The sequence below is a fragment of the Callithrix jacchus genome, chromosome 1 (genome assembly GCF_049354715.1).
Source record: "Callithrix jacchus isolate 240 chromosome 1, calJac240_pri, whole genome shotgun sequence".
NCBI lineage: Eukaryota > Metazoa > Chordata > Mammalia > Primates > Cebidae > Callithrix > Callithrix jacchus.
This window is the reverse complement of record NC_133502.1, coordinates 53,926,088-53,998,176: the sequence shown is the minus strand read 5'-3', so window position 1 is coordinate 53,998,176 and position 72,089 is coordinate 53,926,088.

The window sequence follows — 72,089 nt, the reverse complement described above, 5'->3', positions numbered from 1 at the left end:
AGAAGGAATTTGATCTAATGTATGAGTGGCATAATTTGGGGGAGGTTTAAAAGCCCACACTTTAACTTTTGTCTTTAATTTGAATTCCACATGTGGGTTGGGGTGGCATCCCAAGACAAAGATTTTCAATTGTTACAATCTCTCCCTGTTTGATTTCATCCCTACAGGGTATTCTTGGCCCTCGGGAATTTTCTGTTACTACTGATTCCCAAGAGATACTTTTTATATTGTATCACCTTTGTTTAAATCAGCTATCAGTATATATATGATCAGATGATTGGTCAAGAGATTGGGCTGATCCATTTGACTGGACATAATAACTGTTGTTCACTGCCCCCAGTCCAAGCAGGGTTTTGGCAGGACCTTGCATGAAGTTCACGGTGTGGTGTGGGTGGATTGTTTTATTTTGTTTTGTTTTTATCTGACTTGAACTAGAAACAGGATAATAATCGTCTATGCAGGGCAGTGTAGAAAAAAATAAAATGGGCATATTAAGAAATTTCTCCTAATGCCTACTGTTAGACTACTAATCAGCCTCTCTTTAGGATAGCTGCAACTTAAGTCATTAGCAATTTATCAGTTTTTATGCTTATTATTTGGATTCCTCAACTTTCTTAGATCTTTTGAGGCACCTCTGATGCTGTTATGAAGAGATCAGCAGGAGCCTGTGTTGTTACATTACAAATATTTTATATATCAGAGAGAAATCTTTACATTTTTAGACCTCACCTTCACATATGAATAATCAGTTATATTTTTCTTATTAAAGATAAAAAATATAATATAGTATAAAATATAATATAAAATTTAATTCGACATTATAATAAATAATTTTTGGTATTTAATAATTTTACCCCATTTCTTCAGGTATTCATAAGCAGTTATATTTTTCTTATTAAATGTAAAAAACAAGCAAAATATTATTGCAATTTAATTTGAATTTATAATAACAAATAATTCTTGATATGTAATAACTTTACCTCATTTACTTCATTCAGAGTGACGCAAGGGCTGTTCAGAGGCAAATACAGCCATAAACCTTTGAGAAGTATGCAGTCACACAGACAACCATTTGGACATGTGTTATAGTGAACATTCTTAATGAAAATACTTTTTGGAGTGTTACAAATTCATTTTCTTTTCTTGCAAAAATTCTTTGTTAAATTAACATTGCTTCTGAGGGATCCAACTTTCAAATTATTTTCTTGGAAGTTGAGCTCAGCTGAATGATGAAGAATTGATTATTGCACATAACTGTTCAACCTAGACTTTTGGTGCTTTCATTTGGGCTTAACGTGAAACCAAACCAAAAATAAGTTGTGACACAATGTGTCAAAATTAAGGGAAATATGATGGGAGCAGCTCCACGAGTCCTCCCTAGAGAGGCACAGAAACACTTACAGTGTAGCCAGCACAGCAATACAATATTCTGCATTCCCTCTCTTACACTATGTCAGCCATTGCTGGAGGTGTTCCTCCACCGTGGTAACTGTTACCATGGAGACCACCAGCATTACTGATGGAGCCTTCACCTGCCAAGCACCATTTCTCCATTGTGGACTCTCTTAGAAGCTCACTTCTGAGGGAGGAGAAATTGCCTGGTCATCATCATAAACTCTTTTAGGGAATTTTAAAAAGAATAGTACTAGGTTATCCTGGAACCTAAGGCCTCAATTCATAGAATACAGCTATTTTTTTTTTTTAAAAGACGGGGTTTCACCATGTTGGTCAGGCTGGTCTTGAACTCCCGACCTCAGGTGATCCACCCGCCTTGGCTATTTTATGTTGGTTTGTTGTCAGGATAATTTTTGTTGTGTTTTTTCAAATACATATGTCCATGCTTCAGATAAGACTGAGTAAATCTCAGCTTCCTGGTGTCTGTTTAAGAATTGCTTTTTAATTTACCTTGTAAATCTGTATATTGGTCTTAAGTACCTAAGTGAAATATACCAAATGACCTTGTTTACATTGAAAACTTTCAAGAATACTGCTTCTTAAACTATCCCTTGTGAGGTTATCAGTTTTCCCCATTCATCACAAACGAAAACTTTTGTAAAATATACTAAAAAAATGACCAGGGAAATGAAACAAATAAAAAGGCATATGAAATACAAACCACATTTTATTATAATATTAAATAGATATGCAATTACTCTCACAAATTGTTCTAAAGTTTTAAAAACAGTTACTCTCAATTACTGCACTATCTCCATTTAGACTCTTAAACATCAGTTAGGAATGAAAACTGTTTTGAGTAGTCCTAAAGTGTAAATTTGCTCATCCATCAAGTGGATAAAACATTACCTATACCTCCTTGTTCAGAGAGTTAAGAGAGAGAATAAATTAGAGAGAACCTGCAAAATCATTAATTTTAAGATAAAGGTAAGAATTTAACTTTACATTTATTTAGTGGTTAGCATAATACCATGTAATGAGACCAACGCTGTTTTGAAAAATAAACTTAAACAAAATGTTCAGAGAGTGTACTGGTGCATCTTGTTTGTCTGTGTAAATAATTTTCAGGATTTTTTTCTCTCAAACTGTCAGATGTCACACTGGAATTCTGCCATCAACATGTGACACTCAGCCAGCTAGTGGTGACAATCCAAGATGTTAACTACAAAGCTGACCTGACTAGCATAAAAATGTTGGCTTCACAGTATACTTTCTAAGAAGAAAGAACAGAATTATCTAAAAATTGCTCTGTTATATCCTCTATAGTACGGTGAATGCAAGGTAGGGAAATAGAATTTTTAAGTGATGCTTTCCTAAAGGATAAAAAGAAATTTATTTTCACATAAGAGGAAAAGAGAGCTGTTATTAATGGAAGACTAATACTGAAAAATGTTGAATGCATGTTTCATTCTGGATGGAAATTTATTTGAGAAACATTTTCAAATGAAACAAACCTTCAGAAGGCTGAAACAGGCTGGGCATGGGGGCTCACACCTGTAATCTTAGCACTTTGGGAGTCTGAGACAAGTTGACCACTTGAGGTCAGGAGAGGAAACCACACTGGCCAACATGGTGAAAACTCGCCTCTATTAAAAATACAAAACTTAGCTAGGTGTGGTGGGGCTCACTTGTAATCCCAGCTACTTGGGAGGCTGAGGCATGAGAATCACTTGAACCTGGGAGGTGGAGGTTGCAGTGAGCTGAGATCATACCTCTGCACTCTAGCCTGGGCGACAGAGTGAGACTTTGTCTGAAGGAAATAAAAAGAAAAAAAGAAAGAAAGGAAAGAAGGAAGGAAGGAAGGAAGGAAGGAAGGAAGGAAGGGAGGGAGGGAGGGAGGGAGGGAGGGAGGGAGGGAGGGAGGGAGGGGAAATATAAGTTGCGGTTTAACTTTTTTTTTTTAGACAAGATCTTGCTTTGTCACCCAGGCTGGAGTGCAGTAGCACAAGCAAAGTTCACTGCAGCCTTGAACTCCTAGGCTCAAGTGATCCTGCCTCACCTTCCTGAGTAGCTGAGACTACAGTTGTGTGCCACCATGCTGGGCTTAGTTTTTGATATTCAAGTATTCTAAAATAAAAAATAAAGATAATTTTTAATGAATATAATTTTTGCATTTGAAAAAATTATCTAGAGATTCAAAAGATTTCCTTTTTAGCTTAAAATTTATATAGTTTACAGCACCTAAAGTTGCATTAAATCAGAATTATAAATTGCTATATAAATCTTTTCATGGAAAACTTAAGGATTTTTTCCTAAATTCAATAAATTAAAGTAAATTTTAGAAATTTTGGTAAAAATAATGAGGCATAAATAAATAATCCCAAACTCTTTTTATTATTTTTAATTTTTTAATTTTAGATTCAAGAAATACATGTGTTTGCTTGCTATATGGATATATTGCAAACTGGTGGGTTTAGCCTTCTAGTATACCCATTATCCAGATAGAGAAATTGTGCCGAATACATAATTTTCAACCCCTGCTCCTCTCCCACCCTTTTGGAGTCCCCAGTATCTATTTTCATGTTCATGTTAATGCATACACATTGTTTCGCCCCAACTTACGGCTCCCACTTATAAGATGAGAATATATACTATCTGGTTTTCTATTTTTGAGTTAGTTTACTTAGTTTAATGGTCTCCAGCTCTATCCACATTGCTGCAAAGGACATAATTTTACTCTTTTGATCGCTGTGTAATATTCCAGCCTGTGTGTGTGCACACACATATATGCATATATACACATTGTATATATATATATGTGTTTGTGTGTTTGTGTGTATATATATATATATTACTTGTGATATCACATGTGATATATATAGTTATGACATTTTCTTTTTCTAGTTAACAGTTGACAGACACTTAGGTTGGTTCCATGACTTTGCTATTGTGAATAGTAGTGTGATGAACATATGAGTACAGGTGTCCTTTTGATAAAATGATGTTTTTGAGCAATTAATTTTTCTTTGAGTAAAAGGAGAGTCATACCAAAAGGACACCTGAGATTTCTGAGTTGAATGGCAGATCTATTTTTAGTTCTTTGTAAAATCACTATAGTATAGTTCTTTGAGAAATTACTATACTATTTTCCATAAAAGTTGAACTAATTTACGTTCCTGCCAATGTATGAGTGTTCCCTTTGCTCTGCCTCCATGCCAACATGTATTATTAATTTACTTTTTAGTAATAGCCATTCTGACTGGTGTAAGATGATACCTCATTGGGCTTTTAATTTGTATTTCTCTGATGATTACTGATGTTGAGCATTTTTTTTTAGTATGTTTGTTGACTGCTGTTTGTATTTCTTCTTTTGAAAAATGTCTACTTAGGTACTTTGCACTGTTTTTAATGGGGTTGTTTATTTTTTATTCTTGTTGAGTTCTTTTACTTCCTTATAGACTCTGAATATTAGTCCTTTGTCAGGGGCCTGATTTACAAATATTTTCTCCCATTCTGTAGGTTGTTTATTCTGTTGATTATTTCTTTTACTGTGCAGAAGCTTTTCGTTTAACTCCTATTTGTCTATTTTTGTTTTTGTTGCATTTACTTTTAGGGCTTTAGGAATCATAAATTCCTTGCCTAAACCAATGACCAGAAGAATGTATCCTAGGTTTTCTTGTAGGATTTTTATCTTTTCAGGTATTACACTTAAGTTTTTAATGCATCTTGGGTTAATTTTTGTATGTAGTGAGAAACAAAGGTCTGCTGTCATTCTTTTGCATATGGCTACCTGATTTTTCAGTCCCATTTATTGAAAATGGTGTCCTTGCCCCATTGTTTATTTTTGTCAACTTTATTGCAGATCAGTTGGTTACAGGTAAATGGATACACAGGCCAATGGAAATGAACAAAATTATTGTTAATCTGATGAAAAACCTGACATTTCTCATCAAGAATGAATGTTAGTTGGAATGTCAAAAATCAATATAGGCATGTTAATGAAGTAAAAGTGTTTAGAGAGAAAATTAGATTCCTTTTATTAACATGGCTAAAAAATAGTCATACATAATATGATGTACATAAGAATATGGAGAGGAAAGATCTGAAGATAATGAGAGTAACAGCAAATATGGATGGACAGTACAATGGAAGTTGTTGTGCAAAAGACCACCAAGATGGCTATAGAGTAGAAAAGAGGACTTTATTGGGGATATAGGTTTGCAAGCCTGGAAGAAAACGTTTCCGCTGTAGACCGTAGGTGTTCTCTCTTTGAAGAATGGAAAGGTAAATTGGGTTTTATGTCTCACAGAGCCTGTATCATACATTTTCAGTAGGTCTGGGGGAAAAGGTATACAGATTTTTTTTTCTTTTTTTTTTTTTTTTGGTGTACAGATTTATGAGAGGAGCAGCATGTATGCATAATGGATAAACATGTATGTAACATACATCTTGTTTCACTTTAGGATTGATTTAGCACTACAGGCATGGCAAATTTCTAAATTCTCTAACATGAGGTGGAATATGACGCTTTACATCAAAAGGTGAAGTATAAAATACAGTGATGGTTTGTGTGCAGCCTCTATAAACTGGCTGAAACTGGCTTAAGCCCCAAAGTTAATTATCAGGAAAGAATGTTTGTGGGGCCAGTTTTCTGTCAAATCAGAGTTTTAGTGTTCTGCATTGTAAATCAGTTAGGATAATTTGTCTGATATTTCCTATTGTCCAAAAGTTTAGTGAGAATTTAGAAATTTGCCATGCCTGTGAGGACCTGAAATCTTAACCCATAGGTAACTTTGTTTTTTTAACCTTAGGGTCTATCTTAGTTGATAAAGGTCTTCCATGTCACAAGAAAATAACACTACACACATTTTTTTTTTTTTTTTGGCTGGAGGCCAAATATTTGTGTCTTCCCAAAATTTACCTGTTGATATTGTAACACTTTAATATGATGGTATCAGAAGATGAGACCGTTGGGAGATAATTAGGTCGTAAAAAAACAATCTTTCATGAAAGAAAATAGTGCCCTTGTAAGGGAGACAAAGAGAGCTCCCCTGTTCTTTGCCTTCTGCCATGGGAGAATACAGATAGAAGGGGGATGTCTATGAACCAGGAAGTTGGCCCTTACCAGAATCCGACCACAATGGCACCTGATCTTAAACTTCCAGCCTCCAAAACTGTGAGAAACAAATTTCTGTTATTATAAGCCACACAGTTTATGGTAATGTTTCCAGGTTTTGGGTTCAGGGGAGCCTGAGAGGACGTTTCTCCAGGTTCTCTCCCCCAGGAATGGGATAGGAGACCATGGCACAGTGCACTGTAAATGCCGAACTCTAAAGTGTTTGTAGAAAATGATTTATTTAAGTAGCGAAAGAAACAGGAGAAGGAGAGAGAAAGAAACAGCTAACTCTCCCACTGAGTGAGAGAATCCAGACAGATGGAATCCGGGAGAGGAAAGCAGCTTCCACACTGATTGGAAGGAAAAGAGAAAGAGAGATGGAGTTTAAGAGGGGAAGACAGGCCTCCACAAGAGAGTGTGGAAGGGGACTCCAGAGGAAAAATCCATGAGAGAGAAAGATGGCTTCCATGAAGGAGTGTTAGTGAAAGGGGACCCAAACACGGAGTCCAAAGGGGTGTGGATGAAAGGGACTTTTAACCTGGGAGGAACCCTCACCTTCTTTAAGACCCCTGGCCAATGAAAGGAGTTCCTTAGAACTTCCGCTGGAGTGACTGACTTTTTACCCTTTCCTGTGACCATGAAAATGTAAACGAAGACAGTTATCTCCCGGATGGAGAGAGATGGGAGGGAGGCATGGTACTGGGAAGTTCTTGCCCTTAAAACTACATCCGTCCCCTTGTCGACTGGGAAAGAGAACACATTCCCTCAGTACTCTGCTATAGCAACACAAATTGGCTAAGATAATATTTAAACTTCTGGTTATGGTCTACTTTTAGCAAACAAAACTCAAAAGCAATCTACTAAAAAAGTGATTTTTAGTTTAACATTGTTTCTGTTCCTTCTGATATACCATCAATAGTTTGATTGGTTGTTAATTCCTTTAACTGATATTTCAAAAGCTAAAACAAGTTTAGCACCAAATAATTTTTGCATGAATAAAGAGGTACTCACTGAAAGGTTGCTTTCGGTAAGACTTGATATGAGCTCTTTCATTCTCAAATATGAGATACTGCCACACTGGATAATGAAGAGAAAGGAGCTTTGAAATTCATTATTTCACACGATCAAAAATTGCATACAATTTCTACATTAGCCCATAAGTAATGCATCTAAGAAGGCGTTTGTGTATTGGAGAGTTGAATGTTAGTCTTTTTACTACCTGATATTTGTAGCTAAATTTTATTTTTCCAAGTAGAATTTTTTGGACATTTATATCCATTGATAAGTATGTCAAGTTGCTGACCTTCTAAAATTGTAAGACAGGCCTTAATAAAATATTTTTAAAATATTGTTTAGTTAGACACTAAATAAATTAATTAATTTAAAATATTGGAACTTTTCAATAAATAAATTATAGGTATTATATATTGCTATTTACATATAATAAACTATTTATTTTTATACACTATTATTTTACATATAACAATTTTAAGCATTCCTCTTCAAATGAAACAATAGACTTTTGAAAGCATTAAGAATATATCATTAAGTTGAAATACATGTGTCAACATTATAGGAAATGTAGTTTTAGGCACTTCAACATTTGGCAGAATACAAAACAGAAACAAGGCATAATGGAATAAGATTCTTTAGAATATCTTACTAATCTGAGTTAAATTCATTAAAGAAGATGCCCCTTGGTCTAATATCTCAGTGTAACAACACTTGAAAGATTCTTTTATTCAGAATTTATGAACCTAGAGGATATTTAAAAGAAAATGACTAAATCACTGTTTTGCAATTTTTATTATGTTATTTTAAATACAGAATGTACTTAAATAAACACATCTAATCTTTAAAAGATGTAAAGTTTATTTCTAAGACCTCTCTATATCTTCCATCTTTAGAGAAATATTGAAAATGTGACTGAGAAGTTTATTTTCTAATTTTTTATTTGTTTAGAAGCTGCTCGCTTTTCTTATATTCTGCACAACTGTCAAGCAAAGTAATGTTTTTAGGTTATTTTATTATTAAGATCCACATCCTAGATTTCTGTTACCCCATGTGTCAAAGTTTAGCTTTTTTTTTTTTTTTTTTTTTTGAGACATAGTCTTGCTCTGTCACCCAGTCTAGTGCGATCTTGGCTCACTGCAACCTCCACCTCCCGGCTTCAAGTGATTCTCCTGCCTCAGCCTCTTGACTAGTTGGTATTACAGGCATCCACCATCATGCCCAGATAATTTTTGCATTTTTAGTAGAGACAGGGTTGTGCCATATTGGTCAGGCTGGTCTCAAACTCCTGGCTTCAGGTGACCTGCCCACCTTGGCTTCTCAAAGTGCTGGGAATGCAGGCATGAGCCACTGCACCTGGCCTAGTTTAGCATATTTTTAATCATTTGTATTAACAGAGCAAATTTGATTTTGGCAATGAACCTGATAAAATGCTGAACGTTATCTATTTATTGATGAAGAATGCTATTTCCTTCATTGATATTGCTATTAACCTGTCTCTAATCTCAGTTCTACAATTATATATACAGGGTGATTTATTTCATAACATTGAGTGTATTTTCTTCTATTTATTTTTGGAAGAAGAATAGCTTCCTGATTGGGGAAGATATATGTATTTTTTAATTCTTTTAACAGAACTACAAGATTCAGAAACACTATTTGTCACAACATTAAGCATTCTTCGTTAAAAAAATTAAAAATTTATTTTGGATGTTGTAGTTTATAATTGTTAATCATCAGCCATTTCGTACTTAAATTTCTGTTTGCTACATGTATTAGGCCATTTTTGCATTGCTATAAAGCAATAGCTGAGGCTGGGCAATTTATTTAAAACAGAGGTTTAATTGGCTTATGGTTCTGACAGGAAGCATTGTGCTAGCATCTGCTTGGCTTCTGATAAGGCCTCAGGGAGTTTTTGCTCAACACAGAAGGCAAAGAGGAGTAGGCATGTCACATAGTGAGAGAGAGAAAGTAAGAGACAGAAGGGGAGGTGCTAGGCTCCTTTGTAAATAACCAAATCTCACATAAGCTAATTACCGTTGGGAGAGCACTAAGCCATTCATGAGGGTTCAGCTCCTATGACCCAAACACCTCCCACCAGGTCCCCCTTCCAACATTGGAGATTACATTTCACCATGAAATGTGGAGAGGACAAACATCCAAACGATATTATTTAGCCCCATCTCCCTGAATCTCATGTTCTTCTCACATTGCAAAATACAATCATGCCTTCCCAACAGCCCCTGAAAGTGTTAATTCATCCTAACATTGCTCAAAAGTACTTGACAGAGCAGGAGCATCTCAATCTTAGACAAGCCCTTCATTCTAAAGTTCACCTTAATTAAAAAAAAAACACCTAAATCCAAAGGGCACTAGCCTAATGGCTAAGGTCAGCATGACCATAAACCGCCAATAACATCTCTAACCAGAAACATTCCAAACTCCTTCCAAACTGGAGACATGCTAGCCCTGAGATAAACCCCCCTCCAGCTGGGAAGATGGTAACCCCAAGATAACTGCACTTCAAGCCCTACTCCAGACCAGAAAGATGTCTGCCCCAAGATAACCTCCCCGCCTCCCAGAGAGATTCCAACCCCGCCATAAGCTTCTCCACACACACATAAACATTCCAAGCTTCCGATAAGCTCCCTCACCCCAAAACCAATATATACACTTAGTCTGTAAGAGAAAGTGCTCCTTTCTGAAATTGGCCAGAAGCACCTCTCAGGTTTTTATCTGAAGAAAACCTGTCTTTCATTGCAAGCTATGTTTCATGTTTCTTTTCTCTTTAACTTTTGTAGTACCAAGTTCAAAGTCTCATCTGATATTTAAGTCAAATTCCTGCCGTCTATGAGCATATAAAATAAAAAACAAGTTATTTACTTCCAAAATGCAATAGGGATACAAGCATTGGGTAAACATTTCCATTCCGAAAGGGGATATTGGCTAGAGGAAGGGGCAATAGGCCCCACAAAAGTCTGAAGCCCAGCAGGGCAGACATTAAATTCTAAAGTTCCACAATAATCTCCTTTGACTCTAAGTCCCACATCTAGGGCACAGTGGTGTGAAGGGTGGGCCTCAAGACCCTTGGGCAGCTCTGCCTCAAAGGCTTTGCATGGTGCAGCACCCCCAGCTGTTCTTGTGGGTTGGAGTTGAGTGCCTATGATTTGTCCAGGCTTAGGGTGCAGGCTGAGAGTGGCTCTACCTTTTTTGGGTCTGGAGTATAGAGACCCTCTTCTTCTAGCTTCACTAGCAGTGTCCTGATGGGGACTCTCTGTGGGGGCTCCAAACCCTCATTTTTCCTAGGAACTACCCTGGAAAGTTTTCTCTGTGAGAACTGAGGGACTATGTTAACTTCTCTTCCCAGGTCCACAAGGGGTGTGGTTTCAAGGCAAGAACTTCCCAGCACCATGCCTCCATCCACCTCCCCATCAGGGAACCTTGAGTTCTTTGTCTAACTTTCCCTTCGTGGGCTAGGTGAAATTCCAGGTGAGCTTCCTTTGTTCAGAAAGCCCGCCAAAATCCCTGGAAGGAGGGGCTCTGTTGTGGGCCCAAGCAACCAATCTGGAATCAAAGTCAAAGATCAGTCACTACAGAGGAAGTTTGAAAGAACTCCTCTCATTGGACAAAAATATGAATGGAGCAGGAATAACTTCAAAGTTAAAATTCCACTGCACCTTACCTGCTGCGATTTCCCTCTCCGGGATCCTCTTCCACAACAGGGTGGGAGCTTTCTCTCTACTTCTCTCTCTTTCTCTCTCTGCCTCTGAAAAAGAGAGAGCGTGGGAGCTTTCTCTCTACTTCTCTCTCTTTCTCTGCCTCTAAACTGCTCTCTGAAAAACTCTTTGGGTCAGATATTTACTTGACCGGTAAGCTTACACAGCCGCCAAGGCCTCTTCCCCATTCCTGGGGCCAGGGAGCCCAAGAACCTGTGACACATTGGGAAAAGAATTGGACTGGGAGGGAGCTGAGTTTATCCCCTCCCTATCAGGGAATTGGGAGCGTCTTCGGGAAGCCTCTCTGCTCTCCCCTGCGTTCCGCCACCCAGTCACAGAACTCCCATCTTTATGGCAGGCTTCTCCTCAGGCACCCAGACTTTTTCAAACTTCCTCTGAAATGTAGGGAGAAGCTGCCAAGGCTTCTTCACTTTTTCATTCTACACACCTTCAGGCTTAACACCGCATGAAAACTGCCAAGGCTTACAGTGGCTTGGCTCTCCAAAGCAGCAGCCTGGGCTGTGCGTGAGGCCTTTTGAGCCATAGCTGGAGTTGGAGCATCTGAAATGTCAGGATCAGTTTGCTGAGGCTAAGCAGGTAGTGGTGCCCTGACCCTCGGCCTTGAAACCATTCTTTCTTCCAAGGCTTCTGAGCCTGTGATGGGAAGGGCTGCATCAATGATCTCTGATGAAACACCTGAAATGCCTGTAGGTTTTTCTCCATTGTCTTAAATGTTGGCACATGGCTCCCTTGCAGTCATGCTGATTTTTCTAGCAAGTGGTTGCTCCACAGCCTGCTTGTATTTCTCTCCTGAAAATTCTTTTTCTTCTGCCACATAGCTCTGCTGCAAAATTTCTCAAACATTTAAGCTCTATTTCTCCTTTAAATATAAGTTCCAATTTAAGTCATTTCTTTACTGTCATATCTGATTGTAGCCTATTAAAAGTAGCCAGATGACATCTTGAATGCTTTGCCGCTAAGAAATTTCTTTATCCAGATACCTGAGGTCATCAATCTTAGGTTCAAACTTCCACAGATTCCCTGGGGAACAAACACAAAGCAGCCAAGTTCTTTGCAAGGGAAAAATGAAGGCGACCTTTACTCTGGTTTCCAATAACTTCCTTATTTCCATCTGAGACCTCATCAGTCTAGCATTCACTGTCAGTATTTCTGTCAGCATTTTGGCCACAACCATGTATTTATTCCGTAAGAACTCTCGTTAATCCTTCTGTTCTCTTCTGTTCCCTCAAAATTCTTCCAACTTCTGCCTGTTACCCAGTTCCAAAGCCACATCTACACCTTTAGGTATCTGTGTAGCAACACTGAACTTTCTGGTAGCAATTTTCTGTATTAGGATACTTTATTGCTATGAAGAAATATTTGAGGCTGGCTAATTTATAAAGAAAGAAGGTTTAATTGGCTTGTGGTTCTACAGCCTGTACAGGAAAAATGGTGTCCGCATCTGCTCAGCTTCTGATGAGTCCTCAGGGAGTTTTACTAATGGCAGAAGGAAGCAGGCCTGTCAAATAGCAAGAGAGGAGCAAGAGAGGGGAGGGACGTGCAAAGATTCTTTTTAAACAACCGGATCTGGCATGAACTCATTACTGTGGGAAAGACAAGGCATTCATGAGGGAATCTACCCCAATGAGCCAAACACCTCATATCAGGCACTGGGGATTACATTTCAACATGAGATTTGGTGGGGACATACATCCAAGCTATATCAGTACAATATGATGAAAATCGGGATGTTGAAACATTTATTTAAATGCATTTTTAGTTATTGAAAAAATGTATTACATATCAATCATATTGCTAAGTATTTAACTTAAATTAGTATACCTCCTGTTTTATTTAGATTGGCATATTAATTTCCCTATTATCAAGAAATTATGAGGTTCAAGGATTTATTATTAAGAGGTCATAAAATAAATGTATTTGTTCTCTGTTGCTGCTGTAATCAATTTTCACACTTTGTCACTTAAAACAACATGCATTTATTTTCATACAGTTCCATAGGTAAGAAGTAGGGTTGCAAGGAGACTTGCTAGACTGCCTGCTTAGAACCTCACAAAATTGTGTTTCCTTCTGAAATCCCTGCTGCCAAATCTGCTTCATTTCTATTGTTGGCCAAATTCAGTTCCATGCGCAACTGTGTAACTGAGGTTCCATTTTCTTGATAATTGCCAGCTAAGAGCCTTACTTAGAATCTTAAGACATTTTTTGCGCAATCCATTTTAAAGTCAGTAATGATGGGTTTACTCCTCATTCCAAATCTCTTTGATTTTTCTTTCTTTTTTTTATTTTATTGTACTTTAGATTCTGGGGTACATATGCAGATCATATAAGATTGTTGCATAGGTACATTCATGGCAAGGTGGTTTGTTGCCACCATGCCCCCATTACCTATACCTGACATTTCTCCTGATGTTATCCCACCTTTCCACTATCCCTCCTGTAGCCCCCTGACAATGGACCCCAGTGTGTGATGCTCCCCTCTTTGTGTCCAAGTGTTCTCATCGTTTCTTTCTTCTCATCTCTCTGACTGCAGCCAAGAAAGTTATCTGCTTTTGAGAACTCATGGGATTAGTTTGGGCCAGCATGAATGATGGATAATCCAGGATATCTCCCCATTTTAAAGTCTATAAAACTAATTATATTTTCCAAGATTCCAGGGAATAACATGTAGATTTTTTTTTTCTGGAGTCATTCTGGCTACCAGAATTAGTACATAACCTAGCTGGAATTTTATCTTGCTTCTGAAAAGTACTGGCCTCACAATAAAGGGAATATTTTCTGAAATTTTAGGAGCTGTCTAGTTTTGCTTATTATCATGAAGAAATTAATCCTTCACCTTAAATTTCTGGAACTAAGCAGAACAGCAATGTTGCAAAATGGCTTTGGGGCTAACTACATTTATCTACCTTTCATTCTCCTTGGCTCACTTTTGTGTTTCAAGTAAATTATCCTGGCACTGAGAAAGTGTAAGAAGCCAATTGGATAAATATGAAGGAGGGAAAAAAGATGAAAAGGGAAACAGAGATCAAATTTTATCATTTCTCCCAAACTTGGAATTACAATCGTGTGTGTGTGTGTGTGTATATATATATATATGTATATATATATATATATATATATATATATATTTTCATTGTTGTATTTGTTGTTTTTCCTTTTTAGCTTACGAGCGTTATTTTTCCACTATGGATAAAGATAATTCACAATAGGGATAGTTATGGCTTGGTTTCATAATCCTAATTGTTATACTTAAATTCAGTAAAGTAGGGTTGGGTTTCAAGTTCCATTATCCCAGAATGGATGTAATAAAGCAGTAGCCCCAATGTGGAAATTCATTTCATTTAAGTGCTATGCCTTACCACCTGTAGCTAAGATGTGGGATAGATTTTTCTGCTGAACTTCAAATCAGGGATACTTATTTTCTTTCCTTGGTTCATTTCCTTTTTTTCTGAGACATGTTCATGGAAAGAATTGCTTAATTATTATTTTATCAAAAAGAATATTAGGCCCAATATTCAACAGATTAATAATTAGAAAATGTGGTATGGTTTGAATTTGTGTCCCCACCCAAATCTCATGTTAAATTGCCCCAGTGTTGGAGGAGGGGCCTGGTTGGAGGGGATCGGATCATGGGAGTAAATTTCCCCCTTGCTGTCCATGTGATAGTGAGTGAGTGCTTATGAGATTCGGTTTTTTAAAAGTGCGTAGCACCTCCCCTTTGTCTCTCTTCCTCCTGCTCCAGCCATGTAAGTCCCACCTTCCTCTTTTCCTTCTGCCATGATTGTAAGGTTTCTGATGCCTCCCAGCAATGCTTCCTGTCAGCCTATGGAGTTCTCAGCCAATTAAACCTCCTTTCTTTATAAATTACTCAGCCTCAGGGAGTTCTTTATAGCAATATGAGGACAGACTAATACAGTATGCTTTAGTGGAATATTTTTAATCAATAGAAAAATATATTTTGTTTATTATATATTTTGCTTATTATATATTTAAAAGAAAAACAGGTACACTAATCCCTAATTACTAATATAGCTATTGTTTATGTTTTACACATAGGAAATATGATAACAACGTCTGACAGAGACAAATTTCTGTTTAGCAGAGTTATTTATGCTTAAACTTCTAAATTTAGAAGAACTTTAAAACTATTTAAGCTACAAAATGCAGCTTTCGATCTATAATATAATCTCAGAGCCAGCACTAAAACATACATTATGGCATACAGAAATTAACTAGAGATAAAATATGCTTTTAAAAAGTTGTATTAATTGACAAAAAATCATACATATTTATGGTATACAATGTGATGTTTGAATACATGTACACATTTTGTAACTATCAAATCAAGATAATTAGCATATTTATCACCTTAAACATTTGAGACAAAATAATTTTTTTTTGAAAACCATATTGTGAAATTTCTGCCCCAAATCTAGCTATATCACTTTTGGAACATATGAATCACCTTAGTAATTCAACAAAAATAAAGTATAAAAGAGATCTAAATTACTTTCAAATTCATGTATATATAGCAAAAATGTAGAAAATACATACTATCCAAACAGCATAAAAGAGCTAGAGTATACTGATGACAGATAAAATGGATTTTAAAATATGAAATGCTAATTTCCAAAAAGAAAATTCTTAATGGTAAATGAATATATAGTGAAAGATCATTTAACATTTATAAATGCATGTGCAACTAATTATAGAGTGTCAAAATTCTTGAAGTAAACCTCACAGAGTAGAAAAAATAATTATAGATAATTATAAACCATATTTCAATAATTTTATTTCATAGCTAAAAGAAACAAGAAGATATATTTCTAAGAGCAAAGAAGATTAAAACATTTATAACTAAACTGGCCTAATTAACTTTTATAAAATATTCTATCTAACAACTTCAGGATCCATATTTGTCCAAGTGATAATGGTTCATTAACAAATATATACCAAATGCTGTTATGAAATAAGTTCTATTAAATTTGAAGGATTTGGAATACAAATTAATATCAGGAAGAAATTTAGGAAATCCACTTTATAAATAAACCATAGGTAAAAAATAGAAATAATTAGAAAATGTGTTTAATTAAGTAAGTAAAGACAACTTGGAAACTTAGACCATTTAATGTTTCTATTATGAATAACAGTAACTTGAAGTCAGTGCTGTAGTCTTCATCATAAAAATTTGAAGAAAGAAGAACAGTTAAGCCCTAAGATAAGCAGATAGAAGTAAGGAAATAATAAAGATCAAGTTAGAAACTGATAAAAAAAAAAAAAGAAGCAATTGATAAAACAAACACATATCACTGAAACTCAAAATGGTTATTTAAAAAACATCAATAAATTAAATAAAAGTTTGACTGAATTTTATCAGTTATTTTACTGATATCAGAATAAAAGCAAGGACCTCAGCACAGAGCCGATGCCATTAATTGGTAAATAAATATGGTAAAAAAGCTTTTATGTTAATTAACATTGCAACAACTGCTTCAAGGAGAGAAGACATAAATAGTCCTATACCAATTAAATCAATTTAATTATTCAACAGAAAATCACCCCACAAAGTAAAATCTACTTCTAACTGTATCACTGGTGAATATTTCAAATCTTTTAAATACAATTTTTTTCCAATCTTCCCTAATTACTATTTTCAAATCTTAATGGAGAAAGAAACACTTCTTAGCTTAAGAGAAAAATGTTACCTTGATGTCAAAACCAGTGAATGACATCTCACAAAAAGAAAATAGAGTCCAATATCTTTCATGAGAATAGATTAACATTAACAAAATGTTAGCCAATAAAATTGATTCATACATACAAAAGAAAAGCAGAACATAATCAAGTGGCATAGGATAACATTTGAGGAAGAGAAGTGTTTGTTCTAAAAGATAATTTTGGTGTTTTTGTATCACTGTACAAATATGCACAATACAAATGATTGTTTCTTTAGAATATGTGGTTTTGGTTTTATATAAATTACATTTCAAACTAATAAAAATCTTTGTAACTACCTAGTCAGTAATTAGTTTTATTTATACATTTTATGTATTTATTGAGACAAGATCTTGCTCTGTCACTCAGGCTGGAGTGCAGTGGTGTGATTATAGTTCACCACAGCTTTGAACTCCTAGGCTCAAGCAATGCTCCCACCTTAGCCTCCTAAATAGTTAAGACTATAGGTGCATGCCACTATGCCAAGGTAATTTTTATTTTATTTTATTTTGGTAGAGATGAGGGTCTGTTGCTATATTGCTCAAGCTAATCTCAAACTCCTGGCCTCAAGTGATCTTTCTATCTTGGCCTCCCAAAGTGCTGGGATTACAGGTTTGAGTCACAGTGCCCAGCCCTAATAATTTAAATAGTTTTGGATTTACCGTTTTGTTAAGAATTACAGTTGACAGCTAGGATGCTTAATGTCAAAACTTGCCCAACCTTATAAAAAGTACAACATGTATAAATATTAATACAAACATCTGCCATTTAATGAAACAGATACTTCAATTAAAAGACATGATTTTTTTTTCAGCCAAACAAAGCAAAATAAAAGATATGCTGAAAACAAGAGAAAAACTTATAAGACACGGAAAGATTAAAAATAAAGCCGGGCGCGGTGGCTCAAGCCTGTAATCCCAGCGCTTTCGGAGGCCGAGGCAGGTGGATCACGAGGTCAAGAGATCATAGACCATCATGGTCAAAATGGTAAAATCCCATCTCTACTAAAAATACAAAAAAATTAGCTGGGCATGGTGGCGCGTGCCTGTAATCCCAGCTACTCAGGCGGCCGAGGCAGGAGAATTGCCTGAACCCAGGAGGCGGAGGTTGCGGTGAGCCGAGATCGCGCCATTGCACTCCAGCCTGGGTAACAAGAGCGAAACTCTGTCTCAAAAATAAATAAATAAATAAATAAAAGAATAATGATGTAGATTATAATATTTGTAGCAAACATTTATACTCCTTTCCCTTAAGCTTTATAATGATATTATCCTTCTTATCTCAACGATGTCAATCTTGCCCTATTAGTTGTCATGATCAATACAATGTGCATGAATATGACTTTTGCTCCATCCAAACGGTGGCCTTAAATACTTTTGACAAATTTAAGCTAATATCAGGCAAAGCAGGTTTTAAGCTATAAGAGACAAAAATAGGTAATTTACAATGATTAGATAACTATTACAGAGAAAGCTATAAAACTCTAGATTTGTAAAATATAATAATATTATTTCACCAGATAAGAACAGATTCAGCAGAGTTCAAATTTAGGCCTACTCTATTTTCATAATGGATGACGATAGCACCTATCTTTCCATTAATGATTAAAATAACAGGAAAATTTAAGGACATAAAAATTGTCACAAAGTTGATTAAGAATATTTATGTCATTGATCTAGATTAATAAAACAGAGCATTCAGCAATAACCAAATGCATCTTTCTTTCATCTTGTCAAAGATCATTTAATAATATTGATCTTTTCTGGATCACAAAGCAGGACCTGGCATATCTCAAAGGATGCACATAACTCAGGGTATATTTTCTGACTACAGTTGAAATCAATAGATCACAAATAATAAGAACAATGATAAGTATATATGCAGTTTCAATTAAGATATACACTCTTAAATAACTCATTGGCCAAAGTAGAAATACAATGGAAATTAGAATATTTTAAAACTGAATAAAAATAAAAGATGCACAGACTTATAAAATATGATTAAAACTGTGTTAATGGAGTAGAAAGAAAGTTATGGTCTTCAGTGGATATATTAGAAGGAGGATGCATAAATATCCCTCTCAAAGTATTAGAACATTAATAGTATGTTAACCAAAGAAATACGAATAAAGAACAGCCTGAAGATAAAAGCATAAATAAATGAAAAAAATTAAAGTATGTTGAAATAATTAACAAAGCTAGAAGTAGTTCTTCGAAACAATAAAATGTTTGTACCTCTAAGACAAGTAAACAAAAAAACGCAGACAAAATATGTACTAGTAGTGTTATGAAAAGAGGGGCTCATCATTACAAATCATTCAGGTATTAAGAATATATTAAAGTATACCATTAATAACTTTATCTCAACTAATTTGACAATGACTGAAATGGACAACTTCCTAGAAACATACTAATTACCCAAAGAGACACAAGATGAAATTAAAAATCTAATTACTATCAAATACATTTAATTAATTAGATGTAAAATAAATATATTTACCCATATACACCTCCAGAATCAAAGAGACTTAACTACTGAACAATCTAAAATATTCTAGGAAAAAAATACGACAAAGCTTTGAACAATTCTTCCAGGTATTCAAAAAAAGAATGCTACTAACTTGTTTAATGATGCCTGTATAAAACTTAACAAGAAAGCATTGTAATAGAAGGAAAATTATAGCACAATATCTCTCATTATTATAAATGCAGGAAAACTAAACACAATTATTAACCAAATCTAGTAATATATAAAAGTACAATACCTCATATAAAGTTGAATTAATCCTTGAAGTGTAAAGTTGGTATATATCTAATTCATCACAGTATTAATCCTATCGCTTTGGGAGGCTGAGGTGGGAGGATTGCTTGAGACTAAGAGTTTGAGAACAGCCTGGGCAACATAGCGAGACCCCCATCTCTACCAAAATAATTAGCTACCCCATAGGCTGATGTGGGCTGATTGCTTCAGCCCAGGAGTTTAAGGCTGCAGTGGGCTATGACGGCACCACCACACTCCAGCCTGGACAACAGAGCCCAGAGTCTGTATGACAAAGAAAAAGGGCATGCCCTTGCACAAGAGAGAAATCATATAAATATGTAGTGTCCAAATAGTCAAGCTCCAAAAGGTATCCATGTAAGATTCATAGAATCCATGAAGTTTACTTGATACAGGAAAATAAATGATTAGGTTCAGGTTGGTGAGAGAAGCAAACCAGATTATCTAGGTGGGCCCTAAATCCAATCACATGTACCTTATAGGAGATAAGCAGAGGGAGATTTATGAAAGAAACAAAGAGGAAAAAGTAATGTGAAGATGAAGGCAGAAATTGGAGTTACATAGCCACAATTCAAGGAATGCTAGGAGCCACCTAAAGCTATAAGAGGCAAGGAAGAATTCTCCTCTAGACTATTTCAGGATATACAGCCCTAATGATACCTTGATTTTAAGAAACTTCTGGACACTAGAATCATGACATAATAAACTTCTATTGTTTTAAGGCACCAAGTTTGTGAAAATCTGTTATGGAAGCCCTAGAAAGATAATATAATACTGAGGATCTTTATAGACACAAAAACATTTGCTGATAAAATTTAGCACCCATTCATTACAGAAATGGGTGCTGAGAACATTAGAAAAAAAGTCAACCTCCTTTTCATGAGTACCTAAGAAAAATCTTGACCAAGCAATGTATTTAATAATAAAATACTAAAAATGTTTTCAAGATTAGTATAAATGGTCTATTATAACAATTCCTGACCAACATTTTTATCCTACATTAAATTGGCTGTTCTAACCAGTGCAATAATATAAAAAGTAAATAAGAATTGGAATGGAAGAAATAAATTATAAACATTTGCTGTCAACATGATTGTGTATGTAGAAAGTTCAAAATAATTAACAGACATCTATTAAAATAGATAGATACATGGATATAGCAAGATCAATATAAAACAATCAACTGCAATTTTATTTAGCAGCAACTAACTAAGAGAACATTCAATTTAAAAATAAAACTGATATAATTACTTTGGAAAGTTTTTTTAACAGTGTTCAGTAAAGTTGAACAAATAACTTATGATGCAGTAATTCCACTCTTAGCTATATGTGCAAAAGAAATGCATACATATATTTGCCAAAAATGCAATAATTATCATAGAAGCACTACATTCAACAGCCAAGGACTAGAAATAAACTAAATTTTCATTATTATTTTCAAATTATGGTTAATTTATAAAATAGAGTATCTGAAAGTAATCATAAATAATGATCTATTGTTACTTACAAAAATATGTGTAATGTATAGGAAAAGGAGTCTCACAGAGAGCAGTGAATATTCATTCATAATATGTTCCAAAGCACGCAAAAGTAATTTACAGTGATGGGAAATAGCATAATAACTGCCTTGGGGTTGAGCAGAGAACAGGAGGGACATCAGAAAGCTTCTGAGTTGCTGATAATACTCTTGATTTGTGTGTTGTTTAAAAGGACTTTCACTTTTATGAAATTCCTCTGTCCTGAAGGAATTAAAGCATAGGATATTATGTAATCAATAAGAGCATACATTAAGTCTACAACTACTAAAAATATATTACAAGAATTTAGGAGGTAAAACAGACTAAGGGGAAGCTTTGTTTGTTCACATTGTGCTACTACCTTGGGGTGAGGGCTGAGAGAATGGGGAAATAAAAAACTTTAAACAAGCATACAGAGAATGTGTGTCCCTAGATAAGAGACCAGGGGGTTCATAGGACCACAAAATTAAATGTCTGGATTGGTTGTTGTAACCGTGTTTTTTGGGGGGTATTGGGGAGGTATGGCTCCCCAAAGAGAATGCTGTGGATTTCTGGTTTTTGCTTCTTGAAGAATAAGAGAAGGGACTACTGCAGGTGCACTGTACTCTTGTAAAGTAAATACCGAACCCAAGAAGTGATGCATAAAGGTGATTTTATTTAGGTAGAAAAAAGGAGGAGAAGAGAGAAAAGCTTCCACGAGAAGTGTGGAAGCGGATTCCAGAGGGAAAATCCAAGAAGGGAAAGAGAGCTCCCACTGGAAGAGGATCCCAGAGAGCTGGAAATCCGGTGTGGGTGAAGGAGCAGGGGAACTTATCCTGGGAAAAATTTCCACCTTCCCAAGTTCCTCTGGCCAATGAAAGGAGTTCCTTTAATCTTCCGCTGGGTGATTGACTCTTAGTTTCTTCCCGCGCCCGAGAAATTCAAACATAAACAATTAAATCTCCCCCACGGATAGAGATGGGAGGGGTGCATGGTGCTGGGAAATTCTTGCCCTTAAAACTACGCCCTCTCATTGACTCAGTAAGAGAATACATTCCCTCACTGTGACAGCACATTATAGAACTTCCATATAGCCTTGGTGGGGAAGGATAGTGGGAACAGCATGATTCTCTTATTCTGAAAAATCATGAAGTTATGAAAACATATTAGTTCTTACACAAGTGTATCAAATGCAATCAAATCATTGGATTTCAATCAGGCAATGCTTTTGTTAATTAGCTAGTCTTCACCACTCCACATCCATTAAAACATAATTTTGTACATAATAAATACATGATTTTATCTGCCAATTAAAAAAATGTCTAAATGTATATTGTCAGCAACCATAAATTTATGAACTCCATGAGAAATCAATGCCTGTCTTGTCAACTATTTTAAATCTGGAGTCTGGCTTGGAACTTTGCATCAAGTAGAGAGCAGATCCCACTGATTTTTTTGCTCCATATTTTACTGGCTCACCTAAGTTTGTCTAGAACTAAAGGCTACTCATAACAAGAACATCTCTGTGTTTCTCTTCTCTACCTACGAACTTTCTCTAGTAGAGAGGGTGCTTGCTGGGATAAATACAGGCATAGCTAAGAGGCAGAAAAACGTGACACCTCTCAGGTGACCCTCACCTATGGGATGAAATCAGTGAGTAAATGACTCAGCCTTCCATTATCATTAGGCTCATTCTAAGACTTGTTTTACATGTTATCTCAGAGTGTCGCTAATTAATACAGCCTTGATATCCCTCATTGGAAAACAGATCATTACCATACAGTTTACAGTTTAGCTTACTTTTACTAATTCATTATTTATATTTCTCAGGATATCAAATAAACTATCGTGACTTAAGTCTCAGAAAATACTTTAAGAAGTGATCCAACTAAGACAATAGATATGATGGCATTCAAACAGAGAAACTCATTGCTATCATCCCACTTCGGATGCTATTACCAACATAGTACTTCTGAAACCAGAAGCAAGCATCAGAGTACCAGTTATAAACGGGGGAAAAGAAGGAGAGAGGGATATGTACAATAACATAATATAGGTATTTAAATAAGGCAAAAGAGACAGACTTTTATATTGTCAATTGTGCTCTGGACTAAAGAAGAAATTTACAGTAAATAAAATGGGGAGATAAAGGAATGCATGACAAAGAAAATTGCTTGAAAGTTTGTTTTTAAGTGATTCTCCCTGTTTTAGTTGTGACAACTTTTGTGTGACATCTGTTTAAAATGTTTACCAATAGACTGCTTAGTAATAATCAACAACTTCCCTTTTCTCTACATTTGCTCTGTTTCTTTTTCCTGGAGAAACGACAGAAAAGGAGAAAAGAGTAAAAAAAAAAATCTTTGCATTTCAGCAGTTTTCTGAATCACTATATTATATTACATTTGTAGCAGTAGATGTTAACTAATTGCATATTGAGGTTATTAGTTTTAACACGGATAATTTTTTTTTTTTAATTTTTTATTGGATTATAGGTTTTGGGGTACATGAGCAGAGCATGCAAGACAGTTGCGTAGGTACACACATGGCAGTGTGCTTTGCTTTTCTTCTCCCCTTCACCCACATTTGGCATTTCTCCCCAGGCTATCCCTCCCCACCTCCCCCTCCCACTGGCCCTCCCCTTTTCCCCCCAATAGACCCCTGTGTTTAGTACTCCCCTTTCTGTGTCCGTGTGTTCTCATTTTTCATCACCCACCTATGAGTGAGAATATGCGGTGTTTCCTTTTCTGTTCTTGTGTCAGTTTGCTGAGGATGATGTTTTCCAGATTCATCCATGTCCCTACAAACGACACGAACTCATCATTTCTGATTGCTGCATAATATTCCATGGTGTATATGAGCCACATTTTTCCAATCCAGTCTATTATCAATGGGCATTTGGGTTGATTCCAGGTCTTTGCTATTGTAAACAGTGCTGCAATGAACATTCGTGTACATGTGTCCTTATAGTAGAACGATTTATAGTCTTTTGGATATATACCCAGTAATGGGATTGCTGGGTCAAATGGAATTTCTATTTCTAAGGCCTTGAGGAATCGCCACACTGTCTTCCACAATGGTTGAACTAATTTACACTCCCACCAACAGTGTAAAAGTGTTCCTTTTTCTCCACATCCTCTCCAGCATCTGTTGTCTCCAGATTTTTTAATGATCGCCATTCTAACTGGCGTGAGATGGTATCTCAATGTGGTTTTGATTTGCATCTCTCTGATGACCAATGACGATGAGCATTTTTTCATATGATTGTTGGCCTCATATATGTCTTCTTTCGTAAAGTATCTGTTCATATCCTTTGCCCACTTTTGAATGGGCTTGTTTGTTTTTTTCCTGTAAATCTGCTTGAGTTGTTTGTAAATTCTGGATATCAGCCCTTTGTCAGATGGGTAGACTGCGAAAATTTTTTCCCATTCTGTTGGTTGCCGATCCACTCTAGTGACTGTTTCTTTTGCCGTGCAGAAGCTGTGGAGTTTCATTAGGTCCCATTTGTCTATTTTGGCTTTTGTTGCCAATGCTCTTGGTGTTTTGTTCATGAAGTCCTTGCCTACTCCTATGTCCTGGATAGTTTTGCCTAGATTTCCTTCTAGGGTTTTTATGGTGCCAGGTCTTATGTTTAAGTCTTTAATCCATCTGGAGTTAATTTTAGTGTAAGGTGTCAGGAAGGGGTCCAGTTTCTGCTTTCTGCACATGGCTAGCCAGTTTTCCCAACACCATTTGTTAAACATGGAATCCTTTCCCCATTGCTTGTTTTTGTCAGGTTTATCAAAGATTGTATAGTTGTATGTATGTTGTGTTGCCTCCGGTGCCTCTGTTTTGTTCCATTGGTCTATATCTCTGTTTTGGTACCAGTACCATGCTGTTTTGATTACTGTAGCCTTGTAGTATAGTTTGAAATCCGGTAGTGTGATGCCCCCCGCTGTGTTCTTTTTGCTTAGAATTGACTTGGCTATCCGGGCTCTCTTTTGGTTCCATATGAAGTTCATGGTGGTTTTTTCCAGTTCTGTGAAGAAAGTCAATGGTAGCTTGATGGGGATAGCGTTGATTCTGTAAATTACTTTGGGCAGTATAGCCATTTTCACGATATTAATTCTTCCTAACCATGAACATGGAATGTTTCTCCATCTGTTTGTGTCCTCTCTGATTTCGTTGAGCAGTGGTTTGTAGTTCTCCTTGAAGAGGTCCCTTACGTTCCTTGTGAGTTGTATTCCAAGGTATTTTATTCTTTTTGTAGCAATTGCGAATGGCAGTTCGCTCTTGATTTGGCTTTCTTTAAGTCTGTTATTGGTGTAGACGAATGCTTGTGATTTTTGCACATTGATTTTATATCCTGAGACTTTGCTGAAGTTGTTTATCAGTTTCAGGAGTTTTTGGGCTGAGGCGATGGGGTCTTCTAGGTATACTATCATGTCGTCTGCAAATAGAGACAATTTGGCTTCCACCTTTCCTATTTGAATACCCTTTATTTCTTTTTCTTGCCTGATTGCTCTGGCTAGAACTTCCAGTACTATATTGAATAGGAGTGGTGAGAGAGGGCATCCTTGTCTAGTACCAGATTTCAAAGGGAATGCTTCCAGTTTTTGCCCATTCAGTATGATATTGGCTGTTGGTTTGTCATAAATAGCTTTTATTACTTTGAGATACGTTCCATCGACACCGAGTTTATTGAGGGTTTTTAGCATAAAGGGCTGTTGAATTTTGTCAAATGCCTTCTCTGCGTCAATTGAGATAATCATGTGGTTTTTGTTTTTGGTTCTGTTTATGTGGTGAATTACGTTGATAGACTTGCGTATGTTGAACCAGCCTTGCATTCCTGGGATGAATCCTACTTGATCATGATGAATAAGTTTTTTGATTTGCTGTTGCAATCGGCTTGCCAATATTTTATTGAAGATTTTTGCATCTATGTTCATCATGGATATTGGCCTGAAGTTTTCTTTTCTCGTTGGGTCTCTGCCGGGTTTTGGTATCAGGATGATGTTGGTCTCATAAAATGATTTGGGAAGGATTCCCTCTTTTTGGATTGTTTGAAATAGTTTTAGAAGGAATGGTACCAGCTCCTCCTTGTGTGTCTGGTAGAATTCAGCTGTGAACCCATCTGGGCCTGGGCTTTTTTTGTGAGGTAGGCTCTTAATTGCTGCCTCAACTTCAGACCTTGTTATTGGTCTATTCATAGTTTCAGCTTCCTCCTGGTTTAGGCTTGGGAGGACACAGGAGTCCAGGAATTTATCCATTTCTTCCAGGTTTACTAGTTTATGTGCATAGAGTTGTTTGTAATATTCTCTGATGATGGTTTGAATTTCTGTGGAATCTGTGGTGATTTCCCCTTTATCATTTTTTATTGCATCTATTTGGTTGTTCTCTCTTTTATTTTTAATCAATCTGGCTAGTGGTCTGTCTATTTTGTTGATCTTTTCGAAAAACCAGCTCTTGGATTTATTGATTTTTTGAAGGGTTTTTCGTGTCTCAATCTCCTTCAGCTCAGCTCTGATCTTAGTAATTTCTTGTCTTCTGCTGGGTTTTGAGTTTTTTTGATCTTGCTCCTCTAGCTCTTTCAATTTTGACGATAGGGTGTCAATTTTGGATCTCTCCATTCTCCTCATATGGGCACTTATTGCTATATACTTTCCTCTAGAGACTGCTTTAAATGTGTCCCAGAGGTTCTGGCACGTTGTGTCTTCGTTCTCATTGGTTTCGAAGAACTTCTTTATTTCTGCCTTCATTTCGTTGTTTACCCAGTCAACATTCAAGAGCCAGTTGTTCAGTTTCCATGAAGCTGTGCGGTTCTGGGTCGGTTTCTGAATTCTGAGTTCTAACTTGATTGCACTATGGTCTGAGAGGCTGTTTGTTATGATTTCAGTTGTTTTGCATTTGTTGAGCAGTGCTTTACTTCCAATTATGTGGTCAATTTTAGAGTAGGTGTGATGTGGTGCTGAGAAGAATGTGTATTCTGTGGATTTGGGGTGGAGAGTTCTGTAAATGTCCACCAGGTTTGCTTGCTCCAGGTCTGAGTCCAAGCCCTGGGTATCCTTGTTGATTTTCTGTCTGGTTGATCTGTCTAGTATTGACAGTGGAGTGTTAAAGTCTCCCACTATTATTGTGTGGGAGTCTAAGTCCTTCTGTAAGTCATTAAGAACTTGCCTTATGTATCTGGGTGCTCCTGTGTTGGGTCCATATATGTTTAGGATCGTTAGCTCTTCTTGTTGTATCGATCCTTTGACCATTATGTAATGGCCTTCTTTGTCTCTTTTGATCTTTGTTGCTTTAAAGTCTATTTTATCAGAGATGAGAATTGCAACTCCTGCTTTTTTTTGCTTTCCATTAGCTTGGTAAATCTTCCTCCATCCCTTTATTTTGAGCCTTTGTGTATCCTTGCATGTGAGATGGGTTTCCTGGATACAGCACACTGATGGGTTTTGGATTTTTATCCAATTTGCCAGTCTGTGTCTTTTGATTGGTGCATTTAGTCCATTTACATTTAGGGTTAATATTGTTATGTGTGAATTTGATACTGCCATTTTGATTCTAAGTGGCTGTTTTGCCTGTTAGTTGTTGTAGATTCTTCATTATGTTGAAGCTCTTTAGCATTCAGTGTGATTTTGGAATGGCTGGTACTGATTGATCCTTTCTATGTGTAGTGCCTCTTTTAGGAGCTCTTGTAAAGCAGGCCTGGTGGTGACAAAATCTCTGAGTACTTGCTTGTTCGCAAAGGATTTTATTCTTCCTTCACTTCTGAAGCTCAGTTTGGCTGGATATGAAATTCTGGGTTGAAAGTTCTTTTCTTTAAGAATGTTGAATATTGGCCCCCACTCTCTTCTGGCTTGTAGTGTTTCTGCCGAGAGATCTGCTGTGAGTCTGATGGGCTTCCCTTTGTGGGTGACCCGACCTTTCTCTCTGGCTGCCCTTAGTATTCTCTCCTTTATTTCAACCCTGTTGAATCTGACGATTATGTGCCTTGGGGTTGCTCTTCTTGCGGAATATCTTTGTGGTGTTCTCTGAATTTCCTGCAATTGAGTGTTGGCCTGTCTTGCTAGGTGGGGGAAATTTTCCTGGATGATGTCCTGAAGAGTATTTTCCAGCTTGGATTCATTCTCTTCGTCCCCTTCTGGTACACCTATCAAACGTAGGTTAGGTCTTTTCACATAGTCCCACATTTCTTGGAGACTTTGTTCATTCCTTTTTGCGCTTTTTTCTCTGATCTTGGTTTCTCGTTTTATTTCATTGAGTTGGTCTTCGACTTCAGATATTCTTTCTTCTGCTTGGTCAATTCGGCTATTGAAACTTGCGTTTGCTTCGCGAAGTTCTCGTATTGTGTTTTTCAGCTCCTTTAATTCATTCATATTCCTCTCTAAGGTATCCATTCTTTTTATCATTTCCTCGAATCTTTTTTCAAATCTTTTTTCAAGGTTCTTAGTTTCTTTGCATTGATTTAATACATGATCTTTTAGCTCACCAAAGTTTCTCATTATCCATCTTCTGAAGTCTAATTCCGTCATTTCGTCACAGTCATTCTCCGTCCAGCTTTGTTCCCTTGCTGGTGAGGAGTTTTGGTCCTTTCTAGGAGGCGATGTGTTCTGGTTTCGGGTGTTTTCCTCCTTTTTGCGCTGGTTTCTTCCCATCTTTGTGGATTTGTCCGCTGGTTGTCTGCGTAGTTGCTGACTTTTCGTTTGGGTCTCTGAGTGGACACCCAGAATGTTGATCATGAAGTATTTCTGTTACTTGGTTTTCCTTCTACCAGTCTAGCCCCTTCGCTGTATGACTGTTGAGGTCCGCTCCAGACCCTGCTTGTCTGGGGTGCACCTCTAGTAGCCGTGTCACAGTGAGGGATGCTACCAGTTTCTTTTTCTGCTCTCTTTGTCCCAGGATGATGCCTGCCTAATGACAGTCTTTTGGATATAGAGGGGTCAGGGAGCTGCTTGAGGAGACAGTTTGTACTTTATAGGGGTTTAATTGCTGAGCTGTGCACTCTGTTGTTCATTCAGGGCTGTTAGGCTGCTATGTTTGATTCTGCTGCAACACAGCTCATTAAACAACCCTTTTTTTTTTTTCTCAAATGCTCTGTGTTGAGGGGTTTGGGCTTTATTTTTGGATGTCCGATCAGGTGTCCTGCCCAGCTCGAAGGCAGACTAGCCACTGTTTGGCTGCCGAGGCTCCGCCCTGCTGTTGTGTGATTCGCGCTGTTCCTGCCGGCTCTGCTGTGGTCTCCGCCACGCCCTGCGGCAGAGTCTCTTCGTTGTCTAACACGGATAATTTTAATTGTAATATTGCTATGGTAACGCTAGCAAAGGTGACACATTAACTTAATCGTCATGGTTGGCATCCAAATATGAATATTTAATCGAGGCATAGCTATGATTATGCAGGCTCCTAATTGCTCATGAAAGTTAGTTTGGTGTTTCCTTAAATCTGACTGTGCAATCTGAAAATTACTTGAACTCCTTGAAAAAATGATAGTGATGGGGAGATTAATATTACTAAATCAAAAATTATGTTCCTTAAAAAGACAAAAAATGTTAATGACTGTGTGGAGTTGTTTAATCCTATGTAGAAAAAGTGACTAGTTTTAATAATCATGTTCCTTTTTTTCTTACCATTTAACTAGGAGACTGAAAAAAGTAATGATATTTTTTGAAAATCATCAACATATTTTACTGAAATATAACAATTTTACTGGTTTCAAAATGTGCTAAACTTACAAGCTGTTGTTTGTCTTTCACAGAAGAACAACAAATTTTCTATATTTTGATTAATCTTGCATTTGGAGAAAACTGATTAAATGCTTAAAACTATTGATTCAATAAATTTAGAATTTATAAATAAAATCTATTAAAATATAATGATATTTTATTCAGTGTTTATCATATTCTAGTAAGTTAAAATTTAAAATACAGTGAATTTTTATTGCTATTTTTATTACAGATAGAATTTGAATGATACTCTGAGCAGTTAACTGCACAATGTAATCTGGGAGAAATTTCAAAACCAGCTCCAATATCTGATCACTGGAATATGTAATAGGTACAGAAAAATATATATAGATGTTGAAATATTCATATTCTTCTACCATCTCTCTACCTCAAAAAAATCAAACAGAGAAACTAGATTCCAGTCTTTTGTTGTGATACAACTGATGATGAACTTACTGTCTAATATATTACAGAAAGTATATTATTTGTTTCATATATTCTTACTTATCATTTTATTTAAGCCAATACTCGAAAGATTTTAGTTTTATCTAAAATCTTCAATGTTTAGGTCAGAGATGAATTAGTCACACAATTTATCAAAACCATATTAAAATAGAGTTGTCAAATTATCAAGGCAAGAACAGAGCATGTTTAAACTTGCCACTTTTTTATTTTAATCTTCCATATTGCTTTTTTTCAAATTATTTTCTTTTATTTGTTTTAATAATAAAGACCAACATTTAAAATACATTAAAAATTTTATTCTGATATCTAAAGAAATCAAATAATATATATTTGAGATTATACAGTTATCAAATTGTTTTTGCTGTCATTATCAGGTTTATCAGACATAAACTTTCAATGCTGTGTTCTTATATGTTCTCAATTTTGAATTTTGCTCTCCAACCATTTTCTAGATTGAATTATAAAAGTGTTTATTTTAAAATCATTGTTTTGTTGAATTGTTTCAATTTTCTATACTTAACATAAACTTACTGGGATACAAGTTACATCTAAAGTTTACTTTTGAATCTCCTCAGAAGCTGTTCAATTATTATATGATTCTTTGTACAGAAGAAAAGGCTAAAGTAAACCTGAAATTAATGTATTTACTTTTAAGTTTGCCTTTTTCTATGTTTGTTCTTAGGGTTAGATTCAAATATATATATTTGAAATAAACCACAAAGATGTGTGTAAATATAAATATTTTATTCTACTATTGAAATGGGTAAGAAATTTTATTACTGGTATGTGGGGTTTTTTTCTTTTAGATTTGATACATTTTCTTCTATCATATCTGCACTTTAAAAAATAAACTACAGTGTGGAAGACTCAATGTTGTTAAATAGAAATAGTATGAACATTTAATACCTAAACATGAACTATTAACCGTATAAATTTGAACAACAATTTAACCTTCCTGAAGCTCGATGTTCTTGGAAGTGAACATGATACATAGGGATGATATATTTTAAACAACGCCTGACCCTGCATGTGTATGTTTGTGTGTGTGTGTGTGTGTGTGTGTGTGTGTATATATATATATATGCATTATATATACATTGTATATGTATATATAATACACATTGTAAAAGAGCTGTACATATGCACTGTATGTAAATACATGACTGTAATATATAAATGTACATATAGATATACATAAAGTCATGTGTTGCTTAAGTAGAATACGTTCTGAGAGATGCATGTTTTGGTGATTTGGTCATTGTATAAACATCATAGAATATACTCACCACAAAGCTTGTTGATACAGCCTACTACACATCTAACCGAGAAGGCATAGCCTCTTGGTCCTAGGCTACAAACCTGTATAGCATATCACTGCATTGAATAATGTAGGCATTTGTAACACTATGATAAGTATATGTGTATCTGAACATATCTATACCTACAAAGGTACAGTAAAATTACAGTATAAAATATTTTTTTAATGGTACACTTGCATAGTGTGCTTACCATGAAAACAGCTGGACTGGAAGTTGCTCTGAGTGAGTCAGTGAGTGAGTGGTGAGTGAACCTGAAGGCCCGGGACATTACTGTCCAGTAGTACTGTAGATTTTATTAACATTATACACTTAGGGTACACAAATGTTACTAAAATTATTTCATCAATGATAAATTAAACTTAGCTTACTGTAACATTTTTGCTTTATAAACTTTAACATTTTTAAAATTTTTGACTCTATTCTAATAATGTAGCCTAAAACATAAACAAATTTTTTTATTCTATAAGCTTTTTGTATTTTTAATTTTTAATTATTATATTTTTTTATTTTTTAAACATTTCCTTTTCAATCTAAGATACAAACACATATATTAGCCTAGGCCTATGCAGGGTCAGGATCATCAGTACCACTGCCTTCCACCACCACATCTTGTCCCACTGGAGGGTCTCAAGGGGCAATAACACACATGGAGCTGTCATCTCCCATGATAACAATGCCGCCTTCTGCACATCTCCTGAAGGACTTGCGTGAAGCTTCTCTTGAGAGGTATCAACTCTTTTTAGAAATACGTCTGTGGTAGTTTGTTTGGTTTAATTTTTTATCATGTATTTGCCTGCAAGCAGATAATACACTAGGAACATTCCTCTCTATTAGTGAAAACCTTTCAGAATTAAGGTTCATGCTTTCAAACCCTTCACGGCGCTTGTTGAGATCTGTGAAAGCTCTACTAAACCATTCACTGTGGGTTTTCTTTAGGGCTCTTATATTTCTTCTCTTGCGATTCCATTTTCTCTTGACTTTTCTTCTGCATTTGTTGCTGTTCCAGTTCCACCAACTCCTCTTTAGTTCATTCCTCAAGAACCACATTTAGAAGCTCCCTCGCTCCAGCCTGGGTGACAAGGGTGAAACTCTGTCTCAAAAAAAAAAGCTCTTTGATGTCATCCTCAGGCACTCTCAAGTTGAAATTATTTGCCATCTCAACCACAGCCTTGTTGATTTTTGAAATCTCCACATCTTTGGCAAATCCGTTGTACCTGTGGACAAACATCTCGAATGTCTTCTTCTGGATGCCATTAGTAAACTCCTGGTGACATCACCCCAAGCACAGTAAGGCTCCTGATGCAGTCACAGATGTTGTAGTCCTTTCAGAATTGCTTCAGTTTCTTCCTCCTCGGTGGTAGCAATAGTCTGCGCAAAGATCCTCCTGAGGTTGTAGGCCTTAAAACAGCTGCTACAATTCCTTGTTCCATAGGTTGGATCAAAGAGGTGATGTTTGGAGGGAGAAACACCACTTTGATACTGGAATGAAGATCACCAATAAAAAGAAGATGTACGGGAGCATCCATCAACAATAAGCAAAATATTAAAAGGTAAATTTTTCTCCAAACAGCACTTCTCCATTTGGCTGGCATAGCAATTCAGGGGGCAACTTGAAAGAGAAACTCAGTCATCCATGATTTCTTATTGCTGCTGTAGTACATTGGCAGTGTGGTCTTTTTAATGTGCTTGCAGGCCCTGGGGTTCTCACAGTGCCAGAGAACAAAGGGCTTTGATTTGTATCCTGCAACATTTCCCTCAAACAAGACTGCTATCTTGTCTTTAAAAGTCTTGAAACCTAGCATTGACTTGAACTGTCTATGGGCAACAGTCCTTTCACGCATTTGTTTCCAGAATAGAGAACTCTTATCACGTGCTGAAGATCTGCCCTGACGAGTACTTTTCCTTCAAAATCAGCTTAACTAGTTCCAAAAGTTATTCAGGTACCTTCACATTGGCACTTGCAGATTCACCACACACTCTTACATGATGTAGGAAATAATGGTTCTTGAATTCTTTGAACCACTCAGAGCTTGTAGTAAATCCAACATATTATTTGGGGTGAGTCTTTTCTTCAACGTAGCAAAATTTTTCTTTTGGCCATGATCATCATGATGCTGAAAGGGACACACTTCTGTGTCTGGTCTTCAACCGAGGACATTAGAAGTTTCTCCATATCTAATACAGGCCCTTCTGAAATTTTTGTTAATCTCCTTGTTCCAGTTCTTCAAGATCATTGCTATCGTGGAATGGGACATGTCTGACTGATGAGTAATAACTATCACTTTATAACCCTTAATCACTTTAAATTTTGTGTCCAGATCAGTCACTCAACTTGACCTCTTTCTGGGAACATTAACAGTGGATTTATTTTATATTTAGGGGCCCTAATAAAACCATAAAAGATTAAATCAACAAGAGAAATGATGCCATCCAGAGGTGAGTTAAACATGAGATGTTTAAGGCTGCTGCTGGGGTAACATGACACACTTTTTACAACAGAGTTTTTAAAACTAGGGCCAGGCATAGTGGTTCATGCCTATAATCCCAGCACTTTGAGGCTGAGGAGGGTGGATGACTTGAGATCAGGAGTTCAAGAACAGCCTGACCAAAATGGTAAAACCCTGTCTCTACTAGAAATACAAAAACATTAGCCAGGCGTGGTGCCATATGCCTGTAGTCCAAGCTACTCTAGAGGCTGAGACAGGAGAATTGCTTCAACCTGGGAGATGGAGGTTGCAGTGAGCTGAGATAATGCCAGTGCACTCTATCCTGGGTGACAGAGTGAGACTCCATCTAAAAAAATAGTTGTACACTCTAAAATGATAAAAAGTATGATAATGAATATATAATCCAGTAACATAGTCACTTACTATCATTATCCATTATTATGTACTGTATCTGAGCATATATGTTATATTTTGTTTTTGTTTTTGAGACAGGATTTCACTCTGTTGCCCAGGCTGGGAGTGCAGTTGGCATAAGCATAGCTGACTGCAGCCTCGATCTCCCAGACTTAAGCAATCCTCCTACCTTTGCCTCTCTCCCAAGTAGCTGAGACTAAAGGCACGTGCCACCAGGCCTGGCTGATTTTTATATAGTGTTTATAGAGATGAAGTTTTGCTATGTTTCCTAGGCTGGTCTCAAACTCCTAGCCTCAAGTAATCCCCCAGCCTCCAACTCCCAAAGTGCTGGGACAAAGGCATGAGCCACTGCACCCAGCCTGTGAAGAAGGCTTATGTCTGGCGGAGATATAGGTTTGTTTACATCAGCATGAACACAAGCACGAGTCATATGTTGCACTATTAAGTTATGACAGCTATGATCTTCCTAAGTGATAGGAAATTTCAGGTCCATTATTATCTTATGCAGTCTGTCATTGACCAAGATGTCATTATGTGGCACATAACGTGTGTGTGTTTATGTGGGTGTATTTACAAGACATAGAGTAGGTCTTTTAATATATGGTAAAGACTGTTAAGTACTCCACTGGATAACTAAACTGGGGGGTCACATAGCTTAAGATTTGTTTAGGCACATTATGATATATCACTCTGCTCAGCTTAATAGCGACAATCCAATTCAAATCTGGGCATCCTCTCTTTGCCTTAGTTATAGTGCTGAGAGGAGATTTGGAGATTTATTTTAGTCATTGACCCTTGATCCTGTAACCCAAACCCCTCTTATACTGGCTGCTCAAAGGGTACCTAGGCCAATGCATATTCCTAGTTTCCATAAACTATTAACAGTGAGGCAATATTTTTTTTTGGTTAGAAAAAAAAAATGAACTGTGAGATATTTGATTTCTTGATGCTTGGTGGTTCTAATGGAAAGGAGGTAGGGGGACAAGTATCTTGTAGCATATCCTGGAGATCCAGGCAAAATGCTTTCTCCATTTGTGGCCATATTTGTGTCCACATCTTCATTTTCTTCATTAAATTCCTCATCATTTTCCAACTAGAGTATTAAAACTAGTTCAAAACTAGCTTTACAGAATTAAGTCTTAAACATTTAACTGCCTATTTTTTCAGTATATTTGTGGGAATTTTTTATTTAAAAAAAAATGCTGCATATTTTCTTAAATGGGCTGTATATTTTATTATTTCCTTCTTATTGGTATTAATACATTTCCCATCAGTTATTATTTTTCCCATTTTTCTGTATTTCTTCTTTGAAGTTTTTATTTTCTCATTATAGCACCTATTACATATATTTTTTGCAGGAAATATAAATTGGGTATTTTCCCCTTTCTCTTCTACTGCAGAAAAATTCATACTTTATATGAAGATAAAAATATGGCAAGAGAAAAAATATGATTACAGTTTCTTTATTTCTATTAAAGAAAATATTTTATAATGTACCTGTAATTGAAGGCTATGTCTTTATATACTACAGAGATTACCAGGAAAACAGTCACTTTTTCATATCATTCTTTCTAAGTTTGTAAATACATTAAGACCTAAATGATTTTTATTTTGCAGAGTAAAGAAAGAACTTTTTCAGTTTCCAAAGGAACTATTGAATATGTTTAACATAAAGTGGTTAATAAGCCATTTCTATATCGCAGCTGCTCAAAAGTCTTCATCCTGCTTTTATATTATTTTCAGATCTTGAAGAACACGGAAACATATTTTGAGTGTTTATTATTTTATACCAATACAATTTTATTGCATTTGTGTATACTACTGCATTCTTTACATACTAGCCCAGTTATGCAACGTTCTGGCCAGTGAAATATGGAAAACAAAAATATAAAAATATTTTTAAAAGTACAAAGAAATCATCACAGATAAAGTGTATGTAATTATTCTGGAGAAAAAAACCATTTTATATTATTATCTCTTCCTGCCCATCTAATGTGTTTAGGTAATCAAATGCTGAGCTTCAATGGATTGGATTGGGGGTAGAGCTTTGTTAAGAATGGATATAAACCTTAATGGTAGAGGAGAAATGGTATGAAGAGCTTGAAGATGTTTAACAAATATTAGCATTTACTCATGTGTTCTGCCATGTGAAAATAAAAGAACAAAAAAACCGTGTGCCCAGATTGCCTGTTAGCTAGTATTCTATGTGGCAATTAGTTTCTACAAATCGGGTACACTTGTGTCAGATTTATGTGGTGGAAATGAATCATAGCCCAATTGTCTGTGATTATTTTTTTTTCTGGCAGTTAAACTTGTGATGATACAAAGTTTTCCTTCAAAAATATTTTAACATCTAGTCTCCCATTTTGTGGATGTCTTAGATTCCTGATTTTTGAATTGTTGATTGCCGTTGGTGATTATGGGGTTTTTAATATTCATCTTTCTAATTTTATACTGAATGCACACAAGATACATTCTGAATCAGAGGCAGATTTCTTATTAACCTCTCATATGAAATAAAAAGTGTACTACTTTCGTCTTTTTGCCATTGCTTACCCCTAGGGTGATACAATGGAGTCAGCGAAAACTTGTCCTATCCCAATATCTAGACATTCCATAGGCAAAGGGTAAATAGAAATTATTTGACCCTCCTCACAAAGGAAGAAGAGGCAGCTGTCCCCCTCCCTTCCTGAAAGGATCTCCTTGGAAATGGAATGGGGCTAAACTCTAACTCCAACTCTTTGGTCCCTCTACTTCTATGGACTACTGTTCTGGCGTTTCAGCCCTTTTGAAATATAAATACATAGATAACACTTCAATCTTTCTAGCAACCTGGGGCTTAACCTAGGAACCTACTTTGAGCTGCAACCAACTAATCCTCTCAGGGAACTAAAAGTTTCAGTATCTTTTATATCTGACATATTAACCACATAAATGGTGGTTATAGATCTAATTCTTTTGACCCATGAAGAATCTCAAGAGGCCAAGGATTTTTAAAAGTGGACACTTGAAAATTTCTCCACAATGGTTGTAAAATTATAAAGCTGATTAAAAAGATTTTCTTCAGAGAATCCTTTTATATGTAGAATAATATATTTAAATTCATCTTATTATTACACAGTTGAGAAATGACCTATTAACCAAGCTATTCTCTTTAATTCCATTGAAACACTCTCGATTTGTAAAGCTTTCTCTCAGATATTTGACACCTAAATATTAGAAATTTCAACAACAGGAAATTTCTAAAATGCCTGATGCTTTTTTCTTTTTCTCTCTTAATATTGGCTATAAACATATACCATCAGTTGCCTACAACTGGTGTTCTCTGAGCTGTAATGGAAATTAATACTTTTTAAGAAAATATTTTCAGATATAAACATTAACAAATATTTTTATTTATTGACAGTAATGTTGAATATACTACTCCTGGTAATTCTTTTTCATACCATAAGAACTGTACATAAATAATTAGTAAGTTTGAATACTAATTGCTTTGCTGCTTACTTTATTCATTTGTTAAATATAGAACTATTATTGTGTGTTAGCTAGAACTAATGTAATAAATAAAACAGATACATTGACTCTCCTCATTGAGCTTACTTTCCATCAGAATAAATGAATAAATTACATGACACTATAAAAATTATATCCTATGGAGAAAAATTAAAAAGATGAGCAAGATAGAAGATGCAAAGAGAGTTCCAGGAGACAGAACAACTGACCAAAGCCTTGAAAAGAGAAGCGGGAGGGATCATCTAGAGGAAGTATCTAAAGGAAGGCTATCTCACGAGGAAAAAAATATCAAGCCCCAAAGCTTCAAGGTGACTTATTGAGCTCAAAGGCAGAGAAGTGAGTAACAGTTTCAATGTCTGCCAGATGAAGTCAGAGAGGATTTCTGAAGCTTCAGGTAAGATCTTGTGCTTGACCTTTACCTAAGTAAGATGAAGAGGATTATGAACAGAAGAATGACATGGTCTGGTCATTAGTTTACAGATAATTACTGTGTTGACAATAGATTATAGCATATAGGTGGCAAGGGTGGAACTAGAAATACTAATTATGAGGTGACTAAAATCAACAGAATAAGAGTTTGTGGTGACTTAGACCAATGTGATAGTAATGGAGTAAGAAGTGGTCAGATTCTGTATACATATACATATCATATACGTATTTCAAACCATGAGGCTATGTGAGAAGACTAAATGAGTAATTATATAAAGAGAGAAGAGAATAGAAAAAAGTTCTGGGTCCTGGGCAGCCAAAGGGTATCGGCAACATTTTAAGAGAATTTATCTGTCAAAGAAAGGAGAAAAATATGCCAGAAGCTATATGGAAAGTGACTTCAAGATACATCTTTAAAAAGATGGATGTAATAACAAGACATTTGCAAATGGATTCTTTCTTTACCCACTTGCAGTGGAAATTTTTCTTGATTGCTTTTAATTATACAGCCGATGCAAATTTTTCCCTTTATGCTTTTTTCCTTTTTGAAAGAGTAGTGTTGCCAGTGGAAGTTTTATTTAGATTTTTTTTTTTGGCCATTTATACCCATAGTCTTTTATAGGAATGGTTTTATTAGTTTATTTTCATGGTAATGTGTGGTTTTCTTAGATTTAATAATTTGTTCTATGAAATAAAAACAAAAAGGGGAGGTTATATACTAAATAAAAGACATTATAAACATCACATTGACAGTATTATAGACTTAGAAATTGTAAATGTATTTCGTAAAGTGTGGTATATCTTTTTCAGTTTACTAGTAGTGTTTCTTTACAAACTCTTTAATACTAAAGATGTCTGCTTCAACAGAACAAAACTGTTGCCATAACAGAGGGGGTAATTTTTAATTTGTTAACAATATTATGTATCATTTTCAATGTTCAATTGAGTATTTTTAATACTTTTCAACTTGTTTCACCTTGTGAAACAATTACTAAATAACTATATTATTATAATCCTAATAGACATTTAAGATTTAGGATTGGAATAAATGTAACAGATCTAAAAGTACATTTATACAGGCATGTTTTGTTGGTGTATCATTAGTGTATTGACATCATTAGTGTATTGCTGTCAGCAATAACATTTTTTACAAAACACTCACATTGGCACATAACGAGCCAAGAGACTGAGTCATAAAAAAGACAAAAGTATCATCAGTAAAAAAAAGAAATAGAAGTTATTCCTGATATAAAGAAGACAATGTGTGGAGGCGTGGAAATCAAGACATTTTGAGGCAAGAATAAATAATGCAATATAGCAAGAGTGATGATGTAGGGATTTGGAGACTGAACAGCTTACAGGTTTGTGATAAGAAACCATGGATAGCTTTAATGCAAGGAAATGATAATATCACACTATAAGTCAGAAATATCACTCCAACTATAAGAAATGAACTGAAATATAGCATGACTAGATGCAGAGAAATAATTTATCCATCTGCTAGACTAGTCCAAGAGAGTAAATGGAGGCTGAGATTGAAAAAAATTCACTTAAGTTTTGGGGATGGTGCAGATCTTAGGACAGTTACCCACAAGTTGAATTCTGACTTTCAGTGCTTCTTCTCCTTTTATGTCTTACAAAAAAGGTGAATATTCATATTCACTGAAAAAAATCACATTGTTAGACCAAGTCATTCTGCACAGTGAATTATAAACTCAATTTTGAGTTTCATATTTATGTGAAAAACTTCTAATAAGACCCCAACTGACACAAAAGAAAAGCAATCAAATTATCTTTCAACTGAAGCATATAAACTGGAAATGAAGCCTACATAGCAAGATCTTGCTCCATGTAGCATACAAAAAAGTTATTTAGAGAAAATTAAATTGAAGTATATTCAGTATAATGTTAATTGATATAGAAAATGTCAACATAAGTTACTCATAATAGTTCGAGATGAGCAAATGATTCAAAGTAATTTGGGTTATGATGATATTGATCACTCAACTTTTTTTCACTTCAATTCACTTTACACGGTGTCCTTGGGAATGCAGTAAAATAATAATAAAAAGAAGTAATTTAAAACATACTTATTCAAGTATTTTAGGTGTTCTGGATTTCTTTTGACCTTATTAGAAGGAAATATACTTATCATAACCTTTTAAAAGTTAATATAGGTAATACTGTCAACTCTGCAAAAAGAGATAATGATTTTTATATGCTGACTACCTTCAGCTTGTGTTTTTATTAATGAAAATTATAACATGCAATGTAAAAAAACATAAAAATAAAGACATATTATATGTAGGTATTATATATTAAATCTATATAATAGGTAGCAAGGTTAGCCTGAATACTAACGTGTTTATTAAGTTCAACATTTCATATCGATCCTAACATACTCTTCAAGGTAGTGACAAAAAAAAGACAGAAAATTTCATCAAAACAAAAATGTCTGAAAATGAGTCTTTTAGTCAAGTTGTAGGAAAAAACAATAATTATTAAATTACTTTACACTTTAGTAAAGTCACAGTGGCTGACCCATAACGGCAGCATGCAAAATGAGTGAGTTAAAAATGTATCTGTTGTTGAACGTTTGCTATTGCACACTGCTAACCAACAGACCCAGAGAGGTTGTGTAAAGGGAAGAAACAGAAGGTGTATTTCAGGCAGAAGAGAAGGAAAATATCAAAACTCAAGGCTGTGACACCTTTAATGTCTGAAGATCTAAAGGCAATTAAGACAGATTCAAATCTAGTACAAGAGGTGGTGTTGATTAAGGAGCATTTGCCTGAAGTGGTAAGTAGTAGTAATTGCTTAACCATTTCATAAATTTTTTGAAATAAGAAACACCCTATCAAAAGTTTTGAAGTAAATAAAATAGTCAGATTATATAAAGCTAGGTAAAGAATTTCCAAGAGGGGGACAAACCTAAATACAGACAGGCTATTACAGTAATCGAGATGGACCTAAAGGAGAAAAATCAACCATCAAAACAGAAAAATCAGATTTAAGAGAGTGGAGCATGTAGTAACTAAATGCCTTAGTATTTGAGGTGAAGTAAGTGAAGGAGAAAGGAGTCAAGCCGATGTAAATCCTTGACTCTCAGGCTTCTTTTAGATAGATGTTGCCATCTAAAGAAGAACGGAGAGAAATAGAAGGACAATTTTGAGGGTGGAAGGGCAAAGGTTAGGAGTTCAGTTTTGGATGGGTTACTTTTGGGCCACAGTTATGTCCATAGTGAGATCATTTTTATGTGTGGTCTGAAACTCAGAAGAAAGATACTGGAGGAAATATAAAAATAGAATCTATTGGCCCGTGAATGATAGCAGGAATGAATGCAACATGCTAGACAGTGTATGTAGAGGAGAAGAGAATAATAGGGTTAGGGATATAGTTCTTATAACACAGGCATTTGGGAAAAGGCAGAGTAAAATATTCTGTGAAAAAACAAAAAGTGCCTGAACCTCAAGTGTAAAATGAGAAAATTACAATATTATGGTAGTAAAGTAAATAACAAAGCAAATGGTATTATTCAGTGCCTCAAATGATATTGAAATACCAAACATAATAGGGAAAACAAAGGGCCATTGCTTTTTATTATAAAATGAGGCTTATATAAGTGATGCAGAGAAAAATTATGAGTGGGTTTAGAAGTAGGAAGTTGAGACTAGAGGACTGTGATTTCATAAAATATTTCAATAAAATGGCTCTAAAGAGAAGTCAAATAGCAGAATGGTGTAATAAACGGGATTTGGGTGTTTCGTTCTTGTTTTGAAAATGACTTGATGCTAATAAGGAGGAAATAGAGACTAAGAAGTTGAAAATGTAAGAGACTACAAGGAAAATTAATGGATATCACTAAGCAAATCAAGGAGATAAAATGCAAAGCACAGAGAAAGGAGCTTTGATTGGACGGAGGTATGCAGAAATGAGGAAAAGCACCTTCTAGGGAAGAAAGGGTAACCATAGTATAATGAAAGGCTAATGTGAAGTAGAAGTGATCAGCTGAGAGTAGGGGGTGGTAAGGGGCAGGGATGTCCAAGAAGGCCTTACATTTTCCCTCAGCTTTACCAAACTTTTGATAGATTTCTTCCTATGTGCCCTGGACGGAGCATTTACTCAAGAAGACTTTCAATTCTAAATCCTTTCTCTTGCCTCTTTGGGACGGAAGGCTTCTCCCAAGCCTCTTGCCAGTTTTACATACCAGGAAAGTCTTTCCCAAGAACCTGGGAGCCACCACTTTGTCCCAGTCTCTCAGTCTCTGTGAAAGGTAGGAGCCCAGCTTCAAGGAGCACCATTTAGCAAATCAGATGGCCCAATCACATTCACAAATCTCCTACCTGACATCCTTCAGTATTTTCCTCTACCTCGTCCCACTGCTTAAGGACCCTCATGCCCTTTGTTTCTTCAGAGTTAACTTCAATTCTCTCCTCTATTTTAACAGGCTTAAATAGAGTTTAACACTCTGGCCCATTTTTCCTTTGACAGTTTAATCAGGAAATTAGAAGATGCAGATAAAGAACTGATTGAGACTGCCTTTGTGGAATGCTAGAAAAAAGTATTCCTAAGGAAACAAAGAAAGTTCAGTGATGAAAACAACTGGAGTTACAAAGATTTATTACAGCACTTATCTCTACAGTCTCATAATACATTAAACATAGTATCTATCACAGGTATGAAGAAGTCAGACAGCTGGATTTACTTAGGATTGGTAAGCTGCGTTTCAGAGGAGACAAAATAAAAATAGTAAATAAATTAGAAGGTTTTAGCAAGATAATAAAGCAATAGACCCTGGTAATTCTGTTGAAGAAATGAAGATAGGAAGCTATTGGATCTTTGAATTCTAGGATCTTCTGCAATTAAAGTAATTGAGTAAGAATGCTGGAAAGATAGAAGGTTGGTTCCACGGAAGTCTAAAAATCCCATGATTAAAAAAAAAATTCTTAAATCTGGTTGCTATTTTCAAACCCTTCATTACTCTTTAACTCTCTTTCTGCTGTTGAACTATGTGTTTTTTATGGGTTTTTTTTTTTTTTATTTTTTTATTTTTTGAGACGGAGTTTCACTCTTGTTACCCAGGCTGGAGTGCAATGCCATGATCTCGGCTCACTGCAACCTCCGCCTCCTGGGTTCAGGCAATTCTCCTGCCTCAGCCTCCTGAGTAGCTGGGATTACAGGCACGCGCCACCATGGCCAGCTAATTTTTTTTTGTATTTTTAGTAGAGACGGGGTTTCACCATGTTGAGCAGTATGGTCTCGATCTCTCGACCTCGTGATCCACCCGCCTTGACCTCCCAAAGTGCTGGGATTACAGGAGTGAGTCACTGGGCCTGGCGTGTTTTTTTTTTTTTTTTTTTTTTTTTTTTTTATTACTAAGCAAGATGTTCTATGACTCAAGTAGTTTTACTCCTAGTCTATTTTTCCTTTTGACGATTTCACTGCTGCCCTAATCCTTTTCATTGCAATATCTTGTACAGATTTAGCAATGTCTTTTGGTAGCTCAGCACATTATTGTCTTTCAGTTATTATTTCTTCTTTTATTTAGAGAAAAATATTATATATTTTTGGCTATTGCTGGAGTTCGCCTAAATATTTGCCTGATTTTTTTTCTCTTGTAGTGTTGTGGTAATTTTTTTCTTTCTTTTTTTTTTTTTTTTTTTTTGAGACAGAGTTTCATTCTGTTTGGAGCACAGTGGCACAATCTCAGGTCACTGCAACTTCCACCTCTCAGGTTCAAGTGATTTTTGTGCCTCAGCCTCCCAAGTAGCTGGGACTACTGCCACACACCATCACAGCTGGTAATTTTTTTGTATCTTTAGTAGATACAGGGGTTTACCATGTTGCCCAGGTTGCTCTGAAACTCCTGAGCTCAGGCAGTCTGCCTGCCTTGACCTCCCAGAGTGCTAGGATTACAGGCATGAGCCACTGCTCCCAGTCATATTATGGTAATTTTTAGGGGGCACAAATATGTAATTTTTATAAGCCTGATCAATGTTGTTGATGGTCTTGTTATTGTTGTTCATATTTTTCTTGTTTACTTATTTGTTTTTTGTGATTTTGTAGCCAGTAGTGATGAAGATAATTTACTTACCTCTACAATCCAGTAAATGTACCACATTGATGTGCACTTAGGTTGACTCCAGTCTTTGCTATTGTGAGTAGTGCTGTGATGGACATATAAGTGCAAGTCTTTTTGGTAGAACAATTTGTTTTCTTTGGGCATATGCCCAGTAATGAGATTGCTAGGTTAAATGGTAGTTCTAAGTTCTTTGAGAAATCTCCAAATTGCTTTCCACAGTGGTTGAACTAATCTGCATTCCCACCAACCATGTATAATAAATAAAAAATAAAGCATTCCCTTTTCTCCACAGTCTTGCCAACAGTTGTTGTTTACTGACTTTTTAATAGCAGCAACTCTGTCTGGTGGGAGATGGTATCTCACTGTGGTTTTGATTTGAATTTCTCTGATAATTAGGGATGATAAGCATTTTTTCACACGTCTGTTGGCCATGTGTATGTTTTCCTTTGACAAGTCTCTGTTCATGTCTTTGCCCAAACACCATGGAATACTATGCAGTCATAAAAATGCAACAACATAGATGCTGTTAGAAGCCATTTTCCCAAGCGAATTAACACAGGAACAGAAAACCAAATACAGCATATTCTCACTTATAAATAGGAGCTAAACATTGGGTATTCATGGACTTAAAGAGGAAGGATTACTATATGGTGGGAAAAGCGGGGGCTAAAAGTTCAAAAATTGTTGGACACTATTCCCAATACCTGGGTGATGGGTACCACAGACCGCGGCATGCTTCGTGTACTATGCCCAGGAAGCAACTTCACATGTATTTTAGATCCTGAATCTAAAATACAAGTTGAAAAAAAAAAAGAAAGAAAATAATCCCTGACTTGTAAAAACAAAAACAAAAACAAAACAAACCCATTATCTAGTAAATATAAAGAACTCATATTTTCAACAAGCAATACAATTGGTCCTCCACATTTGCAGGTTCCACATCCATGAATTTGACAAACTGTAGATCAAACATATTTGGAAAACAATAAAAATATGACAATAAAAATAATATAAATTTGAAAATACAACTATTTCTAAAGCATTTACCTTGTACTAGTTCTTATCAGAAATCTAGACATGATTTATAGTATGCAAGAGGACTTGCATAGGTTATATGCAAATATTACACCGTTTTATGTAAGATACTTGAGCATCTACAGATATTATACAAACTGAAGAATGACTGTATTGTTATACTTTTTTCAGTAAATCTCTGCCATATATGCTTTTTTTTTTTTTTTTTTTTTGAGACAGAGTCTTGCACTGTCTCCAGGGCTGAAGTGCAGTGGTGTGACATTGGCTCACTGCAACCTCCACCTCCTGGGTTCAAGTGATTCTTCTGCCTCAGCCTCCTGAGTAGCTGGGATTACAGGTACGCACCACCATGTCCAGCTAATTTTTCATTTTTAGTAGAGACGGGGTTTCACTGTGTTGGCTGTGATGGCCTCAATCTCTAGACCTCATGATCCACCTGCCTTGGTCTCTCGAAGTGCCAGGATTACAGGTGTGAGCCACCGTGCTGGCCCATTTATGCTTATTACAAAATCACTGTGGGATGTGGGAGTGAGCAAGCAGCAGTTTGGTTTTGATAACTCAGAAGGCTGCTCTCAACAGTCTTAGTCAATTTCATAGCAAAGACAGAACAATGAGAATTATTTATTGGCAAAATTTGCAAACCCAGATTTAGCTTTTCAATTTAGCTAAGGAATTAAACACTATCTCATAATAACTCACTCAGGCAAATCTCGCCTCTGATCACATACTTAAACCAGGGAAAAATATAGCATCTAGGCAAGGTATAATTTTTAAACCTTCAACCTTCTCAGAACAGCAAGTTTGATTTAAAAAAAAAAAAGTCTCTGAGCAATTAGAACTGGGCATTTAATTTGCAAGGCTCAATGCAAAATAAAAATCATTTTGTTGTTGTTGTTAATAATGTATGGTAAAATGTGGTAATAAAGATAGCAAAATTGTAAGCTTTTTTCTCATTTTCTACAACCTTTAAATTTGTTACATTTTTTAATTTGCTAACTAATGTTATTCTAATAAAGAAAAAATAAAATGTTACTTTATTACCATGAAGTTTACTGTTCCTCTTTATATTGTATAATGTATCAAAATGCAAATATAAAAACATCTCACTTGGTTATGGATTCAAGGAAATTACACAGTTTATATTTTGTAGCTCATATGTGCATGTGTATTTTGATATCACCAGAAGAGTGAAAAAGCTGCAGAAAACTAACTCAACTGTCTCACTTCGTTCTGTGCCACAGACAACCAACACGCCACAGTCTGCTTACTCAGGAAATGAAGAGCCCAAAGGAAAAGACTGTCCCGTCTTTGCCTTTCCTTCTCTATCATTTTCAGTTTAATTCATTGGCTAATACAGGAAAGTAACATGAGTAAGAAAGTTTATGATATTATTTCTTAATCGTTTGTGTTTCTTAGAACATCTTTCCCTTCTGTTTGCATTCAAAGAAAGTTGTGGTTCAAATAGGAAGTGTGCCATCTCAGGGCAGTAGGGCCGTCTGCCTTCTCATCCTCCATATTCCGACATGGACTTAACTCTCTTACTTTGAATGAATGCTTGGGAGTTCATTTTGACTCTCACTGAACTCCCAAGCATTGTGGTTCCAATGGAATTCTGTGCTCATGGGGTATTGAAAACATTGTAGATAAGTGAATGGCAATTAATAACGGTAAAACATCATATTATGCTTATCTCTCTACCAACATGAATTCTTCATCACCCCTTTGGGTTTCACTTACAAAATGCAAGTTCAAAGACAAAAGTATTCAGAATTTTAATATGGCAAAGGCAAATAAACTAATCCCAGTCTCTTCTGTGTACATGCCTATAAAGCCCCCTGCTAGAATCAGATAATAAAAGGCTTCATAATGAGTTAGAGACAAGGTTCCCTACCAGAGGCCCCCAATGATCAGAAGTGCATTCTCTGGCATCTTCTCTCTTTGGCTCTTGTAAAACCTTCCCAGGATCTTTGTCTTTACTTGGAAAGCTAACCCAGGTTCTTTGCCAACCTGAATCCTTGCCTCCACACTCTCATGTAGAGCTTGTATCCTTCCCATGCTACATGTCCTAACTCCATTATCATCTCCTTAATGTGGTACCTCCATAAAGGAACTCACTTCTCCCCTATTATCTTTATTGTTATCAAAATTGGACAATTGTTCAACCTTCACCACAAAACAATGTCAGAACATTTTAGTTACCCCAAAACTTTGCCTGGCAATCATGAATGTACCCTCCCACATACCCTCAGCCTCATACTGTCTTTGCTTTTTCTTTCCATCTCTGAAAATTTGCCTCTGTTGGACAATTTAAGCAATTTGAATTAAAAAATATAAATTTTTTTTGCATCTGACTTATTTCACTTAGACTAATTTTGAGGTTTGTCTATGTTGCAGAATGTATCCATTGTTGCTTTTTTTATTGTTTTATTATTTTATTTCATTTTCTATGTTCCAGGTGTATGTGCAGGATGTGAAGGTTTATTACTCAGGTAAATGTGTGCCTTGGTGGTTTGCTGCACCTACCAACCCATCACCTAAGTAGTAAGCCCAGCATCCATTATCTCTTTTTTCTAATACTCCTCCCTTGCCACACTTCTCCAACAGACCCCAGTGTGTGTTATTCCCCTCCCTGTCACCATGTGCTCTCATTGTTCAATTACCACTTATAAGTAAGAACATGCAGTGTTTGGTTTTCTGTTCCTGTGTTAGTTTGCTGAGGATAATGGCTTTCAGCTTCATCCATGTCCCTGCAAAGGACATGATCTCATTTCTTTTTATGGCTGAATAGTATTCCATAATGTAAATGTACCACATTTTCTTTATCCAGTCTATCACTGATGAGCATTTGGATTGATCCCATGTCTTTGCTATCGTGAATAGTGCTGCAGTGAACATACACATGCATGTATCTTTATAACAGAACGATTTATATTTCTTTGGGTATATATCTGGTAATAGAATTGCTGGGTCGCATGGTATTTCTGGTTTTAAATCTTTGACGAATTGCCACACTGTCTTCCGCAATGGTTGAACTAATAAAATTTCTACCAACAGTGTAAAAGCATTTGTGTTTCTCTGCAAACTCGCAAGAAATTGTTGTCTCTTGACATTTTAATAATTGCCATTCTGACTGGCATAAAATGGTATCTCATGGTTTTGATTTGTATTTCTGTAATAATCAATGAAGTTGTGGCTTTTTTCATGTTTGTGGCTCTGTGTATGTCTTTTCTTGGAAATTGTTTGTTCGTGTCCTTTGCCCACTTTTTAATGTTGTTTGTTTCTTTGTTGTAAATTTGCTTAAGTTCCATGTAGCTTCTGGATATTACACTTTGTCAGATAGATTGCAAAAGCTTTCACCCATTCTGTAGGTTGTCAATTCACTCTGATGATAGCTTCTTTTGCTATGAAGAAGCTTTTCATGTTAATTAGATCCTATATGTCAATGTTTGCTTTTGCTGCAATTGCTTTTGGAGATTTCATTGTAAAATCTTTGCCCATGATTACATCTTAAATGGCATTATCTAGATTTTCTTCTAGGGTTTTTATAGTTTTAGGTTTTACATTTAAGTCTTTAATTCATCTGGAGTTAATTTTTGTATAAGGTGAAGGGAATAGGTCCAGTTTCACTTTTCTGCATACAGATGACCAGTTCTCCCAGCACCATTTGTTAAATAGGGAATTCTTTCCACATTGCTTGTTTTTGTCAGGTTTGTAGATCAGATGGTTGTAGATGTGCGGTTTCATTTCTGAGTTCTTTATTCTATTCCTTTGGTCTATGTGCCTGTTTTTGTACCACTACCATGCTATTTTAGTAACTGTAACTTTATAGTGTAGTTTAAAGTCAGGTAGTGTGATACCAAAAAGGAGCTTGTATAGCAAGGACAGTCCTAAGCAAAAGAACAAAGCTGGAGACATCAGTTGTTTTTTAATGCTGAAAAGTATCCCCTTATATGGATATTCCATAGTTGTTTATCCATTCATTCATTTTTTATTTGTCATCTGGAATTTTTCCAGTTTTTGCATATAATTAACAATGCTGTTATGAATACTGTGCACATACCATGTTTTTTTTTTTTTGAGTCAATTCCTAGTAATGTAACTGTTGCGTCAAATGGTAAATTTATGTTTAACATTTAAGAACTTGCCAAAATGTTTCCCAAAGGAACTATACCATTTTATATTCTCACCAATAATATATGATGGTCCTGACTGTTCTACATCCTCAAAAACACATTATTGCCTGTCTCCAATTCTAGCCACTTAGTGGTATATAGTGACATCTCATTGGATTCTTAATTTGCATTTCTCTAATAATGTTGTTGACTGTTTTAATGTGTTTATTAGCTATTGACATTTTTTGGTAAAATATCTACTCAAATTTTTTCTACTTTAAAACTGAGTTGTTGGGGTCCAAAGTGGCTCCCGCCAGAGGTCATGGCGCTTGCGAAGGCGAGGTCATCAGTTCAAGGCTAACCTGAGCAACCTCATAAGCTCAAACTGATTGGCAAAAAAAAAACCAAAAAAAAACAACTGAGTTGTTTTCATAGTTTTAGTGTTATGTAATTCTTTATACATTCTGATTATGTTCTTTATCAGATATTATTAGAAAATACTTTTCCCCAATGTGGCCTGTATTTTCATTTTCTTAATAGAATTTTCTGAAGAATGTTTTTATTTTGATAATTTCAAATTTATCTTTTTTGATAGAACAAGCTTCTGATGTTATATGTTAGAGTTTGTACCCTGATTTATGGTCACAAAATTTTCTCCTATATTATCTTCTATATGTTTTAGGTCTGTCTTCCATTGTTTATTATGGTACAGGTTAAAAGTATAAATTCAGTCTGTTTTAATGTGGACATTTATTTGAACACACAGTTTGCTGTGAAAAGACTATTTTTCACAGTTAATTTTGAAACATCTGTTGAAAAATCAATAAAAGTAATGGTTTATTTCTGCATCTCAATTCTATTACATGTCTATTATATGTCTTATCTTTATGACAGTATCACACACTGCATTAATTGCTATTGTTTCATAGTAAGTTTTGAAATCAAGACGTTTACATCCTCCCGCTTTGTTCTTCTTTTACAATATTGGTTTTTGGCTATTGTAAGTGCATTGGATTTTGATATAAATATGAGCATCAAGTTGGCAGACTTTCAAAGGAGACTGAGGAGACTACTGGATTTTTGTAGACAGAAGAAACAATTAAAATGAAATATGAAAATTGTCATCTTCATAATATTGTGACTTCCAATTTAGGAATATGGAATGTTTCTCCATTTATTTAAATGTTCTTTAATTTCAGCAATGTTTTGCAGTTCTGATTATAGACTTACAATTTTTGTTAAATTTATGCATTTTTTTTTCCTTTTTGGAGCTACTGTGAATGGAATTGCTTCTTACAATGTTTTTTGCTATTTTCTTGTTACTAGGTTGTAGAAATACAATTTATTTTCATACTGATTTTGAATCTTTCAATCTTATCAAACTTGTCTTTTGATACCAATAGTTATTTTTTGATTATTTGATATAATATTTTCCTCATATATTATCAAGTTATCTGGGAATAAAGACAGTTTTAATTAATTTATTTATGCCTTATTGTACAAAATAGAGTCTCCAGGACACTGTTGAATAGAAGTGGTAAAAGCAGACTTTATTTCCTTGTTCTTGATCTCAGAGACAATGTATCCTGTTGTTATCATTGCATAAAATGTTTGCTGTGAGGTTTTTGTAAATGTTCTTTATCAGAATGATAATTTTTTCTGCTTTTTCTAGTTTGTTGAATTTTTTGCTGTGTATGAATATTTGATTTTGTCCATTTTTATTCATTTATTAAGATGATTATGCATTTTATTTTCTGTACCCTTTGTATTAATATGGTTATTACATTGATTATTGTATTGCAAAAGAACCTGTACTCCTTGGATACCTTCCACTTGGACTTCGCATATAATTATTTTGTTAGCATATTAGTGCTTTTGTGTTTATGTTCATAAAGGATATTGATGTTCAGCTATCTGTTCCTGTGATGTCTATGTCCATGTATCAAGGTATGAGATGGGAATGGTTCTTTTCTCCTGTACACTCTGAAATAAATGGTGAAGGAATATTATTATTTGACTTTTGAGTATTTGAGAGAATTCACATGTCAAGTCATTTGGGCATTTCTTGTGAAACTGGACTCATCAAATTTTATGCCCCAACTCATTTAGTTCTTCCACTTAAATTTTATTAAACTCACAGGCCTTTCCTTGTCTAATTTCTACCTGCCTTTCAAGTCTCAGCTTAAAAGGCATGTCCTTATAAGAACAAGATTTAAAACACTTGCAGTATTACAGAATAGTTTTTCCTTATTTCCTAATGATGCTATGAATGTTTATGCATATGAATAATTTAATTTTTATTCATTTAGTAGTTTAAAGAAATCTGAGAAATTGTAGAGTAGGTTTGTGTTTATATTGCATTTTAACAATTTCATCAAGAACTATTATTTAATTCATCCACAAACCACATCTAACTGTGATCTAAACGAGATTTTTTAAAATGACTTTCAATTGATATTTTCTTAATTCATTTAGAATTTGCTCCCCTCTATTTATAGGTGACATCTGTCCCATTGCTCACCAGCCAAGTTTACCAGAAACCAATCAGAGGTCTAACAAAGACCAAACATTATAGGGTTGGTAGGCATCTTAGAAAGAGGTACTTTTTAGGATTTGGGGACATATTAGAGGATTTTAGGGATGATCCAAAGAACCAGGTACTTTAGGATTGAGTGCAGATAAGAAGCAGTGGTAATTGTACTATTAGGATTCTACAATAAATGAAAATTTACATCTGACATAGTTAAACAGGCAAGAGAGACTTTATCAGAAACAGTTGCAGTTTGGGTTAAGACTATTGCCTTAGAAGAGAGAGACAGAACTCAACTCCACTGAAACAAAAGATGCAAGGTTCTTTTTTAATGCTGAGGTGATCTATCTGAAAGTACTGGAGGACATTAGGGAGAAAATTGGTCAAGGTGATTAGGCCATCTGTGTTTGCTAATTAGTGAAATTAGGCTTTTACACTCCTACAGGGACAGGGAGATAGGGTGCTATCTTTCTTAATTGCTCTCAGGTCCTTAAAAAAGACATTTATGGGTTACAGCATTGGTAAGAGGCTGGGAGAAGATTTATATCTCAAAGGGTCAAAAAAAGAATGTAAAATATAAAATTTTCTAAAGTAAATTCTCTGAGAAAAGTGAGATCAGGGCCTATAGTGGGGAAGAAGCCTAAGATTTCAAGCTGAGCAAAACCTTAAGGAAGTCTGGGTGAGTATATTAATCACTATTTTCTAAAAAGATGAAAACAGGCCAGGTGCTGTGGCTCAAGCCTGTAATCCCAGCACTTTGGGAGGCCGAGGCGGGTGGATCACGAGGTCAAGAGATGGAGACCATCCTGGTCAACATGGTGAAACCCCGTCTCTACTAAAAATGCAAAAAATTAGCTGGGCACGGTCGGTGGTGTGTGCCTGTAATCCCAGCTACTCAGGAGGCTGAGGCAGGAGAATTGCCTGAACCCAGGGGTGCGTGCCTGTAATCTCAGCTGCTCAGGAGGCTGAGGCAGGAGAATTGCCTGAACCCAGAAGGCGGAGGTTGCCGTGAGCCGAGATCGCTCCATTGCATTCCAGCCTGGGTAACAAGAGCGAAACTCCGTCTCAAAAAAAAGAAAAAAAAAAAAAAAGATGAAAACGAAAGAGCAAGACCAAAACTGTAATTTGTTAAAAAGCAGTAGGCACTCATGGAAGCCTGGAAATGAGGCTATTTGGCCTGTTTTGTTCCTTGGACAGTGTTTTTTGTTTGTGCTAAGAAGTGATTACAGATAGATGATTGTTTGCCATCATCATTATAGAGCGACCTTATCTGATATTGGGAATTTGTGAAATTATTCATGTTCAGTGAAACACCTAACAGTTGTTACACCAGCTATGAGCTGACAGCTGTCAAATGTTTATTTGTAGGTAACTTGATATTTTTGTGTTCGCTTTTATTTTTGGAAAGAAGAGACATGTATTTCTGTAGATTTGGAAAAGTATATATATTTTAATTTCTCCTGTATTTTATATAGATTATATATTACGAGTTGATATTCTGAATTCCCCTTATAGAAACCAAATAAAACTAAAATTTTATGAATCACCCCATAAAAACCATACAATTTAGAGTATATTGTTTGACAATATCTTTTACTTTTCTATTGTTAGTATTTTCTCATTTCTTTTCTTTTCTTTTTTTTGAGATGGAGTTTTGCTCTTGTTACCCAGGCTGGAGTGCAATGGCACGATCTTGGCTCACTGCAACCTCTGCCTCCTGGGTTCAAGCAATCTCCTGCCTCAGCCTCCTGAGTAGCTGGGACTACAGGCGTGCACCACCATGCCCAGCTAATTTTTGTATTTTTAGTAGAGATGGGGTTTCACCTTGTTGACCAGGATGGTCTCGATCTCTCGACCTCGTGATCCACCCGCTTCGGCCTCCCAAAGTGCTGGGATTATAGGCATGAGCCACCACGCTGGGCCTCTCATTTCTTTTCTTAAATTTCTTTTAGAATTTAACATTATCATCATAATAAACTTTATCCAGAACTAGAGTAATATGATAATTCAAAAAGCATTTAAATATAGTTGTAATTATTTTCTCATTTCAAATAAGTTGCTAATGTTTCTTTCTCATTTTTACTTAATTATGTTTATCATATATTTATTTTTAACAAATAAACTTAATGCTGCATATAAAGTTTTTTTTATGTTGTTATCATTCTCTCTCTCCAGTCCTCATGTTTGTTAAAAAACAATTCATCATAGGACTGAGTGCTTTGCAAAATAGACTTTAGTTTTATACTTGGCTGATTATTTGCATGAAGTGCAGCAACAATAATTATTTTTACATAGGTTTTTGTGGATTGGATTTGATGTAAGTTGTTCCTCAAGGAATCCCAGATAAGATCTTTTAAAGCCAAGCCCAGCTATGAGTTGATCCTCAAATACCTGTGAGTTGGGTGATTCTTTCCTCTCAAGGTTCCATAATAAATTTGGAGCTCCTGGACCTGTTAGAAAGCAACATTCTTTAGTGACCACAGGTCAGGGACCCTGTACAGGGACTGTGTAGACAAGGGTATGAGGCCAGTTTCCCCACTGGGCTTTTATTGGCTCTGCAAGTTGAAATTGACTCCTTACAGGGAAGCATACCCTTCCAGTCAATGGCTCGATAAAATAACAAGTTTGACTCCTTACAGGGAAGCATACCCTTCCAGTCAATGCCTCGATAAAATAACAAGTTTCTCCAATTGTGTCCTGTTGCAAAAGAAAAAATGGGTTCTTATGCACTGGTACAAGCAACCATATTGCCTTGTTAAAAATACTCAGTTTCAAAATTCTAGAGGAATCAGGCAGAGAGAAACAAAGATGCTTTAAATTTTGTTCATAGGAGTATAACTTACTCAATTAGTAAAAGCTGTAAATAGTTCAAAGTAAGTTTCCTTGACTATGAAAAATCAAACGAGGATCAGCAATATTCCAAGCAAACGTCAAAAAGGTTGCTTCAGTTTTCTGAGTTCATCCATGTAGTTATTCTTGTTTTGCTTGATATTCATGAAGCATTTCACCTCTTCATGAGTCCCATATATTTTCCTTTATTCCAATGTACAATCTCTAAAGTTATCAGAAGCCTGTATTTGAGAGCATCTGTTAAAATTCTAAGGCTCATTATAAACTATTTTCGAAAAGGATTAAAACAAGACGATAATTGTCTGTTAATAGAAACATGTCCAGGGTAGTTACAGTTAGAAACACAATTGACAAGGAAGTTTGATTATCTCTGTGATTTATAATAACATAGCAACCTTAATTATAACATATACTCAGATATTAGAATTTCAGAAATCCCATACAATTTGTAATATATATTAGCATTATTCATCAAGATATAACCTAAAGAAGATTGAACATTATTTTGGCAATCCCATGTACCAAAACATGTCAAATAATCCTGTTTTCCTTTTTTGTCTGGACACTTCATGGGCCCTCTGAAGTGCTTGAAAAGCCAGATTCCAGGAAAGACAAATTTGAAACTGAAGTTTAATTTTGGGAAGGCTTTTGATATGTTCAAGGTTTAAAACACTTGATATTATGAAATAGAATTCCAGGTTGCCATATTATTTATTTTGCCAAAATGAAGACTCAGAATCCCGAGGCAAAAACTTTTATAACCCTTTACAAATTTTGCCAAAGAGCGTATTAGCACCTTAGAAAAGCCTTGTTATACTTTTCAGTGCCCAATTTACAGAAAAAAACATATAATATCCTTTCTTGAATTTAGTCAATATGTTCACACGGAGAACCTCTTCTAGAAGATTAATTTCCACAATTCTTCCACCGCTTCCTTGAATCTTCAGCTTTTTCTTACATAATTTAACTGAAAACAATCCTTTAATCCTAGGCAAGTGTACATTTCCATGCCTTCTTATAGCCTTTTACGAAAAAAACGCATTATACTGTTCTTACATACCTTGTATGTAAATCTATTTCTAGTAGTTTCAATTAACTCCTGGCGATTTTTAACTTTAAGGTGAAACTTGGTAAATTGTTTGTGTGCTAAGTGCATGCAAGATTTGCCTTCTAAATTCAGGGTATAGTGAGTTCCATATGTCCCCAGGCCTTCCCAGTTGTGAAGCTGGCAAGTCAAATGGTTCTCAAAGCTCAAAAAGCAGTTTGTAACCTCAAAACATTTAGCAAACCTTCATCCATTTTACCAATGGTCTCCAGGGCAATTTTTATTTCTTAAAGATTTAAGTCATGTAAACTGTAAAGGTACCACAGCATTTACCTTCTCTTAAAAAAAGTATTTGATCCAAGCACTTGTCTTTCTTTAGGCCAAATTAATAATCAGAGTTCTTTTTACTGACATCACACACAGTACATATGCAGGCAGAAGAAAATGCAGCCACTGGGTGGGGCCCTTTAAGAGACAGGGCTAGGATACCTGATTGCTAAACAAACCTCGCCAAGCAGTTATCAAGGATGCTTTCAGGATGTAAAGCAAGACGGAGGCTTGATTTCACAACCAAAACCTTTCAGAGAATACAGCGATAGTTGGGAGAGGGAGATGGGGGGTAGTGCTAGCCTAGTAAAACATCTTCTAAAAGAAAAAAAAAAAAAAACTTTTAAAAGTTAACTTGCTGATGGGGTAAAGAAGGGGAAAGAAAAAGTGCTTGGGGAAGAACCTCTTATCCTTAGGCAAGTGGTTGGTCCACCAGGGAGATAAATTTAAGCTTAATTACTGTCCAATAGAATTAAACCCCTTGGCCAGAAAAGGGGAACGCTGGGGCAGCCCTGAGTGGCTGGGAACCAGCCAGCTAGCTGTGCTGCACGGTTAGGCCATGTGTCCCAGACCCAGCAGAGAGTAGGGAGCAACTGGGAGCTGCTGCTCACTGGTCCTGTCCCAAAAAGGAAGAAAAAGACCATGAAAGGGCCCTGGGAGAGAGGTCTCAGGAGCTACAAGGGGTGGGGCATGGTTTCCCAACTCTCAGCAGTCCAAGGATAAAAAGGCTTAGAAGCAACAGTGAGAGGTTTTGAGCCCCCATTTCACTTACCCTTCTCAAGCCCTCACGTTGCAGCCAAAAGTGTTGCAGGACTTTTCCTTAGTTCAGCAGAAGACGGGATTTTTGTCTGTCTCACGGCCACAAAACTTTAGACTCACAGACCATTTAAAGGGTGAATAAAACAGGATTTTATTGGGTGAAAGTGGGGGGGGAAAGGGGAAGAAACAAGGAGAGTCCCTTTGCTAAAGCCTTCCAGCCAACTGTTCAAATCCCAGGTTCCACCCAGGAGGAGAAGGGGTCAGGCTCCTCTGCTGCAAAGGGTGTGAACTTCCGTAGGCTCCACGCCAGTGGGCAGGCTGGTTGGAGTTTCTCCAGGGACCCCCTCCCACCTGGCTGTCTTAAAATGTCCCTAATGAGCCAGTGTGTTTCCATTCATATCATCTTCATCCAAGATGCAGATCAGCCAGTCATTCTTCATGAGCATTACTCTTCTGAGTGGAAGAAGGGGAAGAAATCATGACCTGCCATGTGCTGACTCCTAATTAGCCTTCAACATATTAATTTTGGTAAAGCAAGTCACATTTGTGGCAGGCCAGGTCTCACTAACACAGGCCTCCATAACAACTGTTTTAGTACTGACAGAGTGGCTAAGTTAAATATTAAAAGCAGAGAGAGTGAGTGCCCTTACACGAAGGCTGGAATGTAACAAAAGCCCACCAAGAGTTTTGCCTGGGCCTTTCCTGGGCCTTGAAGCATGACGAGATAACAAAGGAATTCTTAACAGGACCAGTTACGGATTAAACAGGTTATATTGGGGGTCTGAAGGAACTCCCTAGGCCTTCACAAATAAGTTTATTGGTACTCTGAAGGAACTCCTTATACCCCCGTGATTTAGCAGGAGACAAGAGAAGGGTAATCACCCAGGACCTGGACCCATGTAGATTAAGTAAATTTACTGAGACTCCAGAGGAATGCCTTCAGGACTCAGACCTTTGTTATAAATTAGAAGAAGTTAATCACTTATGTCTTTAAATGAATGAACATTTACATGTAGACATATGGCTCAGAAGGTATGTAAGCCCTGTAAAACGTTGTAATTTTGAGTTTCTGGTGGTGTTTTCCAGGCCTTCTCCCTGTAACTGGTTGAAGAAATAAAACCTCTTTTCCTCCTCAGTTCATCTGCATCTCGTTTTTGGGTTGCTAAAGCAGCCCAACCCTCAGTTTGGTCCAGGAACAACATGACCAATCTTGAGGTCAGTCAATAAGACAGGTGAGCATAATTTTATCACAGGAAAAGGAAGAAACAGTGATAAGTAATAATAGTATGGCCTAGCCTCCAGTAGCATATTTAAGCCACAATAAAAATAAATCATTTGCTTTATTTCTTTATTCCGTTTATATGCTTTCAAATTTGGATCATTCCTTGTTATTTCCTCTTTAACTTTTTTGATATATAAAATATAATCTTTCTGCTTTCATCATCTCCATTATTTTGGTATTTGGAGATAATCTATCAATCTTTTAATAAGCATTTATATTGTATCTTCACTAAAAAATAAAGAGTATACTATTTGGGCACAGATTTTAATTCCTTATTAAAATAGCTAATCCTTAACTATCAATAATAAAAAGTATATAGTAATTAAAAATATTGCTGCTATTGAAATAATCTAGCAGTGACTCACTTATGCCCAGATAGAACACTAGTGAAATGGTAATAAAGGGTTTGGCAGATTTGAGCTATAAGCAGGAAAACATATCAAATATAAATATTGAATAGATGATTTAGAAACAAACAAAGAATTTGAGTTTCATATGGAGATTCATAGCCTGGAATTTTTGTGCTCAAAGCTACTTCAATTAGAACTGGGGAGTCCTTTCGGGATTCACACACCGAGGAAATCTGATTTCACAGCTGTCTGGACAATATTTCTCTTTAACTATTTTCTTGAATTAGACAAAACTATGGGCTTATGTCATGCATCTTTTAATGTGAGAAATGAAGCCACAATAAAAAATATTTAAATTCACAGGTTTTGATTTTTTTTTTTTTTTTTGAGGTGGAATTTTGCTTTTGTTGTCCAGGCTGGAGTGCAATGGAGCAATCTCAGCTCACTGCAACCTCGGCCTCCAAGGTTCTAGCGATTCTTCTGTCTCAGACTGCCCAGTAGCTGGGATTACAGGTGCATGCCCCCATGCCTGGCTAATTTTGGTATTTTTAGTAGAGGTGGGGTTTCATCATATTGGTCATGCTGGTCTTGAACTCCTGATTACAGGTGATCCACCCGCCTTGGCCTCCCAAAGTGCTGGGATGACAGCCTTAAGCCACCACACCAGGCCTGAATCTTTCAATTCTAAACTAAGTGGCTCAACCATTTCAAGTTATCATGGCTGAATTACCCAAATTCTCTAAACTTCCATTTTCTGTCTATGATTAGGGACTCATTACAGTTTATGTGAAGATTTAATAAATTAATAAATGAAAAATGTCTCAGTCCCTGGAATATAAGGAACTTTCCATAAATATTTCCTGTTCTTATTATACAACCTAAACAAGGTAAAGCCTGTGATTGCTTTTCATGAAGTGTTTTGCTGAAATTTCAGATTCTTAAAATCACATGATCTATTCATAATAGATATAGAAGACAACTGTAATGTACAACAAAATGTACATAAGGGCTAAATGCTGAGAGTGTATACTGAGAAGTGAGGCATCCTCTCAGCAGGATACTGAGACTTGGAGAGTATACGAAATTTCAGAATACAGACTGATTTGAAATTATATTTGAGATTTATTTTATGTTTCATAACTACACAATTATTTTATAAAAATGTATCTACTATGAAGGCACTAAAAATTTCTTAAATAGTGACCTACTGCTCATGGGATGGAAAACAGAGCTTCACTGACAATATCATGAAGATACTGCAAGCCAATTCAGAGGCTAGGGCCAATCAAAAGGCTGTTTTCCGACAGCTGAGTATTTTAACAGTACATTTTTACAATTAATCACATGGGGAATATGTGATTTTAGTCTTCATTGAATTATATGACATTTTTTATGGAAAGAAGTATGGATTTGACCAACACCTGGAGACAGAACCTAGGTTAAAAAGTGATATTTTCAAAATCAAATTGAGAGTTATTTATAAGATTTGATATTTACAGCTATGGAAATACTGAATTCAACTACCTTTTTTTTTTTTTTTTAAGGAAAACAACAAGACAAAATTTAAAGAACAATGTTTTTATTGGTGAGATGACTCCGGAATCATGTTGAAAGGGAGTAAATGAGTCAGAAATATGCCCTGTTACTTGCTACCATGAGGAAAAATGGCTTTAAAGAGGAAAGTAAAATGTGGAGAGATAGCAAAGAGAAACCAAGATTGAAAGATTACAATTTAGCTAACATTAGTATAAGGTGATTAATGGTTTCTCAGAAGAACTAAATTTTAATAGATTAGCAAATTAAAAAGTGAGAATGCAAGGTCATGTAATCAGAAAATAAAGAGTTCAAAATATAAAGGCAATATATATAGATTAGTTTGAAAAATAGTGATAATTGATAGCAAGGAGACCTTCATTTTCTATTATTTAGCAGACTGTTATTCAAACAAACATTATACTGAAAGTAACTAAAACTAAGTTGCTGCAAAAGCCAAAATTGACAAATGGAATCTGATTAAACTAAAGAGCTTCTACACAGCAAAAGAAACTATCATCAGAGTGAAGAGGCAACCTACAGAAGAGTCTTAAGTGAAAGTTATCAAGTGCTAAGGGAAAATATTTTAAAAATTCTAAGAATTCTATATAGAAAACTATAAGATATAATCTGAATAAAGGTAAAAGATTAAAAATAGTGATATATATGCAATAGTCAATGATCCAAAAATACATATTGTCGAGATGCCAATTTTCTTCACATTGATAGAGTCTATGAAATTCCAATCCCAGGTAGCATCACAACATGCTATAAAAGGAAGGTTGATCATTTTTTATTAATAAGGAAATTAAAATCATAATGAGGTAGACTGGTAATTAAATGAAATTAGAGAAATCTCATCTTTTGTGTTGAAACTGTAACTGGTACTAAGCAGTTCAATAAATAACATTTCATTAGCTACTAAAATGTCAAGGGCCTACCTTGTGACACACAAATCCTGGTCTAGAGAAACTCACCAAGAGGCATGTATTCCAGGAGAATTTTAGCAGAATATTTGTAGTAACTGTACTGGTAATTTTAAAAATAATAATCATTCACATGTAAATCAATGATGGAATTAGCACTGGCTTCATGAGCATATAACCTGTGCAGACTTTCAGGTGCCAATACTTCAGTATCCTCTACTTGGTTTAAGGTTCTGCTGTTACCATCTTAAAATTTTTAATACTTTGGAACTGGGGCTTTCATACTGTCGTTTTGAACAGAACTTCACAAATTATATAGCCAGCCCTGGTAGAATTAAAAAATAATTGATATGTTTATGCAGTGGATTATTACAGCAATGAAATTAAATGAAACGCAGCATTGTGTATCAACTCAGATGTAGCTCAGAAATTAATATATCCAGTATGACTCCATTCTTATAAACTTGAAAAGCAGAAAGAAATACTATTTTTTTTCAAGAATTCACAGATAAGTTACATATATATATATATGTGTGTGTGTGTGTGTGTATGAATGAAGATAATTTTATCCAATGAGTTATGTACTGATTATATCTAAGGAGAAGAGAATGACATGTGATCTACACAAGAGTCTTCTAAGATCTTGAGACAATTTTTTTAAACCAGTGTTACTGTAAAGTAGGTTTTTATTGATTCTCCATATGTGGTTTGTACACTCTTGCTTATGTCCAATTTATTCCAAAAAAATTAAAATGAGATTAATGCAAAATATGTGTTGATTAGAATTAAATGACATCCATCCTTGAATATGGAGAACAGTAGCTCTTAACTTTATGTTTGAGTAAAAGGGAAGTTAAGTGAAAGTGAAGTAAAAGTTCAAGACAGAAGAAGCAAGTTAAATAGGGTTCAGTTAAATCTTACTTCTCAACTGATTCCCTAGAACTGGATTCTTCCATTAGTATCCTGTATTTTAAGTGATGGAGTGGGAAAGTATTTATAACAGTGGTTTGGGGAGAACTGATGTCATGTAAACTTTTGTTTTGTATTTTTTTAGGTTTTCAGGACTAGAAAATTTCAGCAAACTTTAGACAAAGAACAAGAAACCATTTAAAATGTCAATATGGAGCATATACGTCAATATGCCTTGGGCTTGTGTTTGCCTGTTCTATTTTTCCTCTAACAATAGCCTAGAGAAATTTGTTCTGCTCCTAATGATACTGAAATTGCCAAAGTCAACCGACTAACGAAATGTTTGAAGAAATTCTAGCAAAGTGAGCATTCTAGCAAAGTGGGCTATTAGTAGCTATGCAACCCATGATTAGATTTTTTCTTACCTCAGTTTCTCCCAGGATGTAACTATTTGCCTGCAAACCATGTCCTGATAACCAGGCTAATGATAATGCATGCAAACTAGAGACTCCCATAGTGTCAACTACCTCAGAAGAAGAAGCTAAGTAGTTTAAAGCTGGATTCAATTTTTCATACCACAGGGTACTGTTTATTGTGCTGGCTAAATAAGTCTGAGATAAATGTGTGTTTACCAGAAAAAACACTGTGATGATTAAAACTATTGCTTATCATTCTAGCTACAGGGCTTTTATGATTAACAGCCTCAATCATCCTAACTTCTTGTAATTGCCTATATGGTAGCAAAAAGACCGCATTATCAGTACTCAAGCTGCATATTATCCTACAGCACTATTGGGGATAACTGAGAAAAAAAGATATAAACCTTGAAAAGACCAGGCTTAAAAAGTAGTAATTTTATAAATTGAGTTCACTAATGTCTTTAATGAAAATATTTTAGGTCAAAATCCTCCAGAGAGAAGCAGACAACAAATTAAAAGCAATATATTTTAACTTCTCCTTCTAGAATACCCCAATAGTAAATTGTGCTGCTCTGGTGTTGGCTAAATCATTGCTTTCTTCTAAAAGCTGTCACACAATTTTCAAAATTATCTCTTGAAAGTTACATTTGCATTTATCTGATAGTGACATTTATAATATGCGAACACCTTGAGCAAAATTTTCTGTCTGCCAACTTAGTAATTTACCTTTTAGAAACTTTGTTTCACTTCACATATTCAAATACATTTTGCCATTCATTATAGCATCATGTCCAGAGGTATACTGTTTTCTGAAATGTGTCAAACATCTCAGCAATCTTACTTTAACTCAAACAATACTCCAGTACATTGTAACATAGTATGATTTGGAGGATGTCAACATCATTTCTGCCTGCAAATATCTTCCCCTTCCAACTTGTTCTAAAATTCTAACCTTACTTCCCTTTTCAGACCTTGAATGGTCTCACTATGTGACTGAAAATAGAAATTAAGTGCATTATCCAGAAGGTCATCTTGTAAACAAAACTGTTACCCCAAAAAGCTGCAAGTAGATTCCCTTTGTGTGCTTTGGATATTTTGATTAAATTTAACAGGGATGATTATATTCACTCATTTAAAAATTAATGTTTAAAAATTGAGTGGACTTTTCTAACAAGACATTTTCCAGAAAACCAGTGTCCTGCTCAGACTCAGTTCTCTTAAATCTGAAGGGATGAGGGAGAATGAGAGGTTGTGATGAGAATGCATTTCTTTGAAGAGTACATCCTAAAGCAGGAACCATTTAGAAAAGTAAGACAAATGTCTTATTTCTGTAACTAAGCATTATAATCAACCCTAAAGTTTATTAAGCACCATAAAATTATTGTTAGTTAACATTTAACCATCCCTATCTTAAGAAGTTACCTCAATTAAGAGAGGAGACAGCATGTTTACTAAATATAATGTTATATTTTAAAAATCTAATTGTTCAACAGATTACTGAGAAATAAACATGTCTTTATCATTTTAACTTTAAAACCCTATAATAATTTTCAGTATTTTTAAAAATTGTATTTTTCTATAACTTACAGTTTTATGTTTAATTAGAGCTATATGATAAATATTTGTAGCACTAGATCTACTGTGCTGGATACAAATTTGATTGTGTCAAGCTGTCCACTCAGAACACTCAGTTCCCAGGATCGATGTGATTGATTCAGGATTAAACACATTACCCAAGTGAAGAGAAACAAGGACCCGTGTGAGACTTCAAGGCTATTGGGAAAAAATCAAACTTGCTTCAGGAATTGCTGACCTCTAAGTAGAAAAGCCTGAGACTGAAAGATAAGTTTTTTTGAAAGTTTTCTTATTGCAGTCGTATATATGTGTATGGAACTATAGGAACAGAGTTTTGTATGCTATTGAAATTTAGTTGGTATTAATTAGAACTGGATTAGTATAAGTTTAGAATGTTAAATGTAATCTACCTGGTAATTAGAAGTAGATAAGTATCAGTTTGAAATGTTAAAGGTAATCTACCTGGTAACTTGTTATTTAGTATTTGTTACCAGGTAGATTACATTTAACATTCCAAACTTGCAATAATCTAGTTTTAATTAATGGCAACTAATACTCTGCTCCTATACGTTCTGGTTTCCCCTCCCACCTTTATGTTGATTTAAATTATAGTTGTATCTATTCTGTGTGCTCAGTAACATGGATTGATACTTATTTATGCATTTGTCTTTTAAATCCTATAGGAAATAAATTGTGCCTTATAGAGAAATATACTTTTGATTGTCTTGACTTTTTTTATTATTTAAGTGGGAAGAACTTGCTAGCAAGGTCTAAGTGCTAAACTGGAAAAACTGATAAATTGGTTATTTTCATTTTATGAAAAACAACACATGCTTGGAGCACATGTGGATGCTAAAAAGTTATTATTTCTAAGCTAAATATTTGTTTTTTTAATTTAGACATTTTTTTGAAGATTATCTGTATATACATACAATATAAATACATGTGTGATAATTATAATTATGTCTATTATTTTATTATAAACAGAGAATGTGTGTCTCTATCTCAGTTAATTTCAGTTTATTACCATGAATATGTATTAAAGAGATTACATAATATGTTTCCACATTTTCAGATCAATTATTAAATCAGCAAACATTTACTTAATGCCTATTTCACACTTCCTGAAGACTGTGTGTATTCCGACCCACTCTTCCGTGGTTGTGCAACCCAGATTGGCTGCATTTACCCAAAGACGTTCTGTTTTCACATGAGGCCTGACCCATTCACCAGAAAAATGTCTGTTAGGTTACATATTAAGAAGCATAATACAGAGGTCGCAGATGAAGCAAGACATGATAAAGAATTAAGTCATCGAAGTAAGCTTTCCTCCAGTTGGGGGTAGTCAATATGTGGAAATTTTCCATTAGGAAGAAATTTGGAAAGCAGACAAAAAAGGGTATTTCTCTCCATTCCTGTTTAACATTACTAGGATCTAGATTACTCCTGCTTCTCCTGGACAGGCCCATCAGAGTTTCAGCTCCTGCCAGGTGTTACTGTCATCTAAGCTCCAATGAAAGATGGTGTTGCTGAATTTTCCAGGAACTATTTTGCTGAAGATATATAGAAGCCATGTTTGAGATCAATAGCATAGAGAATAAAATACAAAGAACTAGAAACAAAAATTATAGATAAAAGTTATGGGGAATTTGGAAGTAGTGGAGAGAAAATTTGGGTGATAGCTGGCTTGAATAATAAGGCTGATATGGTTTGGCTGTGTTCCCACCAAAATCTCATCTTGAATTGTAACTCCCACAATTCCCACATGTCATGGAAGGAACTCAGTGGGAGGTGACTGAATTATGGGAGTGGGTCTTCATTGCACTGTTCTTGTGATGGTGAATCAGTCTCACAATATCTGATGGTTTTAAAAACAGGAGTTTCACTTCACAAGCTCTCTTTTTGTCTGCTGCCATAGAAAGATGTGACTTGCTTTTCCCTGCCTTCTGCCATGATTGTGAGGTCTCCCCAGTCACGTGGAACTTTGAGACCAATTAAGTCTCTTGGCTACATCTTTATCAGCAGCATAAAAACAGTCTAATATAGTAAATTGATACCAGTAGAGTAGGGTACTGCTGAAAAGATATCCAAATATGCAGAACTAACTTTGAAACTGGGTGACAGGCAGTTGTTGGAAAAGTTTGGAGGGCTCAGAACATTGGAAAATGTGGGAAAGTTTGAAACTCCCTAGAGACTGGTTGAATGGCTTTGACCAAAATGCTGATAATGATATGGACTATTAAACTCTGCCTGAGGTGGTCTCAGAAGGAGAAGAGGAACTTGTTGAGAATTGGAGCAAAGATGACTCTTGTTATGTTTTAGCAAAGAGACTGGCAGCATTTTGCCCCTGCCCTAGAGATGTGGAACTTTGAGCTTGAGAGAGATGATTTAGGGTAGCTGGCAGAAGAAATTTCTAAGCAGCAAAGCACTCAAGATGTGACTTGCATTCTGTTAGAGAAATTCAGTTTTGTAAGGGAAACAGCATGAAATTTTGGAAAATTTGCAGCCTGCCAATGTGACAGAAGAAAATTCTATTTTTTGAGGAGAAATTCAAGTTGTTTCCAGAAATTTGTATAAGTAAGAAGGAGCTGAATATTAATCCCCAAGACAATAGGGAAAATGTGTCCAGGGCATGTCAGAGGTCTTCATGGCAGCCAATTCCATCACAGGCCCAGAGGCCTAGGAGTAAATAATGTTTTTTTGGGCCAGCCCCAGTGTCCTTGTGCTGTGTACCACCTAGAGAATTGATGCCCTGTGTCCCACTGACTCTATCCATGGCTGAAAGAGGCCAATGTAGATTTAAAAAGATGTGTGGGAATGCCTAGATGTCTAGGCAGAAGTTTGCTGCAGGGTCAGGGCTCTCATGGAAAACCTCTGTTAAGGCAGTATGGCAGGGAAATGTGGAGGCAGAGTCCCCACACAGAATCCCTACTAAGGCACTGCTTAGTGGAGCTGTGAGAAGATGGCCACCCTCCTTCAGACCCCAGAACAGTAGATCCAGTGCCAGGTTGCACCGTGAACCTGGAAAAGCCACACTCACTCAATGCCAGTACATGAAAACAGCTGGAAGGCAGGTTCTACTTTACAAAGCCACAGGTGTGGAGCTGCCCAAGACCATAGGAACCCCTACTTGCATCAGTATGACCTCGTTGTGGGACATGGAATCAAAGGAGATAATTTCGGAGCTTTAAGATTTGACTGCCCTGCTGGGTTTCAAACTTGCATGGGCCTTTGGCTCCTTTGTTTTACCCAACTGGTAAATATAGCCAGTCCAAATGGGTAAATGGTATTTGGAATGACTGTATTTACCAATTACCCAATGCAAGTAACTAATTTGCTTTTGATTTTACAGGCTCATAGGTGGAAGGGACTTGACTTGTCTCAGATGAGAGGTTGGACTATGGACTTCTGAGTTAATGCTGAAATAATTTAAGACTTTGAGGGACTGTAGGGAAGGTATGATTGATTTTGAAATGTGAGGACATAAGATTTGGAAGAGGCCAGGGGCCGAATGATATGGTTTGGCTCTGTCCTCACCCAAATCTCATCTTGATGTAACTCCCACATGACAGTTACCACCTGTCATAGAAAGAACCCAGTGGAAAGTGATTGAATTATGAGGGTGGGTCTTTTCTGTGCTGTTCTCATGATATTTAATGAGTCTCCTGAGATCTGATGGTTTTCAAATGAGAGTTTCTCTGTACATGCTCTCTTTTTTTCCTGCTGCCATCATAAGATGTGACTTGCTCTTCCTTGCCTTATGCCATGATTGTGAGACCTCCCCAACCATGTGGAACAGTGAGTACAATTAAACCTCTTTCTTTTGTCAATTACCCAGTCTCATGTATGTCTTTATCAGCAATGTAAAAATGGACCAATACAAAAGGGCCAAGGGAAAAATATAAGACAGGAAAAATAATAGATTGTATTTTGATAGAGATGATCCAGCGAAGAGAGAAAAACCAATAATTTCAGTAAAATAAGCAGAATTTCTAGGGGGAATGCTCTTTGTTATTCAAGGGTAGAAGCAATCTACTGCAACGTGGAGGGATTAGTCTTGGCCAAAGGCATGAACAGTGTAAGCTCTGGAGTACTAGGAGGGGAAACAGAGCATATGGACACTGATATGGGTAGCGAGTTATCAAAAAAAACATTTTCTTTTGGCTTTTCTTTTTATTTTTTCAGTGGAAAAGATACAGGGATACTAAGATTCCAGATAAGGTGAGACATGATGAATGTTTGAGGGAAAATGGTCAAGTATAAGGTAGTCATCAATGTAAGTAAATAACTGAAAAGATTTTAGAAACACAGTGCATTTACCTGGCAGATTTAAGGGTCATTGAAATTGTAGTCATGCCAACAAGCAAAATTGTGTATCATACGAAGAATCAGAAACTCAGGCACAGCAGCTCATGCCTATAATTCCAGCATTTTAGGAGGCCAAGGCAAGAGAATCACTTGAGGCCAGGAGTTTAACACCAGTTTGGGCAACATGGTAAAGCTCGGTCTCGATAATAATTTAAAAAATCAGCCGAATGGTAGCACATACCAGTAGTCAGATATTCAGGAGCCTGAGGTGGCAATATCCCTTAAGCCTTGGAGTCTGAGGTTACAGTGAGCTACAATTGTACCACTGAAATCCAGCCTAGATGATAGAGCAAGACTCCATCTCCAAAACGAAAAAAAGAGAAAGATGGTGGAGTAGATAATATAAGACATATTGCCCCAAAGTAACAAATACATAATTATCCATGAATAATAACAATCTTGAAGGGTTCATTTAAGAACTTGCTACAGGGCCGGGCGCGGTGGCTCACGCCTGTAATCCCAGCACTTTGGGAGGCCGAGGCGGGTGGATCACGAGGTCAAGAGATCGAGACCATTCTGGTCAACTTGGTGAAATCCCGTCTCTACTAAAAATACAAAAAATTAGCTGGGCATGGTGGTGCGTGCCTGTAATCCCAGCTACTCAGGATGCTGAGGCAGGAGAATTGCCTGAACCCAAGAGGCGGAGGTTGCGGTGAGCCCGAGATGGCGCCATTGCACTCCAGCCTGGGTAACAAGGGCGAAACTCCGTCTCAAAAAAAAAAAAAACTTGCTACAACACTATGAAGTAAAAAAGCCCAGAATAACTGCACAGAAATGGTGGCTGGAAAGACTGGCAGACATTAGATGTGTGGAAATGTCTAGGAACAAACAAGAAGTATGGGGGTTATCAATATCAGCCACATTAAGACAACCATTGAAGTCCACAGTGACTTGCTTAATAGAGAACATCATCAGCTTTTGTCACTGAGGTAATCAACAGCCATTCTCATTGCAAATCACCAGGAAACAGAGATGCTGCTGCTTCCCACCATCCTTACATAAAGGAGACATTGCCATGCCCAACCTTCCCAACACTGCCTCCATACTCTGAAGCCATGGTTACTCCATGCATGGCCATACCCTAGACCCAGGTTTCATGGCTGCCCCATATTTGCCCATGTTCTAGGTCCCCACTCACAGGACTTTATTCCTGTGTACACTTGCACAATACATACTGGTTCCACAGGTGCTCCATGCATGCTCACATCTCTGATACCAGAGCCACTGCCACAGCAAGCTAGTCTCTCAAGACCTCAGACTCACTCGTGTAGCTTCTTGCATATCCACACTCCAGATCCCAGCTCCATGGCTGCACTGCACTATATGCGACTTCCACTTATATGCTATATGCTAACACCAGAGTCACTGCTGCGGCAAATTAGAATAACCTGGGGCTTTGGAGCTTCTGTAGCTCTGGATATGCCCATGATCCAGAACACAGCTTCTTGGTTGTTCCACAAGCACCATGCCTTGGACATCATTACCAAAGTGGCAATAGGGAGACCTGTGACCCAGGCACTGGTGCCACCACCACCCGGACCCTGGAGACTTGGTTCATCACCATGTGCCTGTGCTTCAGACCTCAGGTCTATGGTCGTCACTGGCACCATGAATCAGACAATGACGGTGCTGCTGCCACTGCAAACATCCCCAGAAGTTGGTTCTAGTGCCAAAAGGGATTCCCATGGTCATGAGTTCTTCAATGGGAGAAAAAGATATCAGGAGCACCCTAGTAATCTTTGCCATTTTAAACCTCGACTGCCTTTGCTGCCACTAGGGACACCTAAACCTTTTGCTGCTGAGGACCCCTGCGATCTTAGCCAACAGTGACCTCAGCTGACAGAACTACAGAAAAACTATGCTGTTGTATCCTCACTGGAACCTAAACTGCTGCACTGCTTACAGCCAACGTTCTCAAACCCACTCATAGGATAAGATCTTTGCCTGCTGAAAACAGTATGAGAAGTCTGGAAGAAGTGACTGCTTTATATATGCACAGCATCAAGGCAAGGCAACAAAAAGTATGAAAAAGTAAGGGAATATACCACCGAAAGAATACTATAATTTCCTAGTAAATGACCCCCCCAAAATTGAAGTTTTCAAATTGTCTTACAAAAAGTTTAAAATAATTATTTTAATTGAAGGAGAATGAACGAAAAAAAAAAAAAAAGAAAAGGAAAAGGGATAAAGAAAGCCTATGGGACAGCATCAAGAAGGCTAACTTTCACATCTTGAGAAGCAGAAGAAAGAGAGAAAGGAATTGAAAGCTTCTTTAAAAAATAGTAAATAAAAAATTTTCAAATCTGGGAAAAGATATAAATACACAGATACAGAGAGCTGAAAATTTTCCAATCATAATCAAGCCAATGAAGACTATACAAAGGCATATTATAACTATCAAAATTAAAGAATTTTGAATTCAACAGAGAAAAATGATTCTTCTTATACATGAACAACCATAAGGTTGCCAGAGGATTTCTCAGCAGAAATTTTGCCATGCAAAGTCAGATAAGGATGATACATTCAAAGCGCTAAAGAAAAAACAAAACCTGCCAATTGATAATATCATAAACAGCATAACTGTTGTTCAGAAATGAAAGAGAGATAAAGACTTTTCTAGACAATAAAAGCTCAGAGGGTTCACCTTACAAGACCTGCCTTATGAGAAATGGTAAAGGGAGATTTTCAAGCTGAAACAAAAGGAAGCTAATTAGTAACATGAAAAGGCTCAGTGGTAATAGTAAGTACATAGTCAAATTTTAGAATACTTTAATATTGAAATAGTGGTATATAAATCACTTATATCTCCAGTATAAAGGTTAAGATACATAACACTTAAAAATTACTGTAGCTACAATAACTTCTTGGTGGATAAACAATGTAAAAATGTATAAATTGTGACATAAAATGTGTGTCTGGGAATAAAAGTTTAGAGTTTTCATATGTGATCAAACTAATAGCCTAAAATAGCCAGTTACATCCATAAGATGATTTATGTAAGCCTCATGGTAACCCAAAGAACAAAAATCTATACAAGATACATAAAGATAAAGACAAAGAAATAAAAAATCATTGAACTGTAAAGGAAGACACGGAGAGAAAGAACAAAAGATCAATAAAACAACCAGAAAAGTATAAACAAAATAGCAGTAGTAAGGACTTACCTATACATACTTGTTATTAATGTCAGAGGGTTTAAATTCTTCAATCAAAAGACGCCAAGTGGCCGAATGGTAAGAACAAACAAACAACAACAAACCCAAGACTCAATTACATATGCCCTATGAAAGACTCACGATTCAGTTCAGCTTCAGTGACACAGATAGACTAAAACTGAAGGGTTGGAAAATATGTACACTTTACGAAAATGTAACCCAAAAAGACAATAGGGGTAGTTATACTTACCAGACAAACTAAGCTTTATTTCAAAAACAATAGAAAGAGGCATAAACAGTA